This window comes from Megalobrama amblycephala, linkage group LG8, assembly GCF_018812025.1.
Source record: "Megalobrama amblycephala isolate DHTTF-2021 linkage group LG8, ASM1881202v1, whole genome shotgun sequence".
Taxonomy (NCBI): Eukaryota; Metazoa; Chordata; class Actinopteri; order Cypriniformes; family Xenocyprididae; genus Megalobrama; species Megalobrama amblycephala.
In genome coordinates this window covers 20,895,082-20,967,170 of record NC_063051.1, presented here as the reverse complement: position 1 = coordinate 20,967,170, position 72,089 = coordinate 20,895,082, and the positions used below count along the sequence as shown (strand labels likewise).

At 36.6% G+C, this 72,089-nt stretch overlaps 4 protein-coding genes across 10 annotated transcripts in view; 2 read left to right on the top strand and 2 right to left on the bottom strand.

Annotated features, from left to right (window-relative positions):
* fam183a (family with sequence similarity 183 member A) overlaps nt 1-553 on the top strand; it is a 2,574-nt gene extending 2,021 nt beyond the window's left edge. The window contains exon 4 of the mRNA XM_048200019.1: nt 312-553. Coding sequence (XP_048055976.1) covers nt 312-425 — 114 coding nt within the window. The 3' untranslated portion in view covers nt 426-553. The remainder of the gene's footprint in view (nt 1-311) is intronic.
* Nucleotides 554-27,545: 26,992 nt separating this feature from the next.
* Nucleotides 27,546-43,083, top strand: LOC125274013 (transmembrane protein 125). 5 transcript variants are annotated; one of them, XM_048200015.1, is made up of 4 exons: nt 27,546-27,610; nt 27,746-28,070; nt 37,767-38,761; nt 41,789-43,083. In XM_048200015.1, the coding sequence occupies exon 4, from the start codon at nt 41,853-41,855 to the stop codon at nt 42,522-42,524; it is 672 nt and encodes a 223-aa protein (XP_048055972.1). In that variant the 5' UTR covers nt 27,546-27,610; nt 27,746-28,070; nt 37,767-38,761; nt 41,789-41,852; the 3' UTR covers nt 42,525-43,083. The 5 variants fall into 5 exon arrangements, with proteins under 5 accessions (XP_048055972.1, XP_048055974.1, XP_048055975.1 ...); XM_048200017.1 differs by having other exon boundaries at nt 27,546-28,070; nt 37,767-38,554; nt 38,703-38,761; XM_048200018.1 differs by having other exon boundaries at nt 27,547-28,070; nt 37,767-38,325; nt 38,420-38,761.
* A 3,438-nt stretch (nt 43,084-46,521) lies between these two features.
* On the bottom strand, nt 46,522-61,620 carry ap1m3 (adaptor related protein complex 1 subunit mu 3). 2 transcript variants are annotated; one of them, XM_048200010.1, is made up of 12 exons: nt 61,416-61,620; nt 59,126-59,282; nt 58,929-58,996; nt 58,612-58,742; nt 57,058-57,205; nt 54,573-54,699; nt 51,302-51,444; nt 50,317-50,388; nt 49,876-50,034; nt 48,951-49,076; nt 48,785-48,860; nt 46,522-48,350 (listed from the first exon to the last, which is right to left on the bottom strand). In XM_048200010.1, the coding sequence occupies exons 2-12, from the start codon at nt 59,259-59,261 to the stop codon at nt 48,328-48,330; spliced, it is 1,209 nt and encodes a 402-aa protein (XP_048055967.1). In that variant the 5' UTR covers nt 59,262-59,282; nt 61,416-61,620; the 3' UTR covers nt 46,522-48,327. The 2 variants fall into 2 exon arrangements, with proteins under 2 accessions (XP_048055967.1, XP_048055966.1); XM_048200009.1 differs by having other exon boundaries at nt 61,411-61,618.
* Nucleotides 61,621-62,041: 421 nt separating this feature from the next.
* On the bottom strand, nt 62,042-70,534 carry lg8h1orf210 (linkage group 8 C1orf210 homolog). Of its 2 annotated transcripts, none has more exons than XM_048200011.1 (5): nt 70,289-70,534; nt 65,830-65,947; nt 65,038-65,488; nt 62,968-63,057; nt 62,042-62,845 (listed from the first exon to the last, which is right to left on the bottom strand). In XM_048200011.1, the coding sequence occupies exons 2-5, from the start codon at nt 65,932-65,934 to the stop codon at nt 62,442-62,444; spliced, it is 1,050 nt and encodes a 349-aa protein (XP_048055968.1). In that variant the 5' UTR covers nt 65,935-65,947; nt 70,289-70,534; the 3' UTR covers nt 62,042-62,441. The 2 variants fall into 2 exon arrangements, with proteins under 2 accessions (XP_048055968.1, XP_048055969.1); XM_048200012.1 differs by lacking the exon at nt 70,289-70,534 and adding an exon at nt 69,914-70,047.
* Between the last annotated feature and the right edge of the window lie 1,555 nt (nt 70,535-72,089).

Sequence of the window (72,089 nt, the reverse complement as noted above, 5' to 3'; positions counted from 1 at the left end):
AACTGTTACCTATTTATTTATTAAACTATACATGTAAAAACAAAGAGATATTTTGAATGCTTATTTTGATAAATCTGCTAAATTGGGCAGCTTTTGCTTCTAAACGCCTAATCTATTTTTTTTTTTTCTTTTTGGTAATTGACTTTATTTTACATTTGCAAGCTCCATAGTGAATTAACTCCCAATTTACATATCACAGTATCCCAGATTACTACAGTATGTGTGTACTTAATCATCAGCAATACAGTATAAAATAGAAAGCATCTTTCATAATTGTACTACTAATCAGCTTTTTTTGTGCAATACTTCAGCTTGTCTCAGATCGCAGTGACAGAAGATTAAACTTTCCACGGCAGAACTCTGAAATCACTAAATACATGGAAGCTGCCTGGCGGTTGAAGGAGCAGACACAGAATTTGGGATGACTGTTTGGGCTATATTTTCCTGATGCCATATAGCACTAATGCAGATAAACCAGCCTGGATGGCATCTGTGAGCACTGCAAAGTGGGCATTCTTTGTTATCACAAATAAACACCATAAATGTGCAAGTACAAATGTATTCTTACCATCTAGCAAGGCAGGTCATTCGATTTTAAGACACAGCCGGGGGTGTTTAGAATTTCAGTCGTGTATCTGGAGATATGTAAAAGTGGGTCAAATGGCCACCATTCATCACATGAATGTAACTGCTCCTGTCTAGAAGAATCTCTGCATAGTAAGCAAAAGAGATTAGTTCATAACTAATCGATCTTAGATAATGTCATATTATACAGAAACAGGATTCACACAGCTTGTTTTGCAAATGTGCCTTTTTCACAAGAAAAATCAATAACTCTGACCATAATCCACTGGCTGTTTATTGGAGCATATTACTCTTAATGTATCGGCCACTCAGGTCAAGATTTATTACATTACTTCCCCCAAAAGAAATTCTGCCCTTTATATGAAGATACAGTAATGTTTTTTGTTGCTTCTTTCTTACAGAGATGTACTGAATTTACTTACTTCCTCGTACTTCGTTTTGGTAAAAATTAGGACTTAATATGATGTAGAAGGATGTATCTCTGGATAACCAAAATGTATAATAAAAACACAAGCTTTTGGAGATTTACATTAAAAATACATTTATGGATTAATAAACAAATCTCAATGTTTTTGCAGTATATTTTGAGAAAATGTTTCAAGAGATTTGAAAACCTAAATGTTTTATGAAAGGGATAGTTCAGCCAAAAAGGAAAATTTTTGGTCATTGGTGAACATTATGAATTCAAGACCTTCTCCCTAAGACACCTACTTTCTAGCCAAAAGTCTCATTCGATTATAGTCTCTAAATAATCCTTATCTGAGTCATCAAAACTCCTTTCCGCTCCTATGAATGGCTAATAATTGTTGATCTTATTAGTGTACATTAGCCACTAAGTATTTAGCTGAGGTGAGCATTACTTACGATTAGAGTTTTCCTTGTCCTGTTTCCATGTACAGCTCTCCAGAACCTTAAAGTAACCTTACAGATTGTTGGTTTGAAACCATATATACTGATTTAACAGTATAGTGTGACATAATACTATATTAATTCATCTTTTTGTGTGAATATAAACATCACAACTCTTTAAGTATGTGTCCTAGATATCAAAACGCTATCCAAAAAGGATGTCACATTAAATTAGGTTCTTTACTTGCAAAGTTTTTCATCTTTTCTTTTTATATTAAGATAATCAAACAATATGAATCTGTAAGAAGTTAGAGTCCACTCAGCATCAAGGAGTCTGTGGAGGTCTTAACATTTCCTTTGATTAGTCACATCAGCCTCAATCAATTTGTCAGCAAAGGGTAGGAAGGGGCGACTGTCTAAATTGATATCTCAAGTCAGCACCAATATGCTGTATCCGACATGGAAATGTACTTCACTGCAACATTGAGACGCTCAATAAGGTCTTAAAAGGTTAATTAGAATTCTTCCAAGTTTTCACTCATTCTGATCCTAATGATCAGAAAAGTTCTTTTGCCCCTTGTTGGCAGTGCAGTTTCTGGATGTGATTTATTGAAGTGTCTAGAGACGTTTGAGTGCTAACACTGCTTTCATCTGTAGCCACTAGGTCCTACGCTGTGTAGCACTTCAGTGAACACTCAACAAAATAATTTTTATAACTCTTTTCTTGTTTTTTTTCTCTGCTTGTGTGCATCTAAGTGTATCAAATTAGATTGCCAACTAGGAACACTGGCAGCATGCTAAACTGCTTTCAGCAGGTACAGCACATATTTTGTAGTAACATATTCCGACTGAATTGTTAGTGAGTGAATGATAAAATGATTTAAATGTGCCATACAGAAAATAAGGCCTTCCCTTTGGATTTAGTGTTCCACAGAAAAATACAACAAATCCAAAAATCTGGAAATATTAGTGAATTTAAAAATAGTGATTTCACTGTGCCATGTCGTAATTGACCTTTCGCCGGGAGTTTGATTGACAAGTGATCTAACCAATCAGAACGCCGAATCCGCCATTTTGTCCGACAAAGTAGTCAGTAGTTTGAAGATTAACCTCGGTGGAGTTAAACTTGAAAAATTGTGTACAGTATATTGACGTCTTTCCGCGTCTGAAACAACATTCCTTCTCATGTTCATTCATGTTTATTTGGTGCTATAAATGAACTAGTAGGACATGATCGGTTTACGAGCCTCTTGAGCCGAGGCGCTACAGCAATCTGTCACAACCATGGTCACGACTCATTAAAGAGCCACAAAACGTTTTTTATTGTTTGAATTTCTTAAAAAACTACACAGTTTGAAAGCTAGGGCTTTGTTTAATATCATAAGTAACGTGCTTTGTCTTGTCTGTCGATGTGCCGTCAGTGTCCTCTTTGTTCCGCGATGTATTTTTCACTGCGTGTGGCATGACAGCGCCACGGCTTGTAGGACAAAGCAACAGTAACTAAGGGGGGGCGGGTCTTTGCGAAGGGTAAATTACCATAATTTCGAGTTGACAACACGTGACGTTCTACTCGGAACTGTTCACATCCTCAGACTGGAAACACTATCAACGCCTAAATGAATCTGCAGCAGTCACGATACAAGTATGAGCTCTCTGAAAATTGTAATTACGAGCTCTTTGAGGACGTGAACACTTCTTACAAGTTGAAATCTCGTAATTGCAGTAATTACAACATGGCGTGAACGCACCTATGTTGACCCCTGGACTTTTGTTGACGTGTTTCCTGTTCCTTGTGGCATGTTTGTAGTCCATGGTGCTCCTTTTGTTCATCGGTTCCCCCGTTCATTATTCTCGATTGTTCCCAGGTGTGTCTTGTTAGATTGTTAGCCTTGTGTATTTAATCCCCAGTGTTTCCTGTTCTTTGTTAGGTCGTCCATGTATGGATGTATCATCTGTGTCCTCAGTTCTGTTCCTTGGATTTCTGGTGTTTTTCAAGTTTATTTTGTACCTTTATCTTGATTTATTAAACACACTGCATTTGGATCCAGCTCTACTTTTTGTCTGAGTTTACATGGTGTTATTGGTCTGTGTGAGAGCGTGTGTAGAGGGAAACATGCTCACAAGCAAACTAGCATAACATCTGTCTGTTGAGAGTAACTGCTGGTTTGATTCACTGGCTAGCCAATTTTACTAGGTAATTACTGTCTCCTATGGGACACAAAATGGTCTTCTTTAATGCTGGAAGAGGCTAAAACATGCTGAATCATCCAGTGAGTCACATTGCAATTTTTGTTGATGTTTTTGACTTATTGGGGATGTTAGTCACTAATTATTAGTACTAAATCATTTTTACTACTTTAAGTAGTGTTGTTTGGATATGGTATTTCCAAGAATTAGTAACTGCAAACAAATCGAAAATGTGTATAAAATGTAGTAAAATATACACTGCTGTCCAACAGCATGGGGTCAGTAAGATTTTGTTTTAAAGAAATGAATACTTTTATTCAGCAAGAATGCATTAGATTCATCAAAATTGACAGTAAAGCCATCTATAATTTTACAAAAGATTTCTAATAAATTAATATTGTTCTTTTTAAAACTTCCTGTTCTATTCTTTCTAATGCTGAAAAAATGTATCTCAGTTTCCACAAAAATATTTGGTAGCACAACTGTTTTTAACATTTAAAATAATAATAAATGTTTCTTGAGCACCAAATCAGCATATTAGAATGATTTCTAAAGGATCATGTGACACTGAAGACTGGAGTAATGCTGAAAATTCAGCTTTGCCATCATAGAAATATATTACATTTTAAGATATATTAAAATGGAAAACAGTTATTTTAAATTGTAATAATATTTAATAGTATTACTATTTTTATTATTTTCGCTTACATAAATGCAGCCTTGGTGACCCCAAACTTTCGTTTATCCACCTTTGTCCTTATATGCCCATGATGCTTTGTGCAAATAATGGGAGTAACTTCCGTTAAACTGTCAACAATCAGAAAGTTATCGCTCTATGAATGCAATAATAAGCATTTACAAAAACTGAGTACAATGAGATTATTCTACTATTCTCCTAGATTATTATACTGTATTATTCTACTAACCCTTCAACCATTAAAATGACATTTAAAAGTGTAAAAGCATTAACAAATTATTGGCACAGACCGAATAACCCCTGATTATTTATGCAGCGATATTACGGACGTGTGTCTGTATTATGTAACACGTTGCATTTGTTAATTAACTGCAACACTGAGTGATAATATTTCAAAGTGATTTCCATCATTTTGACAGACAATAAATATTGTATTTAGCCGATTTAGAAACATTCCAATAAACACTGCTTACAGGGATTAGAAGTGAAAAGGAGAGACAATTACACTTTAAAGCATTCCTGTGAAAACAAACCTGGAAAGAGACGTGAGGATTTTGAGGAAAAAATACGAAAGATTCTTAGGACATTCCAGTGAATTATTCATGGGATATATTGTAAATTAAACCAGGAGAACAGACCACAAATGTGCATTATATGTGTTCTTTTTTCATACTGTTACAGTCATATTGTTATTCTCTTTTTCCCCAGGTTTTTTTATTACTTATAAACACAAATAAGAGTGTAGACAAGCATACAAAAATACAGTATGTTCCAATATTAATAAAACAAAATAAACACACACACACAAAAAACAAAACAAAAAAAACACATTTAAACAAACAAACCACAGTCAGAGTATAATGTCAGTTGTTCAAGCTGTTTATGACATCATAAACCAAGACTTACTCCAAACCCACCAGGCCTGACTGTCCTAATGACTGAGTGAGAAATTACTCTCATTAATGTACTGAAAGAATGGACTCCACAACTTCCAAAACTTATTTGAACATTTCTTCAGGGAAAATTGTATCTTTTCTAACTTAATAAAATACAAAACATCTGACAGCCAATGAGAATGTGAAGGGGGAATTTTGGACTTCCAATTCATCAATATTAGTCTCCTAGCCAGCAGAGTGACAAAGCCAATTGCATCTTGTTTAAGATTAGACAAGGATGGTACTGCAGGGCAAACTCCAAACACAGCAGTGACAGCATTCAGCTCAATTCTTTCCCCTGTAATAAATGATAATGTTTCAAAAATATTGGACCAGTAATTAAAAAGTTAAGGGCAAAGCCAAAACTTGTAAGTATCTGAAAAAATGCTGCTTTGGAACTAAAAATTTGTCCCTAAGTTGTTGAAAAGAAGCAAACGTGCCATCAATATATAAATCATTGAATGTATTAAGGCCACAACTAGACCAAAATAAAAAAGCACTGTCCAACAGGGAGGGAGAAAAGACATGATTATTGGCTATCGGAGCATGGATTGAGTATGACTGTAATCCAAAAAAGTGCTTAAATTGAGCCCAAATCTTAAGAATGGTCTTAACTATCAGATTCTTAGCAAAAGGTGAGGTAGAAGATAGAATGGGAGAATGTACTAATGCATTCAGTGAGCTGGGTTTAGTGGAATTTACTTCCATCTTAATCCAAGAGGGAAGAGACCCTAAATTCTTATTTTGGAGCCAGCATTTTAAAACTCTAATATTCGTGGCCCAATAATAGAACCTCAGGTTCGGTAATGCCAAGCCTCCCAATGGCTTGGGTCTCTGTAAATATACTTTACGTAATCTGGGGTCCTTTTTATTCCAGATAAAGTCCAGTATCTTGGAGTCTAAATCTCTGAAAAAGTTCTGGGAAAGAAAGGTAGGAAGGCATTGAAACAAATATAAAAAACGAGGGACAACAAACATCTTCACAGCATTGATTCGAGCCGCTAAAGAGAGATTCAGAAGGGACCATCAATCAAAATCCTCCCAAGTTCAGGACAACAAAGGAGTCCAATTTGCTTTAAATAGATCTACATATTTATGTGTAACATGAATTCCAAGATATAAAAAACTGAATGAAACAATTTTAAAGGGAAGGCTACTTAGAGGAAAATTCTTTGCTAAAGCATTAATGGGAAATATGACACTTTTAGATAAGTTCCATTTATAACCAGAAATTTGACCGAAGGATTGAAGAGTGGCCAGACAGCAGGGACGGAAACAGACAAATTAGAAACAAAAAGAAGTAAATCATCTGCATATAAAGAAACTTTTAACTCAACACAATTCCTAACAATGCCAGAAATGGCAGAGTTAGATCGAAGGGTAATAGAAAGAGGTTCAATGGCTAGTGCAAATAAAAGAGGGCTTAAAGGACACCCTTGTCTCTTAGAGCGATATAATCGGAAATAATCAGATTGAATGTTGTTTGTCCTTACTGCAGCCAGTGAGGAAGAATAAAGCAACTTGATCCATGAAATAAATTTCTTTCCAAAACCAAACCTATCCAATGTATAAAATAACTAGCTCCACTCCACTCTGTCAAACGCTTTCTCAGCATCCAACAAAATCAAAGCTTCCTCTGTATTAGCCTGAGAAGTGTTATAAATTGTATTAAAAAGCTGCCTAAGATTAGAGCACAAGTGACAATTCAGAATAAAACCTGTTTGGTCTAACGAAATAATAGTCAGAAGAACATTTTCCAGTCTTAAAGCCAACAATTTTGATAACAGTTTGAAATCTACATTTAGCAAACTTATCGGACGATAGGAGGAACAGTCTAATGACCTTTTTCGAATGATTCATTAAACATATCCAATAACAGCAGGGAAAGTTTTTGCCAAAACACTCTATAAAATTCCACCGGGTACTCATCTGGTCCTGGGCTTTCCCAGACTGTAAGGAAGAAACTGCTATATAAAGTTCATCGATAGTAATTGGCTGATCCAATTCCTCTGAAGATGACTGTTCAATGGAAGGCATAACTAAATTACAGAAAAAACATCAAAGCTACAGTTAGAAGATATAGTGATACCTGAGTTAGTTTGAATTTGAGGAATTTGATTGGAGGAGGCTGCCTTGCGTAACTGGTGTGCAAGCAGCCTACTAGCTTTATCACCATGTTCAAAGTAGGTAGACCTTCTGAGCAGAAGTTCAATTGTACACTGAGTCATAAGAATATCAAACTCAGATTGCAAAGACAGGCGCTCTTTGTATATATCTGGGGACGGGGACTTGGCATATAAATTATCAAGCTGAGAACTTGAAATGTAGATATGTAGATAATAAAGAAATGTAGATAACTTTTCCGTCCTCAGTTTCCTCTCGTATCCAGTATATGAAATTATTTCTCCCCTAAAGTAAGCTTTTAAACTTTCCCACAAAACAGCAGCAGAAATCTCTGGAGTTTTGTTTACACTAATAAAAAAATCAATTTGCTGAGAGATAAAACAAATAAAGTCCTCATTTGAAAGTAACCTTTTATTAAATTGCCATGGTGTGCGTGACTTAATGAAGCTTTTAAAATGAATATTCAAACAAACTGGAGCATGATCAGAAAGAACAATAGCTTCATATCTGCAGTCAGCCAGATTTGGAAGAAATCGCCAAGCATCAGAAACAGAGAATTCTTTCATAAATAATTGAATTACTTTAGAGGATTTTGACAGAGGAGAAAAGTTAGAGGAGGAGCAATCCAGCTGTGGATCAAGACAGCAATTAAAGTCACCTCCAAGAATTAGGTAATGAGATGATAAATCTGGAAGTGTTGAAAAGAAACGTTTGAAAAAGGATTCGTCATCCCAATTAGGGGCATACACATTAGCTAAAACAATACTGACATTATAAATTTGCCCAATAACGATAACAAATCTACCTGAGGAATCAGTGATCACTTTAGAGTGTACAAATGGAATAGATTTGTGTATTAGAATAGCTACACCTCTAGATTTCCCAGGAAATGACGAATGAAACATCTGCCCCACCCAACCTCATCCCAGCCTGTACTGGTCTCTTACTCTCAGATGGGTCTCCAGGCAATATGAGCATCTAAGCGGGACAGATGATGCAGAATTTTACTTCTTTTAATAGGATTATTAAGACCTTTACAATTAAAACTGACAAAATTTATAACACCCCCATTGGACAGTGATAAAGTTCTAGGCTGAGGCATGAAGCATAACACAAAACCAAATATTAATCAGGTAAGGAGTAAACGATACAACCTAACAGCATGGAACAGTATTTTGAAACATAAAATACACCTGACTGCAAAAAAAAAAAAAAAAAAAAAAAAAAAAAAAAAGGCATTTAAAACAACCCCATGAACATGCCGCTCAACGTCCCACCCTCCCTGGCTGAAGCATCTTCCCAAACAAGATGCGCGCTTATTCCCCCCACTAAACAAAACGTCTCGCCATATCGTAGTTGTAAGAGCTCACAGAACTTACAACTAATCCGACATACAAGGAATTACGACATTTCCAAACTATAACTTTGTGCAAAACATTCCTTCAAGTAAACCAACAGAAATAAAGAAATAGAGTACTGAGTTATGTAGTATTAAAGTTTCAATAAAGACTGAAACGGCTACCACAGTCATAAAACATTGAAACTAAGGAAAAAGACTTGCGTCGTGACTACCATTGTTGCTGAAAAGTTAGAACATTGTCACATCAAGCAGCGCACTGCCAAACAGCCTATTCAACAGTGTTCGGAGACACACCTTTCTTAATGTTTTTCCTTACAAAGTCTCAAGCCAAATTGGGGTCCTCAAACCTGTGCACTTCACCTCCGGGTAAAGTAATCTGTAAGGTCGCTGGTAAACGGAGCCCAAATTTGATGTTAGGACACGAGTGAAGTTCCTTCTTCACCGATGTAAAAGCAGCCATTTCTTGGCCACAGATGGAGCGAAGTCGGGGAAGATGGAGAACTTCTTTCCATTGTAAAGAACACAGTAAAATCCCCAGAGTTAAATCAACTCTGCTCAGAGTACATATGGTCCCTCTCTAAATAGTGTTAAAGTAACACTGAAGCAGAGTTAAAGTTAATGAGATAATTAAGCAATTAATAAGGCTGTGACTGAAGTCAGTTGTAGTTCTTGTGTTTCTCTTTTCTTTAGTGATTCTGCTGGTTAACAGCAGGTGTTCATCACTAATGTACAATCATCACTTAATTAATTGCTTAATTATCTCATTAACTTTAACTCTGCTTTAGTGTTATTTTAACACTATTTAGAGAGGGACCATATATACTCTGAGCAGAGTTAATTTAACTCTGGAGATTTTGCTGTGAAGAGGCGATGACTGCCATGCACAACGCAGAATTTGGTTTCAAACTTGAAAGCTGTTGACCTTGATGATGAATGGGCGAAGCGGGTTTTTTCCTGCACTCTGCTTTTCTTGAAGCGAACGGTGGGCCCGATCAAGTACGGGCTGGCTGTCGAGTCCCAATAACTCCTGAAGAAGATGCGCTATGAATTCGGTGGCACGCAAGCCCTCGGACCGCTCAGGTAAGCCCACCAGACGGATATTATTCCACCTTGAACGCCCTTCAAGGTCCTCGCACTTCTTGGAAAGACTTTCCACCTGAGCAGTCAGCTAGCTCAGTTAGCTTGTAGCTCGACCAATTGGTTGCTGTGATTGTTAGCAGCGCATTCAAGGCTCGTAACAGTTTTTCCCAACGAACCCATCCATCTCTCAAAAGGCTCCAGAACTGCAGTTATCTCTCTTTTTACAGTGTCGGACACAATTGAGTTGAAGTTGCTTATAATGTCTGACCGCATTTCATCCATCATTTCCCTTATGCTCGACACCAAGTCCTTGCTAGTCTCCGATACCCGTTCAGGAGATACTCGATGCTTCGCATGGCCTTTTGCTGAGTCTAGTTTAGCTGCTTTGCCCGCCATCAAGAAACTCGCAAGCAATTCATTAAACAACTCAGAAATAACACGGAGCAGCCAGAAGAGCACAAATAGAAATCAATTATTTTAAAAAATGACATTAAAAGTCATAAATCCGAGGAGCCACCGCAAAACACGTTCATGATAAAACATGGCTATGACCGCTTCACCCAGCGGTTCTGTGTATTACTACACAACACCCTTAGCGACCACTCTTAGCTACGTAAACTGTATGTTCTCAATTGATATTGTTCATTGATTGAAGCTTACTGTATTATGTAGAAGAGTATTGTGAGAAAGAGATCGATTGGGCGAGTTTATTACCTGCATTCAGATTTAGCATTTTCCTTCAGGTCAGTCCAGTGTTCATAATAAAAAAATCTGTTTAAATGTATGATGTATTATCTTTTCCTTTCAACAGTTAAGGGGTTTTCCCGTGACTGGCAGCGTTAGTCAAAGCATTTGTCAGTTGCATCTTGTTCCGTGTTCACAATTCAGTCTTTTCAGTATAAAATTCTTCGCTACTGACTGACACACTCGTGAAGACAGTCTTTGGCGCCATCTAATGGTGTAATAATGTAACTTCTGTTGCCAGGGACTATTTTTTCCCACGGAAGGAAGGCTTTTAGTGATTTTACTTCATGAAAGTTGCATTGATACATATTTTTGCCTTTGATATTTGTATTGTGTGGTAACCGTTTTATAAAAGCAATAAGGTACTCGAGGCTAGTGCTGTATTGTGAATAAGTCACGGTTGAAGGGTGTTGTTAGGCACAACGCGAAGCAGAGTTATTCACCATACAGCATAGCCTCTCATACCTTATTGCTTACTTGTGTAGCCTTATGATTTGAAATGATTTGTTTAAGTATTTTTGAGAGGGATTTCCCCAAACCGGACGTGCCTCACATAATATAAAATGCAGTAGGCTCGTTAGGGAAAAGGAGGATATAAAGTAAAAGAATTATAAAAATCCTTCTCCACTATCACAAAGGAACAAGGGTTGTCTTATGTTACCCCCTGCTGGTCGTAACTACATCAACTGCACACAAAAATGATTTCTTTCAGTATTTCTTTGTTGTTGGCCAAATGTGAATCTCATCAGGTTCCCGAGTATCATCAAGCTGAAAAACTCATGTATTATATTATGCATTCAGCATTGTTTTTCCCTGCTGTCCATTTTTGAGTCACAACCCTCCAGTTGATCCCCACTAAGAGAACCACATTTCCCTTTTATCTGAAAGGGTCTTAAAAAATAAATTAGCTGTATTGAGTCACTGAAACATTTATGTGTAAGTGTTAAGAAAAATTTTCTCACAGCTTGAAGTGTGGCAAAGACTTAAATTCAGTTACTACTGGGTTCAAACATTACAGCATTCTCACAGGGTTTTGCTTTGGGACTGTGTTGATATGAGAAATCTGATGACAGAAAAAAATATGCGTAGGCCTATCTTTCAACATATCAAACTGTATATATTTACACACTGGGGCATTTGTTGATTTACAACAATACAACTTTATACCACTGAGTGTTTTTTTCACTATGTACAGCATTTCTTTTTTAGTGTGAAAAAAGGAATTATAATACAAATATCTTAAAAGCTGGCATGCTTCTGTATTCTGATGTGTATCTGTGCCTCTGAGCAACTGACACAGATCCCCACAGCCCACTATAGTTATGAACCAAGTCAGGCTGAGCAGCATCAGATCGCGTCTGGGATGATTAGTTCATCTTACGTGACTCTGGTCAGCAAGCACTGACAGAGTCTGGCTGTATGGCATCATCTCTGTCTGGACGGAAATTGCAAAGGTGAGGGATGCCGACTGTACCTGAAAGCTAATATGCTGTAACTGTAGCCAGAATCACACGCTAAACTGGTGCCTGGTGGTTATTATGCAGTTAAAAGGACTATTCTAATCCTTTGACCATTCCCTTAGCAAACCTAATCTCAAATACAGCCTGATGTCTTGAATCATCCTCTGGGAAAGTTAGGAAAATGTTCTTAGTACATAAAATGGGAACATTATGCTAATGTTTTTCACAAACATTGTGTACCAGAAAAATGTTCATAAAACATTTATAAAATTGACTTTTTGAACATTCACAGAATATATGGAAATAATATTTCCGTAATTTGGGATTAAAGTTGCGATAGTCTTTTCTTCCTTATTGTTACATCTGAGTAAAATGGCTTCTCGAACAAGAAAAAAATGTAGGGCTGGACTTTTTTTTATTCCTTGGGAATTGATTGGATCGTTGGATCATTGTGGTTTGCTATTGCTGCTGTGAGTGACGTTGTTCCGTCCTCGTGCCAAAAACACGTCATTAGAGAAGAGAAGAGATTGCGTTACTTCATAAAAAAGTAACTAATTGCATTACTGAGTTACTTTTTATGGAAAGTAACGTGTTACATTACTTTTGCATTACTTTTTCTCATCTGGGCTGGACATGTTTACACAGTACACAAAACGCCTCTACACTTACTCCCGATTTCTCTCAACATGGGGACAGGAGAGCTGTCAATTAATAAATGTTAAAGCAAAGTAACTTGTGTTGCATATTTGAAAAAGTAACTCAGATGTTTTGTTGTAAATTTAAAAGTAATGCGTTATTTTACTAGTTACTTGAAAAAAGTAATCTAATTACATAACTCATGTTTCTTGTAATGTGTTGTTTTGAACAAAAACATACATTCCATAGCTTAATAGCAATGAATGTGTTCCTGGAACATAAAATTGTTAGCTAATTATAGGCAAGTTAAATTTCTTCTCTACTGAAGTGTTTCTTTTGCCGTATATGCACTCTGTATGGAGTCTGTATGGAGTCTTCTGTTGATTGGTTTTGCGTGGAACATCCTCAACAGCAACAGAAGCAGAGGGCATGGCTAAGCTCTGTAGTAACACAGGACTTGCTGTCTCATCAGAAATGAAATGCATGTTTGCTGTGGGGTGAAGACAGCTTTCTGAAATTACAAAGACCCAGTACTGTCAGATGAGTGTAGGAACCAATTTATGTTTCTTTTTTCCTTTGTTGTTTGTGTGTGTGTTTGGGCAGAATGGTGTGTTAAGTTACCATGTACCGCTGGTGCAGCTGTGCTAGTTGATGAGTCAGCACTGACGAAGGCTCATGACTGGCCTGGGAACCTATTTTGTGAGGGCAGACTAAACACATTGATGGAACTTCACCAGAGATATTGCACTTAAATGGCTCCAAAGGTCACATTAGGCCATTAGATTCTCCTACATTTAAAGCCTACAACTTTACTTTGTTGGCAAGATTTTAGTTAATTGATAATTTTTTAGTTAATTATCTATTTTAAGTTAAAATAGATAATTGATTCTTTGGAGAACTGATTCTTTCGCCCACATACATTGCAGAGCAAATACATCGCAGAGCAAAGAGGACACTGACAACACGTCAGACAAACCACGTTACTTATGATATTAAACAAAGTCCCAGCTTTCAAACTGTGTAGTTTTTAAAGAAATTCAAACAATAAAAACCGTTTTGTGGCTCTTTAATGTGTCGTGACAGATTGCTGTAGCGCCTCAGCTCAAGAGGCTCGTAAACCGATCATCTCTTCCTACTAGTTAATTTATAGCATCAAATAAACATGAATGAACATGAGAATGAATGTTGTTTCAAACGTGGTAAGACGTCAATATACACAATTTTTCAAGTTAACGCGCCGGCGCGTTTTGCAGGTTTTTTTTCACATTGCAGCAAAACAGACTTAAAATACTCCGTCATTTTTTGTCATAGAGACATAAGTAATATATCAATTGAAACTATAGAATATCTTCTTTTATTTGTATACACTCAGATTAAAAACAAAATGTTGTGCTTTTTGTAAAATAAAGAAAACTAACATGATGCGTGATTTCTCCTCTCCCTCTGAACGAAGTCCAATCTGATAGTTCTCAGAAAATGAACTGTAACTTAGTGAATACTAATCACAGAAAAATTACACTTATGTCTAAAAAAACGTTAAGATGTCAGGTTTTAAATCATGTAAGTCAAATCGAAAACAAACCTTCTGTGTTTATGTAATCTGTATGAAAAGAGAGCCATGTCAGAAGTCCGTGATTCAGCTCATTATCCGCTAATGCGGCCACGCCCACGCCCACGGAGCCATCGCTATTCAGATGCAAATTCAGAGGCAATACATACATTCATCGTCTCAATCGTGTATTTATTGTCTTGAAAAGTGTTTATCTGGATGTAAAAGTCATGGTTAGCAAGCTCTAAAAGACATGCAGTTAGTTCCTGTTTTCTTTTCTTCTATAGATGAATTTTAGATGAGTTTTTGTTTCTTTAGCGCCCTCCGGCTGCAGTATGAATTGGAAACTCCATTCATGGAATAGCCTCTTCTTCTTTTAGATGAATTTGTGGACTAAAAATGCACAAGAGAGCGCCCTCCGACTTCAAGTATGAATTGAAAACACCAGCGCTCATAGTAATGACAATGAATATTAAATAAATATAACTCCTCTGTATAGAAAATTGACATAAGCATATGAGAATCCAATATTTCTCCAAATGTGCATGCTTTTAAACTAAAAGCCTATATTCAGACTCTTTGCATCACAGAAATACATTATATTTTAAAGTATAATATAAAACAATTACTTTATATTGTAATAATATTTTTCTGTATGTTTCATATATCATGATGAGCTTGAGACATCACAGAAGGTTTTTTTCACAGCCTACCTGACTGAAATGCCTCATTAATATGCAAGTCATTTCAGCTCATTACTATGCAATTCTTTTGTCTTCTCAGGTGAGAATGGCCCATTATTCAGTGGTGATTCACGCCTCCACGCATACTGTGTTTCTTGGCAAAAAGTGTCTTACAAAAACTAAAAGTCTACAACCTCCAATACCCTAAAGTATTGTAAACACAGATTTAATATACTTTTTTTGGCCTTATTTCAGTGACTTAAGTTTTTTGTTTTTTCAATAACCACGCATAAATGTTATTCCTTCAAAAACACAAACATGTACATACATGTTCCTCACATATTATTGTAGCCTAGTTTGTGCTGAATACAGTGTAATGACACTTTTTCCATTAATATGTTTATGAACAACTGAAAAAAGCACAAATGTCAGGGCATGTCAAAACTTCTCCAGGCCCCAAATCAGCCTCAGACTCCAGAGGGTTAACTCCACTGAGGTTAATCTTCTAACTGCTGACTGCTTTGTCGGACAAAATGGCGGATTCGGCGTTCTGATTGGTTAGATCGCTTGTCAATCAAACTCCCGGCAAAGGGTCAATTATGACTATTGAGCATATTTTTCATAATTCTAATTCATATTCATGACCCATACAGATAAAGTTTACAATATGTCTTGTAGTGTTCATATAATACATTATTGTGTTTTTCTGACGAAGTCTGTCAGAAAGAAGCTGTATAAGTTCACAAACCTGTATGAGTTTCTTTGTTCTGTTGAACACAAAAGAAGATATTTTGAAGAATGTCGGTAACTAAACAGTTGATGGGGACCCATTGACTTCCATAGTATTTTTTTTTTTTTTCTTTTTTTCCATACTACGGAAGTCAGTGGGGCCCATCAACTGTTTGGTTACCGACATTCTTCAGAATATCTTATTTTGTGTTTAGCAGAACAAAGAAATTCATACAGGTTTGGAACAACTTGAGGGTGAGTAAATGATGACAGAATTTAAATTTTTGGGTGAACTATCACTTTAATGTAGTATTTTGCATAACCCCCTTTTAAAGAAAATCCAGCAGTAGTTACTTTGACCTGACTCAACAACAGATAGAAAGGGAAAAAAGTTCACTGGAACGTCAAACGTGGACATATTTTAACATAATGTATAAATTCAGAACGTCAAACCAGGTTTAAAATGCAATAAATGGTCTATACATGTAAATTAAAAGGACATATTTGACAGGCTGCTGCCATCTACCTTGTAATCTTCTGTCGTCATTTTATTTTTCACACCCAAGCTGTCTCACCAACAGAAAGCAGTGTTTGTGCTAGTCCGCGGGAGGCCAAGCTCATAAAAACCGGCCCATGTGCGAAAGCTGGCCATTTAAAACACATGGCATTTCTCTCCCACTGTGACACTGATTGGAACAGAGCAGGCAGATTAATCAAGAGAACGCTGGCATTTCGCCGAGGACATCACCACAATCGCGAAGGAAATGCGACGTCGGCTTCCATCAATCCGGAGAGGCTGGAGAGAGCGGCGGGTTGAAAGACAGTGATGAAAGCCGGGCTATAATCACTGTTTTTTTACTCTCCAGCTCCTGAAAAATTAATCTTATTATTCCTTGATGCAAGTGATACCAGTCCGCATGAAGGAGGATGTCTAAGACTTCGAGATGCGGCTTAAGTGACAAATATGAGGATTTAAAGCGTGTCCAGTTTATGGATGAACTGTCCTCAATATGAACTCTACCTTCTGTCAGTGCGGTGCCAGTGTTTGATTTGCCTCTGTCTATATTGGGCTTTTTTCACACGCTTTCCAATTTCTTCACTTTTTTCCATTATCCTTATAGTTTTCTGCTTGCATAGTTGTTTCTTGTTTTCTTCCTATACCTTCAATATTATCATCATTTTCTTTTCCTCATCCCCGTTCCCTACGGGCTTTGCACAGTAATGGAGCATGCAGTCTTTTCTCACAGCTCCTCTCACACACACAAACAAACAAACACACCGTCAGGAAGACCACATATCCAGGTAGGGAGTTTGAGTTGTTAAAGAGGCAGATGGAGGAGAAGGAAGACAGACAGATTCAGGGCATACATGTCAGCTGAGATACAGACCAGCCTGAGGATTGACACAAAGATCTTAAAGATGATCATTCATCATCCTGAATGTGTTGAAGGAAAAAACTGTTTCTTTGATGTTTTGATATAAAAGAGATTTTTGTACGTTTTTTCATTCTGTGACCTTACTGAACTTTGCCACTTAGGACAGCTAAGCCTTCCCTAAGCTCTGCCACTTTCGGTTACTCAGACCAAGGGGTCAAGGTTAGCCACTACTGCTGATAGATGCCATAACTACACCATCTGGCTGCAAAAAGCATCTTTCATCATTAATGGCTATTCACTGCCAATGCCTGATTCTTGGAGGGCTCTTAAAGTCACCATGAAATCAAAATTGACAAATCTCATTTTACTTTTTATATTGCAGTAATTATTACAAATGATGTATCTGTACACATCATTTTTTATTTAAATTCATGTGTCCTCATAATCTTTAATCAAAATAATTTTCCCTGCCTCTTGCAATGACATCTCTTCTCTGATGATGTGTTTACCGGCACTGGGGCGGGACAATCTGTCACTCATATGAGATCACAGCAATAGCAAACCACAACAATCCAACGATCCAATCAATTCCCGATGGACAAAATCAGATCTCACCCTACATTTTTTTCTGTTTCTCTAAGATATGCATCAAAAGAAAAGACTATTGCAACTTCTGTTTCATGCTGATTAAATATGAAAGGGTTATGTTTTGCTTTGTTGTTTACTTAAGGGGTTAGTTCACCCAAAAATTAAAATTCTGTCATTAATTTCTCACCCTTTGTCATTCCAAACCCGTAAGACTTTTGTTTATCTTCGGAACAGGAACACAAATGAAGGCAAAAAGTTTATAAAGAGATCGTAAAACTAATCCACATGAATTGAGCACTTTAGTCCAAATTTTCTGAAGAGATCCAATCACTTTTATATAATGAACAGATTGAATTTAGGCTTTTATTCACACATAAACATTGATCAGCAAACATAAGCAGAAGTTCAACGAACCTGCTTGATGCGCGAAAACAAACGACTTGTGGAAGCTCAATTGTGCTGCGTAACACACAAGAATACCTCATTGGTTCTCGTATGCGTCATGCGTTTGCTTGAGCTTCCATTTACTGCAACTGATGTGTGAGTTGATGAATGTTCATATGTGAATAAAAGCCTAAATTCAATCTGTTCAACATTCATGTCTCTTCAAAAAATTTGGACTAAACTGCTCAATTCATGTGGATTAGTTTTACAATCTCTTTGTGAACTTTTTGGAGTGTCAAAGTTGCTGTCTGGAGGGACAGAAAGCTCTCAGATTTCATCAAAAATATCTTCATTTGTGTTCCGAAGATGAACGAAAGTCTCACGGGTTTGGAACAACATGAGGGTGAATAATTAATGACATCATTTTCATTTTTGGGGGAACTATCCCTTTAAAAACACTTCAAATCTTATGATACAGTAAATCTTGTCTGAGACCAAACATGTTACTGTAAAGAAAAGTATTGTATAATGTATTTCAGATTAACTGTACTGACAGTCCAAATTCATGGTTACACCTTTAGCTGTTTCCTATTCCTTCAATATTAAGACCTTAAGACCTTTAAAAAGGCCATTTATGTTATATGAGTGTATGTCTGAAGGGAACTGACTCTTCAGTTTTAATTACATTTCTTTTCATTTTATGTCTGTATGATGCCTAATAGTGTTAAGAACAGTACTGCTTTGTACAGGGGTAACCACCTTCAGAGACTGAATTTGCATTTTCATTCAGTCTGCCATTTTTGTTCAGACCATTGAAATGTAAGGTTTATCATTTTATAAAACTTTTTTTTTTTTCAGATCTTCTATTATTCAAAATGTAAAATTGTTTAGTAGTTTTTACGATCATTTTACAGTTTAGGATGTTACCATAGACATTGGTGTTGTTTCAAAAAACATTGCTACCTAAACAACATGTAGTTTAGCCTATTCTAATATCAGAATTTCTATTCTAATATCAGAACCCCACCCTCCCTCCCTGCAATATTCCATAAACAAATAAATGTTACAATGTCAGTTTTGATTTCATGGTGACTTTAGGCTTCAAATATGACAACACAGGTAAGTGATTCATGTTGAAGATAAGGATAATTTCACAGCTCAGCTATGCAACTGATGCAGTGATGGAAGTGCTTCCTTAAGCCACATTAAAGGTGCCCTAGAATCAAAAATTGAATTTACCTCGGCATAGTTGAATAACAAGAGTTCAGTACATGGAAATGACATACAGTGAGTCTCAAACACCATTGTTTCCTCCTTCTTGTGTAAATCTCATATGTTTAAAAGACCTCCGAAGAACAGGCGAATCTCAACATAACACCAACTGTTACGTAACAGTCGGGATCATTAATATGTATGACCCCAATATTTGCATATGCCAGCTCATGATCGAGGCATTACACAAGGGCAGGACGTCTGGATCTGTGCACAGCTGAATCATCAGACTAGGTAAACAAGCAAGAACAATAGCGAAAAATGGCAGATGGAGCGATAATAATTGACATGATCCATGATAACATGATATTTTTAGTGATATTTGTAAATTGTCTTTCTAAATGTTTCGTTAGCATGTTGCTAATGTACTGTTAAATGTGGTTAAAGTTACCATCGTTTCTTACTGTATTCACAGAGACAAGAGAGTCGTCGCTATTTTCATTTTTAAACACTTGCAGTCTGTATAATTCACAAAGACAACTTCATTCTTTATAAATCTCTCCAACAGTGTGTAATGTTAGCCCATTAGCCACGGAGCACTATCAAACTCATTCGGAATCAAATGTAAACATCCAAATAAATACTATACTCGCATGATCCGACGCATACATGCAGTATGCATGATGAACATCTTGTAAAGATCCATTTGAGGGTTATATTAGCTGGGGGGGCAGGGGGTGTTAATGATGTCCCAAATGTCCCATAGTTAATGATGCCCCAAAATAGGCAGGTAAAAAAATTAATTAAAAAAAATCTATGGGGTATTTTGAGCTGAAACTTCACAGACACATTCAGGGGACACCTTAGACTTATATTACATCTTGTAAAAACTGGTTCTAGGGCACCATTAAATAATGTATATAAAGAAGCATCTAATTTCAAAGTATTTGAGTAAGGGGTTTATGCTGCATATCTGCTGACCAAGAACACATTTCATCTGGGACCAGAGCGCATAGTGTGAATGTTAATTCTGGATGACCATAAATTCTGAAATTTGAGCTGAAGCTAAACGATCAATGTATGCATTGGATAAGCACTGTGAGCAACACACAAAAAAATCTAGTTACATGGATTTTACAGCCCCATTTATCATTGTCTTACTGTCATATACAATAGCTGCTTCTAAGTCCCTGGGCAGTAATATTTACTATAATTAAAATTTTAGAGATAAACGGTCTGCGAAACCAGCAAAAAGGTCTCATCCTCTTTTCTCTTTCTTTCTTTCTTTGGTTCAACAGCCCATAAAAAGGGAACAGTGACGCGACTTTGCGAACTGAACATATGCTGTATGACCAGCAGAAACTGCAGGAATCCTCACCTAGACAGAGATCTAAAAAAAGATGAGCTTTTAGGGCAGTATATAAACATTCATGTGCATTGTATGAAATCAAATAGATTGTTTAAATATCAAGTACAGAATCATCATGTCTCTCATAGGTTGGATAGGTTAGGCCACAGTAGCAGTTGTAATAAGTGTGATATTTCTATATGAGGCTCAGTCAAGGTGACTCTGGGACTTGCTCTCAGCAGAGAGCCAGCAGCAAGTCCGCAAGTAATGAATAATCACACACCATCAGCATGTGGAGACACACACCTGTTTTAATAATCTCTCGCCCTCGCTCTCACACGCATACACTCATTTTAAGATAACAGTAACTGCTCAGCTGTCCTTGCGTATCTCCCTCGCAAAGCATTTGACAGAGCACATCTATTACCTGTCTTTTATTCCTTCCTCAAAGCCTCCAACATCAACCACAGCACTGTCCATGAATAATAACTGCCAAAACAAGCTTGTTGATGTGTCGCAACTGATGTGTGACACTCCACATGCATCTATTCTTGCCTAGAGAGAAGCGCCATATTTTATCATCAGCATTATGAGCAGGAAGAGAGCACACACTCTGTGCTCAGTGTCACACAAACTAAATTGAAAGTTTACATTGTCTTTTAAATGTCACAGACTTGGACTGGGCTTTATCATCTTTGAGTAGAAATTGGACTGAGTGAAGAAAGCTACAAACATAATTGGCTATGAAATTAGACCAGTTTTCAAAGACAAAAAATCCAATGTCATGGACAATAATTGGTCATTTCTAAAACATAAATAGAGCACAACAATAAGTATTTCTTCTGGGTGGCCTAGTTTGGCCAAGTAGTTCAGATTAATACTTGACCTGCCAACACCTATCAAGACAGAGAGAAAAAGATTTTTTGTAAAAATATTAAAGTTATACATAAAAGTATATTAAATTATTTTATTAAACATTCTTTAAAAATGTGGTAATAGCTGGGAAGTGTACTGATATAATTTAACTAAAATTATTGTTTAGAATTTTCAATCCATACTAACTGATGCTTTTAATACCAGTAATTTCAACAAAAAATAATTTATGTTAAACAGCTAGATAATGTTACCTTGGTAACATATTTACATAATCTAAATAACAAAGCAATGTTCAGAAAAAAAAAATGAATCAATAAATGTAAACTTGGAGCAATTGGGCAAAGAACTGGCTTGGACCGGTCAGACCGGTCCAGGGCCATCAGGGCATTTGTGTTGTACGCCTGATCTGTTTTGTTGGAGTATGGACATGGTTAAAGTTGGCAGAGAGGTTTCTCAGAGAAGAAGTAATGATTTTATGGTGGTTTAAATATATATCCCTTTCATGCATAGAGGTCACTACAGTGGACAGCTATTAAAAAAGCATTTTCTTTTTTGATTGCATAGTTGCACAACAGCCTCTAGTGGACCTATACTAGTGCGTCATCCTATACATTGCCACCAAGTGGCAAGCCATTGTATGTCAATTTTTTCCCCCCTCCAAACCAAGATAGACGATAGCCAGTCAGAAATGCCAAGTTGCATTAACATCAAAAAAGTAATGTGTTTACAAAGGTAATGTACATTACAAGTATCATTACAAGTAATGTATGTTACTTGTAATACATTACTTGTTACATCAAAAAAGTAATCTGATTACGCAATGCACGTTACTTGTAATGCATTACTCGTAACATCTAAAAAGTAATCTGATTACGTAACGCATGTTACTTGTAATGTGTTACTTTACTCCTTACATCTAAAAGTAATCTAATTACTTAATGCACATTACATGTAATGTATACTCTTAACAAAAAGTAATCTGATTACATAATGCATGTTACTTGTAATGCATTACTTGTAACATCAAAAAGTAATCTGATCACGTAGTGCATGTTACTTATAATGCATTACTTTACTCCTTACATCAAAAATGAATCTGATTACGTTATGGGTGTTACTTGTAATGAGCTACCCCAACACTGCTCGTTTCAGATGAGATTGAAAACACCTGATTGCTCAAGAGGTGAGCTATGGTTGAAATGTGTCCATCTTGAACATAATCGGAATGATCAGCTAATAAGGGTAAATCAGCATACTCCGGTAGACTGGAGGGAGCATGAGTGTTTTCTACATAATCTGAGTTGGGTTTCCACAGTTGACAGGTTGTTGAGATCTCTGATGGAATCACGTCCTCATGTTCTGATATCAAAGACACAAGAAGTCAACTTGTATGAAGTTCAATTGCATTTGCAATATTTTGTGTTTATATTTTTTGTATATATTTTATAGTTTTCACATGATTTTATTAATTGGTTTGTTAAATACACACAATATTGCTGTGTTATTGTTATTGTTACTGTATTATGTTTAATTTCAGTATCTCTTCAGTTAAATCCATAAACGCTTGCTGTCCACTCCAAGTGGCCATCTGAAAATCTCTTTGAAAAATATGTGTAAAAAAATTCGGTTAACACTTTAGAATACTGATCCTTCATTAATGAATAACTGCACAGGAACAAATGAGTAATGCATTATTAACACTATAGTAACTAACAAGAAACTCTGATTAATGAATAAGTAACAGTGCTTAGTTGAATGTGGTAGTTCACTATTAGCTAATCAGTAACTACTATTTTTTTTGTACCTCCCAGAGATTTGAGTTACTATATACAGGTTCATAATTAATGTAAATAATGCATAATGTATTATTAATTCTAAAGTGAAGATCATGGTAACACACTAGTAATGACTGATGGTAATGAAACATGATAACTCTCTAGTAACTAATGAAGTCATTGTAAACTTTTGAGGTTTTTGTAAAGTATTGGATAGTAATTACTCAAGAGTTACTACACAATTCTAAAGGAACTACAAATTATTTGGATCAGTATTCTAAAGTGAAGTTCATTAGCCTGACATGGTCATACTCAATTCTAGTTCGAATATGAGTCTGATACTGCTCCATTGGGCTTTGATTATGGGGGCGTATTTCAACCGATCCAGGAAAGACCTCAATTGGATAGACCTACAACCAATCAGAGCTACAGAGTAAGTGACGTATGTTGAGCGACGCATAGTTGTCAACAGAACTCTTCTTAGCGACCATCGGGGCCAGCTGATAAATCAAACTTTTGCCGAATCCCGTAGGAAGGACGGCAAAGACATCTTTCCCATCGACAAATGCCTTGATCGCGGTCCTCTGTTCCTTTTTTAAAATTAATGCGCTGTCGATATCTTCTATAACGGACGCGATGGCGGAATCTACACATCTCAGTTCTTCAACAGCCATCATTGTTGTAAACTAATTGACCTTTCGCAAAGACCCGCCCCCCTTAGTTACTGTTGCTTTGTCCAACAAGCCGTGGCGCTGTCACGCCACACAGAGTGGAAAATACATCGCGGAGCAAAGAGGAAACTGACAACACATCGACAGACGAGACAGAGCAGGTTACTTATGATATTAAACAAAGTCCCAGCTTTCAAACTGTGTAGTTATTAAAAAAATTCAAACAATAAAAACCGTTTTGTGGCTCTTTAATGGGTTGTGACCATGATCGTGACAGATTGCTGTAGCGCCTCAGCTCAAGAGGCTCGTGAACCGATCATCTCTTCCTACTAGTCCATTTATAGCATCAAATAAACATGAATGAACATGAGAATGAATGTTGTTTCAAACGCGGAAAGACGTCAATATGCACAATTTTTCAAGTTTAACTCCACCGAGGTTAATCTTCTAACTCCTGACTGCTTTGTCGGACAAAATGGCAGATGCGGCGTTCTGATTGGTTAGATCGCTTGTCAATCAAACTTCCCAAGCGCTCTTTGATGACGTGGCTGATTACGTTTCTGGTGATAATCTGTCAGTCATCGCCCTGACAATGTGATTGGTCCGAACAGTTTCTGTTCGGGCATAATTACTCCTCTACGGATCGAGTCCAGACCGAACTCCCCGACCTCAAAATGTTGTGGGCGGGGCTAAGTTCGGCTGGCATCCAGGCTAGAAGTTCATGGTAACCCACTAGTAATTACTTAAGTGTTACCAAATACATCAGAAGGAATTACTGTACAAAATTGTATAAAAACCTCAAAAGTCTACAATGACTTCAGTAGTTACTAGAGAGTTATCATGTTTTTCGCTTTAGAATACTGATCCAAATAATTAGTAATTCCTTCTGAAGGATTTGGTAATGCTTCAGTCATTACTAGTGATCTTCACTTTAGAATTAATTATACATTATGCATCATTCATGTTAATTATGAACCTGTATATAGTAGTTCTCTGGGAGGTATGAAAAAAACAGTAGTTACTGATTATAGCTAATAGTGAACTACCACCTTCAACTGAGCGCTGTTACTTACTAATTCATTAATCACATTTTCTTGTTAGTTAATAGTAGTTACTAAAGTGTTAATAATGCATTACTTATTTGTTACTGTGAAGTTATTCATTAATGAAGGATCAGTATTCTAAAGTGTTACCAAAAATTCATTTCAAATCTTGTTTTTCATGCCCTAAGAGCGATACAAAGACATAAAAAAAAAATCCTGACTGAGGTTATCATAATTCATGCATGAAAGAGATATACATATGCAACCTTGTACAATTTCTGTACAATTCTACTTCATATCATGATGTGGTCTGATTAAGTTCTGATTAAGTGTGAAATCTGTCTCATTTAGCTTGATGGTCTTACATATTGTAGGAGAAAAGTAGATCACCAGTTTGATGAGGATTTGGAGAAGGACATGATTTTGTAGAGACTCTAACTTCAATATGAATCACAGAGGTCAACCACAGATCTCACAAGCTGTGAAAAAAAGTGATTTTGTCCATCTTCAAATTTAACTCATGTCCTACTGAACACAACATATACGCAAATATATGCGACCTCCTTTAGGCTCAAATGCCACATTAAACATCAAAGCATAGCTGAAGACAGCACTACGCTAGTATTGGCATGGCATTGACAGAAAACAGCCTTGTACGAAACGTAGCATGTCACTTCAAGGCCTGGCAATTAGAATACAAATGAACCCGGGATGAGGCAGAGGGGGAATAGATCAGCACTAATGGCTGAAGAAAAAGATCAATGCTTGGGTTGCTTTCCTCTGGGTGGATGGAGCAAAAACTGGACTCTTTCCACAACAGAAATGCTCACCAAGAGCAGAACATCACTCAAAACTTCACATCACCGATGATGTCCAAAGTGTGTGTGTATGTGTGTGTATCTTCTCCTTCCCTTGACAGGAGAGTGATAAAGAGAGACTAGTGCACAGGTTCATGAATGACCTTCATAAATATGTAAGCTTCATCCCAAGAGCCCAAGAGACTAAGGGACAACATCAAAGATCCAAAAGACCAGTACATCAGGGAGCATGAGGTGGCGAAGCCAACATCTGTCACAAGATAAAGAAGGAGCATTTTAGCGCGCTAAGAGAGAGTGTTCCTTGGCTGTAATGTTTTTGCTGCGTGTGTATAAATACAGTTACATATTAATATGGTGGCATAATCATAGTGTTAGCAAACTTATGGGGTGATCGCACACTAACAAGAGGGTGTGTTGTGTATGTGCAATAGGACACCTCCGACTGACAAACAGAACATGATTTGTCAAACATGCATTTTATTATTCTAATAAGAGACACTAATGATTCAAAAAGTCACCCAAACTGGTGCACTTTTCTGATTGTATTGAGACACCAGTTGTCATGAAATGCAGGGTAACGCCTCAGATGCAGAGGGAGGAATACATTCCATAATATGTCACACAATGCGTTCGTTGTGAATTACCTGGGAAATTAGACTTCAGTGGTTTATGGTCTTGCCTGCCCTGTAATATACTGTATATTGACTGATGCTTGTATAAGGTGTCACCTTACTGAACCACTGGGTGTCACCATTTTCAGATAAGCAATATTTAGTGCTACCTGGGCCAACCCTGGGGGGGGGGGGATGTAATTTATAATGTCAGGTTTTTTTTTCTGAATGTTGTTTTTAAAGATGTAGACTGACAATAAACATTTCGAGTCAAAATAAAAAAATATTGCTCAGGAACACTCTTGGCTAGAACACAAAGAATGTTCTAGCCTGGGTTAATACAAGTCAACAGGTTTTGTGATATGCTTTTGACTACAAATGGTAAGTTTTTTGTTTTTTTAAATTATGTACAATAAAGGTTAACAAAGTAATTGAAGTCTATCTTAGCCAGTCTACTGCTAAGAATACTCATACAGGTATGTGCAAATTATCTCTCTCTCACACACACACACTTTGAAAGATGGTAAATAATTGCAATTATCAGATATTACATAAATTGTCAAACTAACTATTCATTATGTTTGGTTGTCATGTAAGTTTAGATGTTGATACTTTACAAACACACAACCTAATCAAACAAGTTGACAATCTATATGCATATCGAATGATTTGCTGTTGAATCCAATATCAGTTGGATTAAATCCTAGTCATAGTTCATGAGAACAGATGAATTGCAAATGAACATTCTTATGTTAATGTAATTATAAAAAGCAATTACTTTAAAGTAAACATGAACTCAGAATTGATCCTGTATCTATCCTATTTTATTAATGCACGCTTCCTAATATTCTTGTGATTTGCATTTGAAAAAAACACTGCAATCAAAATGTAATAACTTGCTCTGCATCGGAAACAACTTTCCTTTTTCTGAGCACCACCCAATCCTCTTATTTTTACCCCTCGTCAATCAATTCTCTGTGGATTAAATTAAGCACCGCCCTGTTTTCGCATTGATATACATTAAATACATCACAACTGAAATAAAAGTTGCAAACATGTCCACATTTTGTAATAAAAACCGTGTAGGTTATCAAAGTAAATTGAAAATAAACATAAGTTTCGAATATTTTAAAGATTTATACAACAAGTTTTAAAAATTCACCATTACTTATGGAAATACTACCATCACAATAACACAATTCTCTCAGTAGCCTGAGTGATCTATTCATAAACACTGGTCATGCTAGGGTTTCCGGTTAAACAGCAAACAGAGCAGGTAACGATTTCCAGGTAGGAGCATTTTGTCACGCAGACGATACTTGAAACGCGGCGCAGCTTGAGCAAACAAACAGAAAATTGTTTTGTGTTTTTAATTGGCGTCTTTTAACGTTAGACCTTTGGACTAGAAGCTTCTTATCGCTGCAGGTGTCCCACTGGAGGGGAGCGGCGAGGTCACACACACACTCCCCAGCTGAACTACAAGCTCCGCGAGCAGAGTAGCAATGAGAGGAGAGACCACTCCTCCGAGCGGAGGGCAAAAGTCCGGGCTGAACGAGCACTGCACCTGCAACGCCATTCGCGATGACAACCTGATACGGTCTGGATTACTGAGCGAGACTTACATTAAACTTGACGTCTCTTTTAGCTGAGCGCGTTTCCCCTCTCAGACATATCGGCTGTACGTTTCTTGCCGTGTATATTAGTGGCTGATGTGGTTCGGGATGGTGTGCTGCCTGCCAGAGCATCACAGGTAAGAACGGAAGCGTTTTGATGTACGCCTTCGAACTCTTTTAGGCTTAATTAGAAATATATTTGTTACGAGTTATACATTAGACAGATAAGAGGACATACACCTTGATAAAGCTTCGTATGACATGTAAACTTTGTACTGGAGTTAAAGGACTTTGTTCTTAAAAAGTGTGCTTTTCACTTCTGGAAATTCGTCTCAACATGAGGAAACATTTTGTAAACAAATGTATGAGGGTAGATATTCAAAACTGTTTATATCATCTATATACTGAGATGGGAAACATACAATGTTTACTTAATGTTTAATTACTGTATATAAAATGGCTATAAAATTTCATTTTTTATGTGACAGGGAATTATATAATAATATACATTAACCAATAGCGCACAAGCAAGAGTGCTCTACTCAATATGAACATGTTGTTCTGATACTAGCCTACTACAATAGGACTGATATTGTGTTGTTTAATATAAAAATGAAAGATTTGGCCACTTTTTTTTTTTTACTTTTTTTCCTCTGCCAAGGAAAATAGCCCCCAATTTCATGTCACAGCATCCCAGAATATAATATCAGCACTCCTAAAACTTCACTTTAGGACTGTAACTAACATACTGGATATATGGACTTAAGCACACAAAATATTATCCTGATAAATGAAATGTAAATATAAGATTATTCACCAGTGCTTTCAACAGTGTTACATCATAAAACAAGTTCAGCACATTTTCTGTATATACTGCATGTCATCAGCTTTATCAGATAAAATATTAATAATTAAGCCTACTTTATAGGCTTTTTTTAACATTATAATCTAGTTACTTGAAAACATTTGTGAGTAACAGGCCTACTAATGAACAAAATGTATTCATTTATTCCCTGGAGCAGGTCCTTTTGCAATTATATAAACAAACATCCAGTGTACACAGACACCATTCTTTTTTTCACATCTTATAACAGTAACATTCTATTATGACAAATATGCAAACTGCATTCAACTTTTTTGGTGTCAGAGGTGTGGAGGGTCTTTGTCACATGCTGCCATTTCTGATTTTATATCTGAGCTGACCAAAATAAATCTTCACACAAATTACCAGTCTATATGTTCTATAAGTTGTGTAGAACACCAGAAACTGGTGCTCAAAACATATATAATCTAAAACAAATCTATCCAGTATACTAGACATTTGGAATGAGGAAGTAATATAATTATCAGATGATGTATATTGTAGACAATTATGGTGTATGTTAAACACATTGTGGTTTAAAGATTATCTAACATGAGTCAAGTGACAGGAAAATGCTAAGGAGGAGCTGCAGAACTGTAACAGTACTACATAACAGCCTATAGGGAAAGAAAGGTAATGTCTCCCATCTGTATAGTTAAAATGGTTCTGTATCATAAAATAAAAGTGAAGCAAATTATTTTTATGCTGTAGGTGCCCTTTCTATGCAGAGTGTGAACAGTGCTTTACAGTGACGGGGTAATAGTTTAGAGAGAAAAAGATAGTAATTAATCATGGTTACCCTCTTTTAAACCATTGTTAATGCAACAAATCAGCTACACTGGAGGTGCTGACAAAATGTCAGATCATGGATAGAAAATAAAATTACATTTATGACATTTTATTGTTTTATTGTGACTTAATTGTTGGGCATGTACCTACAATGACATATGATAACTGTAACCATCCGGTAAAAGACATGACAAAATAGGACAAAGAAAGTACAAACAAAAATGTAAATGTCAGATAGTTCTAGAAAAAGTACCAAATGTTTCATCATATTATACTGTGGGATTCTTTGAAGTATCTTGTAAATACTATGGCAGATGAATATGTTCCATGGTAGCATCATTGGATATCATTACTAGTATTTAACAGTACTTTTTTTTTTTAATAAAAGGATGAACATCCATATTTGGAGTTTTGATAGAGAGTTTTGACAAATATATCTGCAAAGAAAGAAAGAACTCTCAAAGTTATGCTTCCAGATGCCAAACAAACCAACACTCTGGGCTCCTTCCTCATTCTTTCCTCAGAGATAGCACAGATCTTTAAAAACGACAGGTGCATGACAGCACACGGCAACATCCAAACATCCCAAGAGTGTATATTCCAGAATATTCTGTGACAGACACGGAGACAGCCAGTGAGAACGAAACCGTGCCCTAAAGAGTGAAAGAGTAGGTCCAGGTGTCTGAACCGTACTGGTGTCTATGTCACAGATGGAGGTCAGGTCACAGAGTAGAGCTCAGTGGCCAAATTGGATAGTTGCCCTATTTTTGTATTGCATTAAGGACTATGTTCACATTTCTGCTGTCCTAGAGGCCAGAACTGAACATTCTGGATGCTGTCACTGTTTTGAGAATGAAAGGGAGAGCGGTAGGCAGGAAGAGAGGTGAACGTTTTTCCTTTTGTCAGCAGTGTGGAGCTGGGTGGACGGGCCTGTTAATTGGTGATTTAATTAGTGCTTAATATTGCAGCTGTGCCCAAAACAGGAAAATCAAGCACCGAACAGCAGTGAATACAGAGCCGTACAAGACAAAATAGCACCCTTAAGCCTGGAATACACTACATGATTTTTAAAATCTGAACTGACTAGGAATTGCTGACTTTGAAAATGATTACAGTGAAAAATGGGAATCATACTAAACGTTTGAGGTTTACACACTACCAGACATTCATGTTGTGCTGAACACAACAAAATTATGCAGAAACATGCACCTTGTTGCTAGGAGATGCATGACAACTGAAAACCATATGTGTTCTAAAATCGGCTCAAAATATAAAACATGTTTGATATCCTCCGACCGGATGGAATCACAGTCTGAAGCAAAAAGTCTGTGCCCATAATACACTATATGTTTGTATTTTCTGCTAAATCTGTCAACTTTTGGCTGGAATACATTAGACGATTTTGCACTGATTTTTTTCCACAATTTGCAGTCTGGAAGTCAATTCTAGTTGCTGAAAGTTAGAGCCAGTCTGCAGATTTTGGCCAGACGGAGTTGACAGATTTGACAGAAAAATAGTGTGGTGTATGATGGGCACAGACTCCAATTTTTTAGCTTCAGACTTTGATTCCATCCACTCGGAGGATATCAAACATGTTTCATATTTTGAGCCGATTTGGGGGTTGAGCCGAGGCGCATGTTTCTGTGTGAGTTTGTTGTTTTCAGAACAACTTGAAAGTCTGAGTGTGCGTGATCCTCAGATGTTTAATATGATGCCCAGATTTTCTCGCTAGTAAAAAGTCGCTATTGTATGATGCCTAATAGGGGTGTGACAGTACATGTATTCGTCCCGAACCATACGGTACGGAGGTCACGGTTCGGTGCATGCAATCAGATGACGAATACAGTCAGTCACGGGCGATCAACACTCCAATCCATAAGGGGGCGCACGCGGTAATATAACGCTGTTTGCTAACTGCCACAACAGGAAAAAGAGCAGAAGAAGAATAGTGCATATGAGAATGATTTATATATATATATAATATACTTACATATAAGCACTTGAAAACAAAGTCCACTGGATAGTGTGCACACGTTGAATGCGTCTTTCTGTGCTCATGGATACAGAAGAATATTTTGAAAGGCTCGCGCACTCAAGTGAGTTCCGGAGCGGAACACAGAAAATTAAGTATAGGAGGGTTGGGCTTAGGGATGGGTATCGTTAAGGATTTAACGGTATTACTACTCTTACTGATACTGCTTATCGATCCGGTACTTTAACTGTATTCTTATCGGTACTTTTTGTTATATATATATTATATATATATTTATATAGAGAGAGAGAGAGCTGAATTAACTTTGCTTTATATTATATAGTGTCTGGCATTTTTGGTGTTTTATATAAGATACAGTAAGAACATGAACAAAGAAACAAACTGCCAAATACAATAAAACAAAGACACAAATGAAATAAAGTGCTTTTATTTGTCATTGTAAGTAATATAGGCCTATAAGTAATATAGGCCTAGCCTATAAAAGAAATCTATAGTAACCAAATGTAAAGTAACACTGCATGGTTTTCACAGTATAAATTAATAGATTAACTCTTATTAAAGCTAACTATATTCAGAAGAAGTGCTGTGAGTGATTTTCTCTTTGCATTTTGTTGTTTGATTAACACTGATGGCATAATTGTCAGAAGGTGACTGCTGTCACTTTAAGACAATATATTAACACACATCGGATTTTCTCCCAGCTGTTCATGTACACTTCCGATATAAACTGCATTTATGTAGCTAAACACACTCCAATCCGGTCATTTTAACATACTATTGTGTGTATTTGATCTTTTGGACGTGCACCTGAAGCCCAACGTGTAATTTGTTTGTCTATTTGCAATCCGTTTTGAAGCGCGCGCCGCAATTCAGCCTGAGGAACAGCGTCTCTTGCATTATTGTGCTGTTTACTGATAATAATTTTCAAACATTAGTGCTAAAGACTATTTTACAACAATCACCGTGTGCTGACACCTTAAGTTTGAGTTTAGGGAGGAACGAACGCGCGCAGCTAGACGAAACGTAGTTTTTAATAGTTTTACCTCAGATATCTTCTTTCTGATGATCCTTGGAACATCAAAATCAAAATAAAATTAGCTTAATATCAAAGCACACGCCTGTACAGACGTTTAGTTTTTTAGTTCTCTCCTCACCAATTAGGCTAGGGCTTTCATGACTGCGCGCGCTGAGGCTTCTCTGCGTGAATCTCTCTTCTTGCGAAAGCAAAAATTGCTTCCTAATATTATTGCATATAGAAACAGCTGGACTCTGGCGAGATAGAATCAAATAATGTCTGTGATTATTTTCTTCATAATTTCTCCAGCACAGAACCGTACTGTCTACACCGTTCAAAATAAAATACCGGGTTTCGGTACCCATCCCTAGTTGGGCTTAAGCTTTGTTTAAATATAGTTAAAGTGGAGCCAACTGTAACACTCCTAAGTTTTATTTTTCATTATTCTTATTTATTTTGTACTTTTATAACACAAGATCCTTTTGAGTTTTGTAGCTGATTGTGACCAAATACCTTTTGTTTTTTATCAGCACTGCAAAAAACAATATGACCTTTGCAAGAGTGCATTCTGTTTACTGCTTAGTGCTTAGTACACTATAGGAGGCTGTACTTCTACCAACTAGGGGACTAAATGTTGCTTGGTGGAACAAACTGTGATTGCACTACTGTCTGTTCAAAATAAAATCAAATAAACCTAGCATTGTGGATTTGTTCCTTTTCTCACTATTAACTAGTTGCTTATTAGCATGCATATTACTAGGATATTGGCTGTTTATTAGTACTAATAAAGCAGGTATTAATGCCTTATTCTGCATGCCTATATATTCTACATCCCATAATGACTTAACAACTACCTTACTAACTATTAATAAGCAGTAATTAGGGGTTTATTGAGGCAAAAGTCATAGTTAATAATTAGTTAATAGTGAGAATTGGAAAATCCTAAATTAAAGTGTTACCATTTCTCCTATTGTACCGAAATCGTAACTAACCTTGACCCCAAAACTGAGGTAGGTACCGAACCATGACTTTTGTGTTCCGTTACACCCCTAATGCCTAATGTTTTAAAATCTGTTCCAACTTTAAAAGTTGTGTACCGCATTCAAGACTTTCAACTACCCAAAATCTGTTCTGACTTTTGGCAAGTAGCGTTGACGCGTCCAAACTGCAAATTGGCAAAAATCATGCATTGTATTCCAGTCTTTACTGAGACGTATGACTCATGTTGTTTCTACGGTATTTGCACACCCATATAAGCTGTACCGGGTCTATTGTTGTCGAGTTAATCATACATAGAGGACATTGAGATTTTACGCAGAGTAAGATTGAGTAATCTGTCTTTATAATGTCATTTTGTGTTCTATTTCCTTCTACGAATGTGGCGGTAAGCTGCAGTGAGGGGTTGGAATGAAGGAGTGTTCTTTAGGGAAAGTATACTGATGGAAAGAGAGGATGTAATGACACCACTGAGTCTTGAAGTGAAATGATGGAATAAGGTACATGGCATATGTTAACTTTTATGATGAAAAGAAAGAGCACTGGGAGCTGGAGCTGTGCTTTTCAAAAAGGCTGTTCCTCCCCAGCCACCAGAACGGCAGTGCAACATAGGGGGAAATAAGAGACAGATAAGATACTGCGATAGTGCGGATTTCTCAGTTGAAATAATAAGAGATTAAGAGTGAAAAATCAAGGGTGGTTTATGTAGCTCTAAAGGCAGGGTCCAAGCCAGCTGCTGTTTGCGGTTTGTTCCTGAGGTTATGCCTGACAGTAACTTGAGCCATGTGTGCAGGCTGATAAAATGTGGATTAAGCAAGAAGGAGAGAGGGGCAGCAAGAAGCATAACCATAACAACTTACTCTTAGCCCTCCAGAACCCAAATCTTATACAAACTATACCACAACATAACTTATTTAATACTAATGAGTGAAATTTAGAGTTTTAGCCTGTTGTGTGCTTGTAATGCCATTAGCATTGTCTGTACTTCATTATAAACTGTTTTTCTGTAATTTAACTCTTAAATGGTTAGTTCACCCAAAAATGAAATTTCTGTCATTAATCACACACCCTCATGTTGTTCCACACCCGTAAGACCTTCGTTCATCTTTGGAACACAAATTAAGATATTTTTGATGAAATATGAGAGATATATGACTCGTCCATATACAGCAATGTAATCAACACTTTCAAGTTACAGAAAGGTACTAAAGACATCTTTAAAACTGTTGACGTGACTGCAGTGGTTCAACCTTAATTTTATGAAGCTACGAGAATACTTTTTGCACAAAAACAAAAATAAAGACTTGATTCAACAATATCATGTAATTCTCATATGTTGTTTACGTCCAGGGCTTCCAGGTTCTACGTCAGAACCCTGACTCATTATTGGCCGGCTCCTGCGTCAACATCACACGCATGCGTCGTGCTGCTCACGTGTGGAACTTTGGCCAATACTGAGCTGGCATTCGGACTTAAACACGGAAGCCTTCACTGTGCTTACTCTGGCAACTGCATAAGGATAATGACAGGGATGAGAAGAGATTGTTGAATAAAGCCATTATTTTCGTTTAGTATTCTCATCGCTTCATAAAATTAAGGTTGAACCACTGCAATCACGTCAACTGTTTTAACTATGTCTTTAATACCTTTCTGGAACTTGAAAGTGTTGATTATATTGCTGTATATGGACATGTCATATATCTCTCGGATTTCATCAAAAATATCTTCATTTGTGTTCTGAAGATGAACGAAGGTTTTATGGATTTGAAATGAAATGATGGAGAGTAATTAATGACAGTAATTAATTTCATTTTTGGGCGAACTAACCCTTTTAGGATCTCTTAAATATTCAACATGCCTATATTAAACATTTGAGGAAGAAACAGACTTGCTGAACAGTGGTCTGTAGTAGGTCTGTAGTAGGCCTACTACTACAACTAACAGGTCATCCGGTTACTTTGCATCTAATGTTTTATGAACACTGATTTTGAACATAGTAACATTAATAGAATGTTCATTTAAAGTTATCTGGTCAATAATAATATATCAAAATATTAGCATAAAAATGTTATTTATATATCATTCATTGAACATTTTTCTGAAACATTTTAGTTGGATGCTAGTCTTTTTTAAATGTTACTACTTGCTACTTCTTTCAGATGGTTCAGAGAACATTCAAAAGTGAAATTTCCATAATACTTGCAAAATGATTATTATATTAATGATAATTGCAATATTCTCTAACGTTTTCGCTAACATTCACATAACTAAGAAATAAAAAATAAAAAACGGGACGTTTTAAACATTCCGAGAACATTCTGAAGTAATATTTTCGAAACTTAATGGAAATGGTAGCAAAACGTTCTAACATTTTTTGTTAGCTGGGTATATACAGTGGCATGAAAAAGTATGTGAACCCCTTGCAGAATCTGTGAAAATGAGAATTATTTTAATAAAATAAGAGGGATAATAAAAAATGCATGTTATTTTTTGTTTAGTACTGTCCTGAATAAGATATTTTACATAAAAGATGTTTGCATTTAGTTCACAAGACAAAACAATAGCTGAATTTATTAAAATAACCCCATTCATAAGTATGTGAACCCTTGATTCTCAATACTGTGTGTGGTTACCTGATGATCCACGACTGTTTGTTTGTTTTGTGATGGTTGTTCATGAGTCTCTTGTTGGTTCTGAGCAGTTAAACTGAGCACTGTTCTTCAGAAAAACCTCTAGCTCCTGCAGATTCATCAGTTTTCAAGCATTTTTGCATATTTGAACCCTTTCCAGCAGTGACTGTAGGATTTTGAGATCTGTGTTTTCATACTGAGGACAACTGAGGGACTCAAACTCAACTATTAAAAAAGGTTCAAACATTCACTGATGCTCCAGAAGGAAACACGATGCATTAAGAGTCAGGGTGTGAAAACTTTTGAACAGGATGAAGATGTTACAATTTTTCTTATTTTGTTTAAATATCATTGTTTTTCATTTAGTACTGCCCTTCGGAACCAACAGAAGATACTTGCATGTTTCCCGGGAGAAAAATTAAGTACAATATTCCTTGATATTTGAATTCAAAAGTTTTCACCCCTCGGCTCTTAATGCATCGTGTTTCCTTCTGGAGCATCAGTGAATGTTTGAACCTTTTTTAATAGTTGAGTTTGAGTCCCTCAGTTGTCCTCAGTGTGAAAAGACGGATCTAAAAATCATACAGCCACTGCTGGAAAGGGTTCAAATATGCAAAAATGCTTGAAAACTGATGAATCTGCAGGACCTGGAGGAATTTTCTGAAGAACAGTGCTCAGTTTAACTGCTCAGGACAAACAAGAGACTCGTGAACAACCATCACAAAACAAAAAAACAGTCGTGGATCATCAGGTAACCACACACAGTATTGAGAATCAATGGTTCACATACTTATGAATAAATTATTAATAAATTCAGCTATTGTTTTGTCTTGTGAATTAAATGCAAACATCTTTTATGTAAAATATCTTACTCAGGACAGTACTAAACAAAAAATAACATGCATTTTTTATTATCCCTCTTATTTTATTAAAATAATTCTCATTTTCACAGATTCTGCAAGGGGTTCACATACTTTTTCATGCCACTGTAGTTGGGAAGTATGCATATTCAGATGCAGCTAATATTTCTCTCACTTCATCCACCATCTTGGATTTATTTTTTCTCTGAACTTGTTGCAGTGTATTATGGGATTGATTACTCCATGAAGGATACATGCAGTCCCAAAGACAACATAATTAAATTCCCTTCTTTTTGGAAAAACCATCGTGGTGAGTGTGCACTTATGATGCCTGAAAATGGTGCCTTCATAGGAGCTAATATATGACAGACTTCCAATGGATAAAGCAAGCAGACATGGCTTCGGAATATATTGATATTGCTTGGGAAAATAGCTTTAAATAAAAAATGAATATTTCATGAAGGTTTTCTGGACATTTTCCATCCACTTCCACCTTGTTGCAAAGATTGTTCTGTTACCCCCATATGGAAAAGGCAAGTTCTGCCCCTGCTCAGATCTTCACAGCAGTTTCCTCCCTTAACAATCAAAAGCAATTTGTTAAACCCTGATGAATTAGACATACTGCATATCCTTTACACATCCCCTTCCCATCAAGCTGTCATTCTTTGCTTCTTTTGTCTCCACACAGATAGTGACCTGTTTCCTCCTGGCCTGGAGAAGGACTCAGAGACTTGCTCCATTGTTTTTGTCTAGCAACCAGGCAGAGAAGAGTATGCTAGACAAGGCATCAGCTGTTGTATGGTGACCGGAGACAAGACAAGAGCCTGCTTTATGAACGCTTCTTTTGCAGATACATCAGAGACGTGCAGTCAGAGATACAACAGTGTACCGCTTGACTAGAGAATGAATAGTGCGCTTGGCCTGCCACAATGCTCAGCATTCACACCTGTCGGGAAAGATGCCGTTTGCTCTAAATCTTCAAGAAAACCACCAAGCTTCAATAGCCAACAGCAACATGAGCTAAGAAAGAGGAGGAGGAACACTGTCAAGATGCTACTAAAGCTGAACACCTCTGTCCTGGTTTGTGGATCACTCATGCACTGACAGCCAGGGACATTTTGCCTATGAAATAACCTCAGAGAGACCTTGCAGGCAAACTGACTGTGGACTGTTTTTTAAATTGAGGGCTAAGTTGGACGGCTGTCCAGCCCCAAGGCCACTACACTGACAGATCAGCCATTTAGAAGGTTTTTCCATCGATACCATGTCAGCCTAAAGGAATCTGACTAATAATAATTACAAATACTTTAAAACTAACAACTGCGTCTTGCACACTTTCAGTTTTCCGGTTAGCCTGGTTGTGTTCATGCAGGCAGTCTTATAAATATACTCTGGAGTCTGGACTGCACCTGTCAGTGACATCACAAAACTAAAGAGGAAAACTTCCCAAGGAGCCACTGCAAATCAAAACTGAAAGTCAGTATATTATTAGAAATGATTTCTTTTTAAGTATAAGCTAAGGTGAAGGACACAAATAATAAGCAAGTCCCAACCCTGAGGTGATATAGAATATTTCCTTGCTGTCTTTTCTCTCTCCACCCTCTGTTGGGGAAATGACTGAAAGTGAATGCACCAGTGAATGATAAACTGCTCTGCCACTACTTTATACAGTAATTCTTTAGGGTGAGTACACTTCTACTATAACATAAGGCACTCATCCAAGATGATGTTCATGATATTTTGATAAAAGATTCAAAAGGCTGAGCCTACTTAAATAGGATTGAAGGGCTCTCATTAAATTGGGCAGATGGGATAATGCAGGTTGAACTACCTGGGAATGCAGAAATAGTACAAAGTCAGTGCTGTGTTTGTTGTCATTGCTTTCTGGCCAGCAGTAAAAGAAACATTAACCATTGTGATTAATTATTATAGAAATAGCACTCAAAATGAACATTCTGTCAGCATTTACACGCCCTCATGTTGTTTCAAACCTGTTCTTTCTTTTGTGAAACACAATGGAGATTCACAAAGTGGTCCATATGACTATATACAAAGTCTTCCTACTTTAGATGACTTTGTGTTTAAGGTCAATGAGTAAAATTTGGGGGGATCATTTGACAGAAATGCAGTATTATATACATAACTATGTTTTCAGTGGTATATAAAGACCTTACATAATGAACCGTTATGTTTGTATTACCTTAAAATGAGCCATTTCTATCTCATACATATGTTTCTACAGCAGCCCTAAACGGACAAACACTCTACCGAGCGCGTTTCGCCACTATGTTGTTCTTCTTCTAAATCGTTTGTGTTTTTAGAGGCAGCTTGCATTGTCACTACGTTGAATATGCACGTAGTAGTAGTTGCAGTCATCTGGTTTATTAGAAGCAGAGACCGTTCTTTGTTAGAGGTAAGAAGAAACCTCATTGCTTAACACAAGCTACTCTCTGCTCTCTCAGACGACGACATGTCGGCCAGACGGCCATCGTAGCTTCCTCGAAAGGGAGGGGTGTGCGCCGTTAGTTGCAGTTCGCAACCTCACCGCTAGATGCCGCTTAAATTTACACACAGCACCTTTACATCAGACCAAAATTTAAGTTGTTACTTACTGTTAATCTATCCATCCAGTGAAGATAAACACTGAATAAATCAATGAGTCAGTGAGTTGAACTCAAGAAGCAGATGAATCTAATTAATAAACAAATCATTCAGACTGGTTTTGTGAACTGGATCATCAGATTAATTGAAAAAATCTTGACTCAAAAGAATGAATCATTCATGTTTCAAAAAGAGCCAGGATGGGATTTTCAGTTACTGAATTAATCTCTGGTCTGTTTTTCACACATAAGATTTAAAACACAATATAACAAAAAACGTCTTATGGACCACTTTTATGGTTATTTCACTTCTTTTTTGAAGCTTGAATGTCCCCATTCATAATGGTACTGAAAAAAGTGACTATTATTATTCTTTAAAAATTCTATTATGACAGAATCTCTTTAACAATCATTGCAATATTATCATGGACTTTAGTGTTTTTGTTTTCATGGGCTTTCTTGATTGACTTTTCTTTCTTCATGCCTCACCTCAGTCACAGGAAAGCAGTATGTCAGTGATATGAGACTCAGGTCCACAGGGACTTAATTATCAAAGCTTCACAAACGTACATGTACACAACCCCTACTGCTACACACGCACTTTGAACAAACAGTGCAAATGAATGACACTGGTCCTGGATAAAAAGAAATATAGTTTGTCTTCGTCCGTGATTATAATGTATGCAGTGTAGTTTAAGAGCAGATGCGGTTTGCTGGTGCAGCAGTGCTGACTGTGAAGGCAAAGCCACTTACGGGATTGTAAAGACAAGCTGTCCTGCAACCTTGAGGGTCACAGGGACCACAGAGACAGGCCATTTGTAAAGGAATTAAGGCTTGAGCCCCTGAGCAGAAGGGAAATTGTCTTCTCTAACTACTTAAAATCTTTATTCTCTCTCTACACCCATCCACATGGTCGTCCCCAGCCACATTAACATGCTTTAGACTAAACACAAGTGTTTAAATTAAACCTTGTTTCCATTGTTTGATTACATCATAAATTGATTTTAAGAACAGCTTTATAAATAAAGCTGTGTTTTAATCATTGAGCAGCTTGGTCTGACTCCAGAATGGTGTTTTTAAAACCTCACTGAATAATTTACATAATATTTGCAACATTTTGTACATTTTTGCATATTTTGGAGAGTGGCGGGAGGGATGTGCCATTTAACATACCAGTAACAGTATAAACTGTTCATCATTTTGAATGGAAATTTTTTTTTTTAATAATGCTAAAGTGAAAACCTGTTAATTGCTTACTATAATTTAATGCAGTGAAATTTATATATGGTATAATTTATATTAAATTTAATGGGTAATTTCATTTATATAATTTACAGTAAAATTATAATTTTTAGGGATGCACCGAACTGATAATTCTTTATATTTGAAAGCCGATAACCGATATATTGGCCGATCTCACCATTAAAAGCCATGTCCCAATCACATTATAGTGTTCTCATTATAATGTTATCTGGCCTGTATGACAGACTTGTGCTGCACATGTTGCACTTAACTGTATTTTCCTTTTTGAAGTGATTTCAATCATATCTCAAGCAATTCAAAACCATAACGGCAGATAGTGCGCATCTGATAATTTTATAATATATTAAATTTATGGTAAAAACACGTAAAAAGATGTCTCTAGATGTCCCAGCATGATGCGCCTCATTTTGGTATATTTTAAATAATTAATCATGTTTCTTCCTATTTTCATAATCAGTTACACAGTTTTTTGTTACATTTTATGTTATTTAGTTAATGTTTAGAGCTTTATTTTATTGATATGTGCTACCCTGATGGCATTTTGACAGCCTTTAATTGATCATGTGCCCTTTTATTTTACTACTTGAATTTTTATGGTAGTTATATGTATTTTAAGGTAGAAAATCAGATTTTATATAGGTTATAAGTAGGTTGGTATATTACAGTGTATCAATAATAATTAAATATTCAGTAATGAACTGAAATATACAAACTAAAATGCATTTACATAATGCCTGAAACATTCTCACTGTGAATCTCTTATTGTGAATTGAACGGGATTTTTTTCATGTTTTGTCAACTGTACACATGGCCACTTCTTACCTAATTTCCATCTTGTTTTCTCCAGGAACTCTAGCCAGGTGTCCTCTCACGGTTGGGACCAGTCCTGAGCACCATTAGCAGTGAACATCATGTCAGAACTGGAGGACTATTCCCCTCCGAGGGGCCACCCCCATCCTGACCCGGCTCGCATCCAGCAGAACCTCCTGGAGGAGCAGGTGGAGCTCTGGTGGTTCAGTGAGCCACGCAAATCATTATTATGCTATTGCGCTTCAGTGGCCTTGATCTTAGGCTGCGGCCTGGGCGGCGTAGGCCTCCTTTCCACCACCACCAGTCTTTCCAGCGAGTGGCGGCTGGGCGCCGGAACCACTCTTTGCCTTCTCGCTCTGGCCGTCCTCCTAAAGCAGCTGCTGAGCTCCGCTGTCCAGGACATGAACTGCGTGCGTAGCAGGCGCCGGATCAACATGCTAAAAAGTGGCGGTTTATCTGACGTCCTCATCATGTTGATCACGGGAACATCTCTGCTCATCTGTGGGGCTGTGCTCCTAGACGTGGCCTTGGCCTACCACATGCCCAAACCCGGCAAGGCACTGAATGATATGTATATATCTGGGTTGGTGATGCTGGTGGTTGGGAGTTTCACAGTGTTAGCGGTTAGCGTTTATGCCGCAGCAGCTTTTCTCTTAGAGAGGACAGGGCCAGGACAGAGACGGTGGGAGAGGACAGTGGGGATCTTCAGCATTTCAGGCCAGATGCAGGCAAGGAGAAGAGAGACTGCTTCGAGTCTGGCCCAACTGATATAACTGGGACTGCAAAATAAATACGCCATTCTTTCACTGAACATGAACTAAAATGCTCTCAAAGAAACTTTGCACCTATTAAACTAAGGCACAAATCACATGTGACATTTACAATTGCATTTCACAAACAAACTGATTTATATTTTGGCTCAAGGTTTTAGGCATTAAATCTTTGAGGGTATAAGCACAAACATCTTTTACATGCTTCATTCCAATAAGGTACAGTTAAAAGTACTGAAAAAGCACAAAAACAATCTAAAGATTGATCTTCAATGAATTGATTTTAGGTAAAACATGCTGCTTTCTCTTCATTGCTATTGGACAACTACATTATGTGTGCGTGCGCCCTTGATGGCTTTATTTATGCGGGAAAAGGTGAGCATACCAAGCGGTTGTCCATCTGAGGATGTCTTCAGTGGCTCTGATGTGTGTATGTGTGTGTGTTTGTGTGTGTGAGTGAGTGAATTGACCAGCTGTGTCATTTTGCATGCCTGTGATTTTACACTACAATCTGTGCAGGCGAAGCTATGGATCAAATAAAGGATCAGATTGTCAATATGGAGAATGTGAGCACGTTTATTGGTGTTTTTGTTTTGTTTGTTTGTAAATGATTCCAAGAAAAGGGGGTTATTGTGATTGTAGAAGTTGATTTACACTTTGATGCAAATTATTGGTATTTTGTTCAGAAGGGCTTATGAAAAACATTTACAAACAGATGGAGATAAACAGATGGCAGGTTGTAGCCATTTAGTGGAAATCTATTTCAATTTGTATACATACTAAACAAACATTCAGGCTCTGCTGTGACAACTTTGGAGAAATTACTTCAGAAAAACAGGCAGCAACACACCTCGGATACACCTAAGCTACACTGAAAGTAAGGCAAGGCAAGTATATTTATATAGTACATTTCAGACAATTCAAAGTGCTTTATATAGAAAAGAAATTAAAATAATAAGATAACAATAAAAGCCTCACAATGTGGTGTGCGGTGGTGTTTTAAAATGAGGAGGCAACATTTATGTCCCTGTTACACAATTTTCCTGATTAAGTTAACATTACATAAAAAGAGAGACCAAATACAATTATATTTAGTATTTTTACAGTATGTAATGTTCTACTTATTAAAGGGTTAGTTCACCCAAAAATGAAAATTCTGTCATTTATTACTCACCCTCATGCCGCTCCACACCCCACACAAATTAAGATATTTAGTTGAAATCCGATGGCTCCGTGAGGCCTTCATAGGGAGCAATGGACACTTCCTCTCTCAAGATCCATTAATGTACTAAAAACATATTTAAATCAGTTCATGGGAGTACAGTGGTTCAATATTAATATTATAAAGCGGCGAGAATATTTTTGGAGCGCCAAAAACAAAACAAAATAACGACTTATTTAGTGATGGCCGATTTCAAAACAATGCTTCAGGAAGCATCGGAGAACAAATGAATCGGTGTATCGAATCTTCTGTTCGGAGCGCCAAAGTCACGTGATTTCAGCCGTTGGCAGTTTGACGCGATCTGAATCATGATTAGATCCTCTGATTCATAATGCTCCAATGCTTCATGAAGCGGTGTTTTGAAATCGGCCATCACTAAATAAGTCGTTATTTTGGTTTTTTTGGCGCACCAAAAATATTCTCGTCACTTTATAATATTAATATTGAACCACTGTACTCACATGAACCGATTTAAATATGTTTTTAGTACCTTTATGGATCTTGGGAGAGGAAGTGTCATTGCTCCCTATAAAGGCCTCATGGAGCCATCGGATTTCATGAAGGTGAGTAATAAATTACAGAATTTTCATTTTTGGGTGAAGTGAACCCTTTAACACCAAGTATAAATTTCATCAAGTTTTTACGCATTTTTACAGTTATTCCAAAATAATAACTAACGGCAGTAACAATTTAAACAATATATATTATTTATAAACTAATATTCAGCTTTTCTTTTTTTTAATAGTACATTTATTTTCAGCAGTCATTAAGCTTGTACACACGGTTACTCACTCACAGACAAAAAGATGTACCTTTAATTTCGCCACGCTGATGCTCACTAAACCCCCCGCAGTCATCATGTTTTCAGGCCATTTCGAGTTTGATTTTGACATGAAATAAAGCGGTGATATCTAAGTGACAGTTGTTTACTTACTTTTTAATTAGTCTTCCCATTAACGCCATCATTAACGGTCAACGATTTTAGTTTATATTCAGACCGATTTGACGAGAACGCGCACAAAAACAAGAGGCGGGATTTATCGCACGAACCAATCATGTCCAATTGTAACCGATTATATCCAATCTAGCGCGACTGCTTCCTCTCTGAATGGAGGCACAAGAGACGCGGTCGGACTTCAAGCTGTAATTTCACCTGCGGGTGTCGCTGTTCGACAGTGTGACTTTTACACTTTTTAAAGTCAAATTTTGTAACATTTACGTTGTTTTATTTTTGTAACATCAATTATTTTCTCATCCAGTTTTTTTTTTTTTTTTTTGAGGTGGCACTGCCTCCCTTGCCTCCTCGGAGGAACCCCCCCTGCCTCACATGCTATCTGGATTATCACAAGTTTTCTAGTATGAAATTGGACTTGAACGTGAAACTCTGAGAGAATTTTGTTACCCGAGATTTTCGAAGTTGGTCGTGACATTATGTTTAAACATGGCGGGTGGAGAACAATTGCTGCTCTGACTGGTATTCTTTATTAGTTTTTTAACAACAGCTACATCGCCCAGGCTTGTTAAACTATTGCGTATTTACATATATGAATAACCATTTGAAGCATATTATAGCCTATGTTTTATACACAGCGAATAGGGTGAATTCAGGTTGATTGTGACTTTTGTCCAAGTCATCTCAAAGGCAAAAAGTGTCCCAATCACTCTCAATTCACCCTATAGTATGTTTTGACCGAAATTCCAGAATTGTCAAACTGATCTAGATGAGTGGTGAATGTTAATATGGTTGTCAATATGACCCAAACTTTTATATTAAAGATTACATATCTTCAATACATTTTGGCTTTAATAAGATGACCCCAATAAATAGGCAAGAATAAACCTGGTATCCTCCATTACTTTCCGACAACAAAGCACTTGAACTCGACCAGCTTGTAATCACGACTTTAGAAGTGGAAAGTAGTACATTTCTGATAGCATGTGAAAGCAGAATGACTTTATGCACCCCAAACATCTAAAAATTATCCTGGGACCTGATGGTTAAAAGTCAGTGCAGAAATGGCTCTGAGAAAAGGCCGAGCACAATTGATTGCAGATGCCACATGGATTGATATTTAATTTTATATGCATTGACATTCATGCATTAACTCTGTCCAAATACTGTTGGGGCCACCATAGACTGCATTTAGTCTTAAATAGCGAATTATCCATCACAAAGCAAGATTCTTTGTGTTCTCTTGGCAAAGAAATATTTTATTTTCCAAATCACTACTTTGTATTATCTATAACCATATAAATAACAGAAAGCTACTGTCTGGTTAAATTGTTTTTAGTTTGGTCCCTCTTGCATGTTTGAGGAATTGTGTTTGAGAAACCATGCAGCTGAGTCATTCATCCATAGCTTGTCCTGTGAAGACAGAAGTAAATTCTGAAAGGGCCAGTAATGGGCTGAGGGGGACCGTAATCACGGGCAGGGGGTGGCTGGGTCGTGTTGGGCAATGCCTGTTTTACCCACAACAAGCTGACTATTGTGAAACAGCTCCTCAGTCACCATGTAAACAGTAGCTGACTCTGTGACCAATTGTCACCCATCTATTGGCTTGTCATGTGCTGAGACTGATAAGAATGAAGGAGAGCAAAAATAGCAAAGTGTACAACACCCATATTCATGGATGATTGAGAAAGAAAATATGTTATCCATTTGCTCATATTCATACTTCTGCATAAAACAGCAATTTATTTCAATAGCTGGAATATCGATAGGTAAATAAACAAAAAAATTAGCCTTTGCATACAGCACAGAAAATAATCACAAAACGCTTGCCAAAACAAAAATCCATTTATTTTCTCACAATGACCTTTAGTATAGTATAACTATTGAGCAAAAAAGTTGTCAATAAAAAAAGATCAAAAATACATATTTCAGATTCAGTGTGAAATAAATATCAGATGTTGTCACGCCATTGACCTTTGGTATATAAATGAGGGAGGAACCCGTTTTGACGTGACAAATAATATATTCTGCTGCCTCTGCAGAGGTGGCAGACAGTATTACACACACACACAAACACACGTCGCACTGATAAAACAAGTGGTGCAATGCATGCTGAATGAAAGGAAATCTGGGAGGATTTTCCCAGTGTGAACACTTACAATGACCTACAAAAAAGTAATGTGTGATCAGATGTGTTGACTGCTGTGGACTAAAGAAACAAACACAATCATAATTAAAACATGGAGTTATTTGCTGTTAGGTTCATAGTAATGCCATTAAGCATTTCCACTTTTTATTTTACCATTAAAAGTGTCTAGGCATTCATGGTATTTTGAGTGAGCACAAACAAACCAAACCAAAGATAAAGATACGGGCCGCTGTGGTGAAAATATAGTGTTACTCTGCTGTCCTAACAGTACGCTGCCTTATTAATCATTGATTTTGAGCACAAGGTATTAATTTCATTGGGCCTGTGGTTATGTTTACAGCTCTACAGACATAAGATCTTATCACACTGAAAGACAGTCCCTCCACCTACAGCAGAAATGAAAATAAGCAGCTTAAGTTCACCCAAAAAATCTAATTTACTCACCCTCATGTCGTTCCAAACCTGTACGGTGCTATTTTAGTATCATCGATATACTTTTATAGTTTTTCTGTTTTTATTTTAATTTTAGTTGAAGTAATTTTGTTTTGGTCATTTTTATTAGTTTTTTGTCACACTTTATAGTGTGTCCTTAACTACTATGTACTTACATGAAAAAAAAATAAGTACAATGTACTTATATTGTGTTAATGTTGTATAGCAAAACACTTTTGCTGCTATTGAGGAGGGATACAGGTAAGGTTAGGGACAGGTTTGGTGTTATGGGTAGGTTTAAGAGTGGGTTAAAAGGTCAACAGTGTATGTAATAACAGAAAAATTTTATTACATGCAGGTAATTAATAATATAAGTACATTGTAAAAACATGCATGTACATCAGTGCATTGTATCAAATGATTAATTTAAATGTTAGTACGCAATAGTTAAAGACACCTGATATAAAATGGGAGAATAGATTTTATTAAGTTTATTTAGTTATTCTGGTACTTCAACTTAAACTAAACGAAAATGAGAAATGTTTGCTTGGCAACTAGCTGAAATAAAATAAATTTACGTTTTTTATATTTTATTTTAGTAAAGTAATGAAAATAACCCTGAATCTGTGTGTTTTTTTTTTCTTGTGTAGAGCATAAAAGAAGATATTTTGAATGTTTCAACTTCTTTTGTTTATAATGAAAGCCAATGGGGTCCAAAATAACTTCTATTGTATAGACAAAAAGTTTGTGTTTAAATAGAAGAAATACATACATGGTTTGGAACGACATGAAAATATCTCTTTAAATACAACATATATAGGTAGATTCTAGGAAGTTTCTGAAGATTACGATCCAAAGTCAATTGTTTCATAGTCAATCAATCATAGTTTCTCAGTAACTTTGCGGTTTGACTTGCTTGTTTAATTTGTAAAACCTGATCCCAGACAAAAGCAATAGGAAGGGTACAGCCGTCTGACTGCTGTGTGAAAGGCAGTAGTTGTCTCGCTGATGGAACAGGACAGATAGAACACACAACATATGCTGTCCTCTCTCAGTTGGTCCTCAGCTGATAATCTGTCAAAAATGTACAAGCAAAGTCAGAAAAGTACAACTAATAAATTGTATATATAAAAACAAGCACATCAAAGTTTATTTGAAGGCATTTGAATATGTTATTGACATTTGGGTGTTTGGATATATCTGAAGAATTCCATTGTGGCTTGAAGTCTGCTCTGCATTTCTTATGAATAAGTGAAGAGGGCTGAAGGATTAGAGTGACTCTCTCTCCTCTGGTGTCGCTGATGCAAATGGAAAACTGATAGTCTACACTATTTCAAACTGTGTGTGTGTGTGTGTGTGTGTGTGTGTGTGTGTGTGTGTGTGTGTGACAGAAGACAGAGTAAAAGGCTCATGTTCACTGAACTCTTAATGCAGGGTGAAGGTAAACTTTATATCAGAATGATATTTGAGAAAGCGAGTGTGAGAGGGAATTTCTGAATGTGTCTTACCTCCACTCTGAGTAATATAACGCACCCACGGTAATGCCTGGTATCCGCTCTTCTCGATAATCTTTAAGTATCGCACCTGTTACCACACATAAACAAAACTAACTTTAAGTCTACCGCACAGTGACTATTATCAAAGAATATTTAGTGAGGTGAATGTGTGCCTCACCTGAATGCCCGACACTGTGAAATATGGAATCTCAAACTTCACCGTAATTGGTCGCTTGGCCTCGAGTTCACCACTTTCCACACTTGGCAATCCAAAATGAGCTCGCATCATGAACTCTTTCCCACCCTTTAACGAGTAAAGACACATTATTATTTTTTGACACATCTAACTGTCTAATTAACACTGCAAAAATCATCACTTCAGTAATAAGTCCTAATTAACAGTACGGTTATAAATGAGTCTTCTGAGTCATGGTTGATACAAATTTTCCTGTCTTTTCAACGCTTCAACATCCGTCTTATAACCTTTCAAGCCTCAAACGCCAAAGACATCATCAGGATTTGAAAAACATCTTGGCTAAATGTCTCACATGTCTGTCTTCTTAGAGAGAGAGAGAGAGAGAGAGAGAGAGAGAGAGAAAAAAAACTAGGTTTTGCAACTCTTTAGTGGTAATGATAAGGCGCAGAATTATTTGCTTGTACTATGTTTGATGTCTTTGGCAATCATTTAATTTTTTATATTTTGCATACATTTTGCATATACTTCTGCCTCCGATTATAAAAGACAGAGGAGAAGCAGATGAAAATAAATGAAAATAAAAACAGATGAAAGGGAATGAATAAGAATTAAAAATTATATAAAAGGAAAAGGAAATTAATTTAAAAAATGCATAAAATATAACAGCAATAAATAAAATAAAATAATAATAAATAAATATATATACAACAACAAAAAAATTGCAAGAAATATATAAACTATAAAAGTGTATTATGTTTGCCAGTATTTTTGGAGTGCTGTTAAAAGTGTGAAATCACTCCCTGTGAAATCAGCAAAAACGTGAGGTGATGGATTATTTGAGTTTTTATTTAGCTTGCAGTGACACAAAGATCTCAAACATCTTGCAAAACACATGTATGGTACTTACAGGGAAGGACTTAATGTTCCATTCTACAGCACTCTTCTCAGGAACCCATTTAGCCTGGCCTGTGGTGGTCTTAAATTTGGGGGAGTCAGCGTCACTTGGAACAGGAACTAAGATGGACACATTGTTGGCAGTGGAGCGGCTCTTGAACTGACTGCGGGCCTGGAGAACAGATGGAGGAACTATAGCACAACTTCACACTCTAAGTAAAACTTCCAAAGCTACACTTCCAGAAAGTAAAGTTTCAGTATGGCAAGGGCAATAGGACAAAGCATGTTTATGTCAGAATCTGACAAGAGTTTGGACACAGCTCAGGTAAACTCCGAGCCATTCCCCAGGACAGAAGCCTGAAAGCTAATTATTGAAACCAGGGAGTGTGCTGAGCAAGAAGGCAAAGCAAGAATCAGTGGAGTGTGTAGATTGTGTATATGTTTTCAGCTTTACCTTAACCTTGATCTCTACTCGACTGTGAGAGAACTTCTCTATTACGCTCTCAATCCATATTAGAGGCTTCACCTGTCAAAACAGAGGAGTGACAGAGAAAATAACAGAGCAGTGAGGCTGCTGCCACTTATTGAGCCACTGACTTGCCTTTTTGACAGGTAATCTTCTTATATCAATTAAATACAGTAATATTTTCCAACTATTATAACAATACAAAATGTTTCTTGAGCATCAAATTAGCATATTAAGATGATTTCTGAAGATCGTGTGACACTGAAGTAATGGCTGCTGAAAATTCAGCTATGCAATCACAAGAATAAATTCAAAACTGTTATTTTAAATTGTTATATTTCACAATATTACAGTTTTCACTGTATTTTCATGGTGAGCAAAAGAGACTTCTATCAAAAACATAAAAAAATGAATATAATGACCCCAAACTTTTGAACGTTAGTGTATACATCTCGTCAGTTACAATCTTTGAATATTTGAAAGCAATATTATATAAAAAGTCTTTAAACGAGCAAATTATGAGTCACGACAAAAAGATGATAAAACGGTGATGTAACTACTTGCAGTTTATTGCTCACACTGCAAGTGGAAGATAAATTTGAATGCTTTACATGGCATATACTGCAGAAATACTAATAGTAGTATGATATTCCAAACATAACCTTTGATTCCTGTTTTTGTTTTGGTCTTTCAATTTCAGATTCTTTTAATTTCAAATTCTTTGTATGGGTTTTGCCTTTGAAGTTTTCGTCTTGTTTTTTCATCATTTTCATGTTCTTTGATTCTTGTATGCTTTTATTTAAATAAAGCTCTCTGAGACCTCATCATAACAACGGCACAAAAAGTATAATAGCTTTAGTGCATTAATGATGAACTTTGACATTCTAAATTACTACACATTATTATGACATCTATCTTTGGCAAAATATATCTAAACTCATTGATTGGAGAGTTGTGTAGATGCAGGACTGACCGTGGTATTGAGTCTGTAAGACATGAGTTCGGATTCTCCATCAGGTGGGATGAAAGAGATAGTCCGGTCGTTCTCGAAACGAGAGAGACGCACACACTGATGAAATTTCACATCTTCCAGTTCCACAGACTTACTCTTCTCTCCTGAGAGAAAGAGAAACAGAAGCCAGAGAGAGAGAGAGAGAGCGGGGTGAATTCTAATATAAGAAAAGTGGTCGCTGATGATTCTAATTTGTGTGAAGCTAGTTAATCAAGTTGAAAGCTGCCCACGCAAACACCGTATTCACACACGGAGCGTTCTAATGTGTTTCTTGGAAATTGCAAACAATAGCACTTTTGTGCACCCAGGTAAGTATGAAGGTAGTTTATTTGTTTGACCTCAGCAAAGAGAAAGGCAGTGACTACAGAAGAGCTTCTTAATGACTCAGGGCCTCTGAGCCCCAAAACTCACTAATACCACAGAGCTGTGGGATTTCACCAGCACGCTCACAGCAAGAATGTGTGTGCGCGTGAGCCTCACTTTATATTTATGAATGTATTCTGCTCTATCCAGGAGTGACATTTACAGTGGAACATGAAAGAGCTCTCAGAGGTTTGAGCTGGAACACAGAGGTCAGATCAGAAGCTTTGGGTCTGTGTCCTCTGCTGCAGATGAGACGTGCTGGGAGCCGCTGCAGCACCTACTGATGACATCAACCGCAGGGACTAAAGGTCGGGAAGGGGTTAGGATGCTCTCTTATAGCTCTCTGATTGGCTCCCCAGGGTCCACAGGCAGAGGCTTCAGGGAAAGTGATTGGTGTTCAGAACCAGAGGTAGACTTTTAGGTACACATCTTTTGACGCAGCAGTAAAAGTGCTCTAAAGATAGCAGGTTTGCCCTATAATGTTCTTTATAATATTAATTAGAAAAATACATAATACATAATATTCCCATGTGATTCTACAGAGAACAAGCAGTATGGAGGATGGATGGATTGAACTATGTACAATATGTCACATTTTCTTGCTTCCATTGAAGCAAAAGACACTCTTTGGGATATTCGCAAATTATGCTGGATAACATGATCATTAAATCACTCAAAATGTAATCCTAAATATAATTTTTTAATGTTTTTCCATTTAATTAGAAAAAAAAGCAAGAACCAGAATGTCCTATATCTTAAGATTTACAATAAAAAAAACTCGCATTTGCAAGTTTGAGCCTGTAGAGGGCTGTGTTTCACTTGTTTAATTTTCATTCTACTGTTGAGCTGAGGAGAGATATTTCTGGGTTCATGTTAGGACGTAATTGCAACTGATGCAAGAACAGAATTGCACCTTCTACCTTCAGCTCTGTTTAAAATAGTTTGCGCCATAGTTCAACTTTATTGTGGGAAGTGTAAAGGAAACAAGTAGGTTGATTTCACTTCCCTGAAACCATATCTGATAAAACAGTTTCCTGTAGAAGTAAAATGAAAGGGTGACTTGAAATACCTATGAAATGTTGTCAAGCTGCAGCACAGCTTGGTTAATAAATGCATCTAAAATGCATCTGATATTAAATGTGCACTATGCAACTTTTTTTGTAGTTCAAAATTAACAAAAGTTGAGTCAATACACCATCAATCCTTCTTCCAAAACGTGTTTTGTCTTAACCTGATTCACAATGGTAAGCCCATTATAAGTGTTTATATTTTAGACCAAGCGGGATGCTTTTCGTACAAAATTGTGTACTTACGTCACATCGCATCTAGTGTTGTCAAAAGTACTGACTTCGATCCTAAGTCGGTACTGAAATTTTAAAAATGTGACGCTTTGAGCATTGGATTCGTAAATACCTCTGATTGGTCGTTGTGTTCATGCACTCAACATATATGTCTGTAATTGGCTACAATGATCAACGCACAGGTGCATTTGAAAGCACACAAAAGTGTTTGAATTTGAAAGCAATTTGAAAGCGGGAGCAGGAGCGTTTGAAAGCAGGCGTCTTATCAGCAGACCGGTCAGCTAATAGACGCCTGCTTTCAAATGTTCCAGTGTGTATCTGTGTAAGCGCTCGGTGAAGAGCATCATTGATGACTATTTATAATCTATTTTGATCATTGTAGTCAATCACAGACATATCTGATGAGTGCGTGAACACAAAAGCCAATCAGAGGAGTTTCCGAATCTGCTCAACAGCGCTCAAAGCATCAAATTTTTAACATTTTCAGTACCGACTTGGTATCGAAGTCTGTACTTTTGATAACACAAATCTCATCATATTTCTAAGTAGAGAAAGATTGCTCTGCCTACTGTGACATACATTAGTTGTTACAACGAGTGAGAAAGGTTGACATGGAGCACACTAAATCTGGAACCTCCAGGAAATCACAAAAAAAAAAAAAAAAAACGCCAAACAGAGGAGCTTCTGCTTGCAAAAAGTGAGCGCGACAGAACTCGTAATAAAAGGAGCATCAAGATTGGATTATCTTTTCCTGTTGAACCTTTCCATCAAAACTAGTTTTATCTCTTTAGCCTAGTAGTGAATGTTTTATGAGCAGTAGGATAACCATATTCATCACGCAGAGCCGAAGCACAACCAAAACAATGTTCATCTGCAAAATGCATGCAGTTTTGTCTTTTATCGCTAGAGGGCCAAAAGTTACATAGTGTACCATTAATTTATTTGAACAGAATATCCTTGCTCAAATTGATTTAGATTATCTTTCTGTTGGACAGTGAATCTGGAGCTCTCCTGTTCTTGAATGCATAGCTGTATTTACAGAGCACATGCAGAATGCATAAATCAATCCCGATCTACTGTGAAAATAACACCCGCTGGGTTAGGCCTGGGGTGGGGATTAACCAAGAGAAACAGAATGAAATTCACCTAACAAGTGCAAATGAGAGAGTCACTTACTATAAAATAGGTTAAGACAATCAACTGACTGCTTGACTATCAGGCATGGGAATTAGGTCACTTTCTGCACTACTAAAAAAAAAAAAAATCAATTTAACAAAAAAAAGGGTCAATTTAAGGCTGAAATGCGTAAATTTGGTCACCATTTGTGACACCAAAAGAAACTGCAAAATAATGACTGAAAACCAGGTTTTTCATGAACACTTCCTCCATTTGCTCTTGCTCAGAAACCAATAGGCACACCCAAAACTTATGCCACAAGAACTGCCACAGAGCGAGAATCAGCCAACAAATAGCTTTTAGATGTCTCTGCATATCAAGCTGCATTTTTACATTGAATAAAAATTGATTTCAGTTCTCAAGACAATTTACTGATAGTTGTGTATACTCACGGCCAGTGATCTCGAAGAGAACTTTGTCATTGAGTCCAAGTCTTAACTCAGGCATGCCTGACAGAACGACTTTGAGTTTGATGCTGCCCAAAATCTCGCTTCGTAGAACACTGCCTGTAGCACTGACCTATAACGAACAAAACAGAGAAGATAAATGCAAAGCACAATCAAGAGTGGCAAGGTGCGATATTGTATCATCACCATTACTGCCATCTACAATTTATTACGCTCTGTTGAGCAAGGCAGTAACCGTGTGATTTGTGCTATAATGCTTTTGCAAAGAAAGGTTTGAAGTATGCTGTGATAACTACGAATATGAGAATGTAATATATTATATTATGCTAAAATATTAAAAGCATACAAGCTGGACTGTGAAGATAGATCTAAACCTTAAAAAGTCCATATCGAGTCAATACCTCTGAGGGCTCTCAGATACAAGAGCCAGAAAAAGCCAGAGCGAGAAAGCTGCACGGATGAATAGCAATGCAGAATTAGAAAGCAATGAGACGTGATTTAGCTCTTAATCAGAAGAGTGGTACTGCTCAGCGCTACTGTCTGCCAGCATTTAGACCCTGACTCTGAGAAGCACTAATGAATCCATCAAAAGCCAGTCCAGGCTGAGAGTTAAGGAGCAGAAAAGAAAGGCAACAAGAAACTTAAAGACGGCAGCTGCTTCCTCCTTCTCTCAATCTAAGGAAGTCTGGAGACCTGACCCTTGAGGTCAGCTGAGGTACAGTAGGATGATGAAGTGATAGCGTGGGCTGTTTGATGCCTGTACTAAAAAAGCAAAACCGATCCAGTATGTGGAAAGCTGTGGGGGTTTTTTACACAAGGAAAGTAATGTGCTCCTTTTTGTATTTTCACTATAGTATACATCAAGTTACTTTTTCAAGTAATTAATGCATGTTATGCTATTGTATTTATTGCAAATTATTTACTTAAAGAGTTAGTTCACCCAAAAATGAAAATTCTGTCATTAATTACTCACCCTCATGTTGTTCCACACCCGTAAGACCTTCGTTCATCTTCGGAACACAAATGAAGATATTTTTGATCCAAATCCAAAGGCTCAGTGAGGCCTCCATTGCCAGCAAGACAATTAAACACTTTCAATGCCCAGAAAGCTACTAAAGACATATTTAAAAAAGTTCATGTCATGTTTATGAAGTGATAAGAATACTTTTTGTGCGCCAAAAAAAACTAAATAACGACTTTATTCAACAATATCTAGTGATGGGCGATTTCAAAACACTGCTTCATGAAGCTTCGAAGCTTTACGAAACTTTTGTTTCGAATCAGTGGTTCGGAGCACGTATCAAACTGCCAAAGTCACGTAAACCTTTGAAATTTCAAAACACTTATGATGTATCGAAGCCTCATTTACTGAAATCACGTGACTTTGGCACTCCGAACCACTGATTCGAAACAAAAGATTTGTAAAGCTTCGAAGCTTCATGAAGCGGTGTTTTGAAATCGCCCATCACTAGATATTGTTGAATAAAGTTGTTATTTTTTATTTTTTTTGGCGCACAAAAAGTATTCTCGTCACTTTATAACATTAAGGTTGAACCACTGTAGTCACATGAACTGTTTTAAAAACGTCTTTAGTAGCTTTTTGGACATTGAAAGTGTTAATTGTCTTGCTGGCAATGTCCTCACTGAGCCTTTGGATTTTATCAAAAATATCTTAATTTGTATTACGAAGATGAACAAAGGTCTTACGAGTGTGGAACAACATGAGGGTGAGTAATTAATGACAGAATTTTTGGGTGAACTAACCCTTTAAAACTGCTTTTTTCATTGAATTTATTTATACAATATACAGTAAAAAAAAGTTATTTTCCAAAATAGAAATACAATTACAATTTAAAATAGTTGTTTTAAAATATTAAAATGTAATTTATTAAATGTCTTCAGTGTCACATGATCCTTCACAAATCATTCTAATATGGTGATTTGGTGCTCAAGAAACATTTCTTATTATTATCAATGTTGAAAACAGTTAGGCTGTTTAATATTTTGGGATATTTGGGAGTGCCAAACTGTGATGCATTTGCTCAGGATTCTTTGATGAATAGAACTTTCTAAAGAACAACATTTATTTCAGTTCGAAAAGAAAAAAAAAAACATATTGACCCCCAAACTTTTAAACTGTAGTGTACAAACAAATTTCACACCTTGAAATTTGATTAGGACTAATGGGTCAAGAGTACTGTACTTGCACCCACACATTATCAATATATTAATTAAAATGAATATGAGCAGCATCTATGATGACTGTGATTTTATAAATCAGAATGTATTCCTGAATATTTTAGTAGCCTTGGAACAACACAGTCCCTCTTCCCAACTCTATCCATTAAAAAGTCATAGGGAAATCATAGGTTAAGAAGAATGATGTTGAAGCCTCAACTCTAAACCTCACCTAAAGTCTGACTGGTTGATTGAGGAACGTTGTCCCAACAGTATAATTAAATCAGCTCACCAACAGGTTAACAGACTCAATGACATCCATGAAGACTTCATTTTTCCTGTATTTGATGCCCTCTGACCTCCAAGACACAGCATTTGTCACTGTAGCCGGGGGCCGTGGCGCTCCCACCTCCAGCTTATGCCCCTGTTGGGTGATGTACCTGTCATGGAAATGAAAAAAGAGGGTAACACTAATAATGACCAAGAAAACAGGCAGCATAAAAAAAATATCTTTATATTATTATATTACATTATATGCAGATGGATAATTAAATCAGCCCACCAGTGCATGTCAGCTATTACCAATGTGATGAACATTATTACATCCTGACATCAATCTGTCATCTGTCACAGACTTAGCTTTACAGATCTAATTAGATTTAAATTAAAATGAGTCAGTGAAGCAAGTAACTTCAGTAGGTATATAAACAGACCTCTGGTGTTAGAATGCTGAGAGAACAAGGACTCATGGGAAGAACATGGCTGCCCCTAGGGACAGACAGGCTGACAAACACCTGACCTTGTTTTTCTTTTTTTGTATTTTCATCACTTACATTAATGTAGTGTTTTCTTTACCACACATCCTTTACCTATTACACATAAAAAACACGAATGCAAAAAGAAATTAGTGTGGACGCTAACATTAAATTGAGTGTTTAATCACCCCCGATGAACATTAGCATCCTATTAAAAACACCACAACAAACCACTAAATATTCAATACGTCAGTTTCCTCATTCATTCCAAATCGATTCTGCGTCAATGTTGTTTTTAGAACAAGGTCTGGGAACTGTAGATGTGTATGTGTGTGTGCTCAAACCTCAAGTGTCTCCAGCTGACAAGGTATTGTGTTGCTGTCAGCGAGAGCTAGCAATAATTAGCTATCCGCTAAGTGGTTGCTTGCAAAACCAGGAAACTGATAAGCACTTATAAACCTGAAGGATGTTTATGAACTAACATACAAATGATATGTACTATGTTTTATTGTTTGTTCTTTAGCCTTTTAATTTGCTGGACAAGAAAATGAATACTGTGTTGTCTTGTTATTTAGCATGTTCTACTTTTATGCTTATTCTTTTTTAAATTCCCTGAGTGTCAGCTAAAATGCTATATAAAGTAAATGTATTATTGTTAGAATTAGTAAGATGGTCACTTGCATGACACAGCTTATGTGATATTAACATGGTTAATATAATTTATTTAGCTAAATGAGTTCACATTTGGAATATTCTTTAATTTTCTAAATAGATAAACCACTGCATGGATGAATTGTTCCCAACAAGATCAATAGATATGATGAATTATCATTTCATGCCAACTTTTAAAATGTATCTTTATGCTTATCTACTATATTACATTTCTCTGGTCCAAACATCTCTCTGTGTATTATAAAAAAACTATTAATAGCATTTTGTTAAACTGTGCTCTCTGCACAAAGCATATACAGTGACTTATGAATAGCACTGAGCTTGAATAGTGAATGGCGATCCCTCATAGCTCTGTTAGTAAACGATGAATACTGTTCTCTGAGAAATGATGGTTGAATGGTTAGTCTGTCAGAACTTACTCTAGTAAGATCTTGCTGTCAGTGGTCTGAGGGAATCCAAAGTCCATGACTTCATCCATTAGCTCATATACTGTCACAAAATTGTCTCGAATACTCTCTTCTTCCAGTGACTTGAAATATTCAGTGAACACCTGCAAACAAATAGTCAATACAAGGCTACTATACTAAATGTACATACATTTAGTAAGGATATATTATAGTGAGGAAATGTGCTATGGCAGTTTTTATAGGGTATATTGATGTTTACACAGTCAACAAGATTGTGCTGTGTAAGGTTTTATTGAAGGCGTTGTCATGTTGATAGATATAAAACTCACCTCAACTAATTTGTACAGGAAGGAGTATACAAGAGCAGCATTGGTATTCTTCTTTGTTACTGCAACCACTGAGTAAAATCTGTTAAGTGGTTAATACGCTAAAAACTTGCAGAGCCATTACTATACAACAGTAGGACAAATATTCACAAAAGAAGTGGAAGATTATATTTGTACATTTACAAGCGTATAGAGGATACGGTACAGGTTGCTGTGCTTTATCCAGAGGAAGTGGGTGGAGCCATGAATAATAACTGGTGACAAATCTTCATCTTCCTCTCTCTTCATCATTATGGGCATGAAGTTGTCAATCTCATTGACGTCTATGTTGCCCATGTAGTTCCGGCATATGAGCACCTTAGAGATGGAAACAAAGTTGAAAGGATAAGAATGTCATAAAACGGAGTATCCCAATTCTGATCCCCATCACTCCATTTTTTAGGGGAAAACTGACAGACATGGATTTTATGCTTCTTCTTTTCTTCTTTTTCTTTTTTTAAATTGATAAGATATAATCTATGCATTAAAGGTGCCATAGAATGGAAAATTGAATTGACCTTGGCATAGTTGAATAACAAGAGTTCAGTACATGGAAATGACATACAGTGAGTCTCAAACACCATTGTTTCCTCCTTCTTGTATAAATCTCATTTGTTTAAAAGACCTCTGAAGAACAGGCGAATCTCAACATAACACCGACTGTTACGTAACAGTCAGGATCATTACTATGTATGCCCCCAATATTTGCATATGCCAGCTCATGTTCAAGGCATTACACAAGGGCAGCCAGTATTAACATCTGGATCTGTGCACAGCTGAATCATCAGACTAGGTAAACAAGCAAGCAAGGACAATAGCGAAAAATGGCAGATGGAGCGATAATATGTGACATGATCCATGATATCATGATATTTTTTTAGTGATAATTGTACATGTTTCGTTAGCATGTTGCTAATGTACTATTAAATGTGGTTAAAGTTACCATCATTTCTTACTGTATTCACAGAGACAAGAGCCGTCGCTATTTTCATTTTTAAACACTTGCAGTCTGTATAATTCATAAACACAACTTCATTCTTTATAAATCTCTCCAACAGCGTGTAATGTTAGCTTAAGCCACGCAGCATAGCCTCAAACTCATTCAGAATCAAATGTAAACATCCAAATAAATACTATACTTACATGATCCGATGTATGCATGCAGCATGCATGACGAACACTTTGTAAAGATCCATTTTGGGGGTTATATTAGCTGTGTGAACTTTGTTTATGCAATGTATATAGAGTCGAGAGCTCGAGGGCGGGGAGTGTGAGCAATTAAAGGGGCAGCAGCCTGAATCGGCGCATTTCTAATGATGCCCCAAAATAAGCAATTAAAAAAATTAATTTAAAAAAAATCTATGGGGTATTTTGAGCTGAAACTTCACAGACACATTCAGGGGACACCTTAGACTTATATTACATCTTGTAAAAAACGTTCTAGGGCACCTTTAAGTGCAAACCTTGAGGTTCTCTCAGTGAATAAAGAGAATATTTTATTTTTCTTAAAGATGTTTCGGCTCCAGTCATCACGCAAAATGGATTTCTTATACCCTCAAAAGTAAACACTTGTAATAAATTCTCAGGCCAAAAGGACACTTACAGCACAAGGTTTATTTGCATAGACTTAAATCACCCTGAGGAAATGTTAACATCTCAATCAATAAGAGTTATCAACCAATATCTATACAAATACCTCTCCTAATCAATCCAAGATGCAATCAAATACTTCCAAATAGTCCTGGTCAGTTTACAGGTGCATTGAAGGTATATAGTAGGGTGAAACCTAAAAGATCAGAGAAGTCTGACTTTAACATGGCTGGTGTTAAGGTATTCCTTCAGATGGAGATATTGGATTGCTCTAGGGCACAGACAAGACTGCTTTCATCAGCACTGCCAAAATCCAGGGGTATATTGGAAGGTAATCTATTCCACTGAGACCCTGAGGCTTTGTTTTCATGGAAACACTCATATCCATCCATTACAAACTAATGTATTCTGAACTTCACTCTCTCTATATATAAAACTATCTTTATATTCTCTTATTTATGTGTGTGTGTGTGTGTGTGTGTGTGTGTGTGTAAAGGGTGACATGTAATTTTTGGATTAAAAAACCCTATACATACTATATACAATTCTATAAAATAGGATTATAAAATATAGAATTAAAAAGAAATGTTAGCAGGAGCAACTTTTAAATAGGAAGTACTTCGATATAGAAACAAGCAATACATGAACATTGAAACTGTCTTTAGTGGAAGTCCTGTTCACTTCAAGAGTGTGATGTGGGTAGCCTGTCATGTAACGTACTTACATAGTACATTGAATTTACTTTCGCAATTGATCTTTAAACCTATATATAGATTTCAAATAAAGTGACACTGTCTATCCTGAGAGTAGGCTATGAACTGTTCGACCTTCCTCCGACAGGTGCACGCGCTCTTACCTTGCCTTTCAAGTCCAGGATGAAGATCGCGGACGCTGCCATCTTTATCAAAGCTGATGTATGACAAGAGGAACTGACAGGAGTTGAAGTTTCGTCAGTGTTGGTGAAGTTTAATCACTCGAAATGAAGAGAGATATTCCCCATCCCTTATACACGCATCTTCCGGGTCTGGAGACGTCTAACCGGTTGTGCAGCTTGAGCTTGTTGCTGTGCTGTACACTGTGAGAGACGCGACACGTCAAAACTAGAACCCTGCCGTTATAATTAACGAAGCGATCTACGCTTTTCAAGTTTTGACGCGTCCTTCGATTGCAATGTTGAAGCGGCGTGACGTAACTTCAACTACTTTAAGGTGACAAGACGATTCTTTATTGAACAGTAGAGACGGATAAAATCCTACTAACACTGCATTCGTTTAGAATAATGTGAATGCCATGTAAAGTTTACTTTGTTTTATATACCATTTATAAACGATATCAAAATATATTTAATGTCAATAATAAAATTCTAATCATTTATCTCAAGGCAATAAAGTGCACAACGGCGGCGCCCAGTGGCCAATAAAAGAAAAACATTCAAAAAATCATTTATTTTAGAAATAGTAAAACATACAAAAGACAAAATGTATATGGTCCAGAAGGCAATTAATAGTAAATGTAAATGCAAATTAGAGAAGGACAAATTTTTAAGCGTTAATGATTATTAATATCATGATTTAAAATAAAGTTTTATAATAACTTTCATTAATAATGTTAACAAACATGTTAAAATGCTTAACAGATCATTAGTTCATTAAGGCCTACATTCAAATGTAATTAAACTTTGATTTATATATTTTCAAATACTATCATAAAGTGTCCCAAGAATCTATTTGGCACAATTTCATTGCATTAGATAGGCTGGGGGCACTGTATATTCATTTTTTCTCAATGAACAGTTTAACTAATAATTATGAAATATTGAATGTTTGTTAGTAACTTATTAATGCAAGTTATTATAAATATTACCAAATAAGATTAGACTTAATGAGGCTAACCAATACTAAATTCAATCTCCTCCTCCTCCTCCTCATCATCATCAGTCAGTGCTGCTGCTGCTCTTGTGGCTCTCTCACTCTCACTCGCTTGTATATAGTTATCTTCAATAAACCCATCATCATCCTCTTCATTTTCATTGGTAGATGCAGCTGCGCGAGTCCCTGGGCCACCGTGGCTCGAGAATCCCACCTCAAAGTTTGCAGTGTCACACTGACTCGTGGCGTCTACTTCGCTGAGCCTGGAGTGTCTGTAGCTTGCCAGATACTTGTGCACAACTTTGAATTTGGCCATCAAAGCGATAAGAACAGAGAGGGTGATAGCTGACACCAGAACAGCCACAAGGACCTTCCAGCTCTCTGAAGACGTTTTTGGATCATTAATGCCTGTGGTCTTTGTTCCTAAAAAAAAAATTGTATTTATAATGGTTAGCTGCATCTCAGCTGTATGCAGGATTAAAAAAGTTGGAAATCACAGGTAATAATCTACATTATTAAAGAAAAAAAAAAAAAGAGATTTTGACCATTATTTGTTGTGGTTGTAGTGTTTGCAGTTGTTTCCACTGCGAGTAGTTTACGGAGGAAGGCTCCATGGTTGACATCTTTAGAATATCCTGCCATGAGAAAAATAATTGATATTGAAATTAGAGTATGTCCATTTTTAGAGAAAGACAAAATGTCTTGGGGCATTCAAATAGCTTTTTTTTTTGTCCATATAAATATAATTAATACATAGGAAATGAAAGATATGGCCCATCTACAATAATTTAGTCCAACATGCGATTCACTCACATAATTACTGGAATACACATTTTTATGATGAGCTGGGTTTTTTTTTAATTCCTGTATTAAAAATAATATAAATAGTATTATTTTGGATGGGGCACACAGTCAAAAGAAAAAGAAGAAAAATAGAAAACATAATTAAAGGATTAGTTCACTTTCAAATTAAAATTTCCTGATAATTTACTCAACCCCATGTCATCGAAGATGTCCATGTCTTTCTCTCTTCAATTGAAAAGAAATTAAGGTTTTTGATGAAAACATTCCAGGATTTTTCTCCATATAGTGGACTTCAATGGCCTCCAAACGGTTGAAGGTCAAAATTACAGTTTCGATGCAACATGATCCCAGACGAAGAATAAGGGTCTTATCTAGAGAAACCATCGCTCATTTTCTAAAAAAAAAAAAAAATTTAAATTATATATGTTTTAACCATAAATGCTCATCTTGAACTAGCTCTCTTCTTCTTCTTCTTTATTAGAATTCCGGCAGTGTAGACACTGCTAAGTGTATTACTGCCCTCCACAGGTCAAAGTTTGAACTAATTGTTATATACTTGCACTAGCATATTGTATATGGCAATTTAGTTCCAACTTTGACCTTCAAGATGAGCATTTATGGTTAAAACGTATATAATTTTTATTTATTTTTTTTAGAAAATGAGCGATGGTTTCTCTTGATAAGACCCTTATTCCTCATCTGGTATCGTTTAAAGCCCTTTGAAGCTGCACTGAAACTGTAATTTTGACCTTAAGCCATTTGGAGGCCATTGAAGTCCACTATATGGAGAAAAATCCTGAAATGTTTATCCTGGAACCTTAATTCTTTTTGACATGGGGTTGAGTAAATTATCAGGAAATTTTAATTTGAAAGTGAACTAATCCTTTAAGGATTAGGAAAGTGAACTAATCCTTTATATGGCAATTTAGTTCCAACTTTGACCTTCAAGATGAGCATTTATGGTTAAAACGTATATAATTTTTATTTATTTTTTTTAGAAAATGAGCGATGGTTTCTCTAGATAAGACCCTTATTCCTCATCTGGTATCGTTTAAAGCCCTTTGAAGCTGCACTGAAACTGTAATTTTGACCTTAAGCCATTTGGAGGCCATTGAAGTCCACTATATGGAGAAAAATCCTGAAATGTTTATCCTGGAACCTTAATTTCTTTTTGACATGGGGTTGAGTAAATCAGGAAATTTTAATTTGAAAGTGAACTAATCCTTTAAGTAGTTTGGCATAATCTTGTAGGCTATTATTATTTCTATAAAAAAAAATGCTTCACTGCTTATTAATATTTGAAAAACTTTTGTCCACAAATGTAGACAATGTGGTGCAACCAACAAGTAGAGAAAAAGCATAAAACAAAAATTATATGTGACTGTGTGTCAATGTCAGTCAGTTTTAAAATATTAGATAGTTTTATCTTTCTATGACAAGGCAAGATTAGCATTGTTAAATGTCATATGGAATGACTCCCCAAAAATTTAATCCTGTTTATGAATTTAAAATGTATAATAATAACAAAGTTTTGTGAATTCAATAATTTAATATTTAAAAACTTTTAAAAAAAATAATGATTAGGATGGTGTGTGTTATAACGTTTTACTTTATGGTTTTACCACATGACATTTTTAAGCCATTCAAATAAAACCTTTCTTGAAAATGGTATAAGTTGGTATGGTATAATGGTGAAAGTGTTTTAAATCCATATAAAAACCAATATGAAATCAGAGAGTACATTCCTAAGGAATAGAAACTAGGTGATATACGTCACTGACCCAAGTAATACAAGACAGTAGTTTTCATACCATCATTGTGGTCATCCTGTGTCATGCTCTTTGAGTCTCTGATCAACTTTACTCTGTTTCCCACTTCCTGTCTGTTATTCGGTTCTCCTCCGAGTTGAACAAACTGATTCAGTCTCAGGTCTTGAACTGCAGCAGATGGAATGTTCCCCAGGAAGAGCATCTGTAAACTGGAGAGGCTGGTCAGAGCGTTCGCCTCCACCGCGGCCAGTTTGCACCTACTCAGGTCTAGTACTTTAAGAGAAGAAAGGCTGTGAAGATGGTCTTTTAACAGTAGAGGGAGGTAGTTGCCTGATAGGTTCAGTGTGACCAAGTGGCTGAAGAGGTTCAGGCGCTTGAAGCTGTCACTGTGGGTTAAGTCTAACAGATTGTCAGACAGATCCAACTCGGTCACATTCATCCAGATGTGCTGCGGTATTGACGTAAGTGTTTTCCCACTGCAGTCAAATGCAGCCTGAAGAAAGAATTATATGATTGTGAAACTTACTTCTGGAACGTCTTGTGTAATGAAACGGTATTAGACATATGAGGATTAAAAAACAATGTTGAAAATAATTTTACCCTATTCTATAAAGATTTAAAAAATAAAAAAAGGAAGATTACCCACTTGCCGTTTCAAATAAAAAAATAACAACACTTTTATTTTCTCACGAGATAAACTACTTCCAGACTGGGTAAAACTCTGTCACCAAAAACAGGAAACAAATGCCTACAAACAGGATACTCCTGATGTAGCGGGCCCTTGCTCTGGCTCGGGGAACAAAAGAGGCCAGAGTGTGTGTTGTTTTTCCTCACCGTCTCTCTGTTGACCGTACATGGACCCACGGTCTGGAGTGTGTAGCATGATCCTGAGACCCAAAAACACAGGAGCACACACACTGTGTGTGTAGCAGACCCCATGTTTTCCTGCTTCCTGTAGAAATCACAATTAAAGAAAGATGATAAATGGCAACCAGAGAAGTGGCCTTCAGATGCTGCGAGAGTTTGAGTTCTGCTGCAACTTTATAAATATATAACGTCATATTATTTTATGTTTTAATGGGTAGTCAAGGTTGACTGTGTGCAAGTGTTTTTCTATTCTAGTAAATATTAAAATAATGTATATATTATTTAAATGTTATACATAGTTAATTTTATTTTTCCATTTTAATAGCATTTTCTGTAATGTTTGCTTGTAAATGTAAAGTTTTTATTATTATCATTATCATATTTTATTATAATTAGTGACTGTGTAAACTTATTTGACCTTGCGGCATATTATTAATTGCAACATTTTCACTCATTTGTGAAAATGTAAAATTCACCAATAATCAGGAACTCTTACATGCCGACACATTTAATAACTCACCACAAGACTCAGCAAAGACACACAAAGTAAACAAGACAGTGTACAGTGTAGCACTATGTAAGGAATAATGTACAGTCAGTTATGCCAAATAATCTCTGAAAGGGATTTTTATCAGCTTAAAGGGGTATATTTAATACTATATTTCACTTTTGCAAATAAATAAATACAGTCAACTCCAGAATTATTGGCACCCTTGATAAAATATAAGCAAATATGGCTGTGGAAATAAATCTGCATTGTTTATCCTTTTGATCTTTCATTTAAAAAAAAAATATTACAAAATTCTAACCTTTCATCGAAATAAAACAATTGAAAGTGGAGGGAAACTCATATTATATAAAAACAAATTTTTCTCCAATGCAAGCTGCCTACAATTATTGGCACCCCTAGAAATTCTTATGAGTAAAATATCTCTGAAGTATATTCCCATTCATATTTATGTTTTTTTAGCACACCAGGGTGACTAGGAGCATGAAATTGTGACTTCCTGTTCCACAGGAATACATATATGAGGAAACACAAAATCTAAATTCCAGTAATCATCCATCACAATAAGTAAAACAAAAAAATATAGTTCTAATGTGCAGTGAAAGATTGTAGAAAGTGGCTGTAATGAAATAGCTAAAGCATTGAAAATGACCATTTCCACCATCAGGGCAATAATTAAAGGATTAGTTCACTTTCAAATTAAAATTTCCTGATAATTTACTCACCCCCATGTCATCCAAGATGTCCTTCTCTCTTCAGTCGAAAAGAAATTAAGGTTTTTGATGAAAACATTCCAGGATTTTTCTCCACATAGTGGACTTCAATGGAGCCCAAACGGTTGAAGGTCAAAATTACAGTTTCATTGCAGCTTCAAAGCATTCTACGCAATCCCAGATGAGGAATAAGGGTCTTATCTAGAGAAACCATCACTCATTTTCTAAAAAAAATAAAAACTATATACGTTTTAACCATAAATGCTCATCTTGAACTAGCTCTCTTCTTCTTCTTCTTCTTCTTCTCTATTAGAATTCTGGCAGTGTAGACACTGCTAAGTGTATTACTGCCCTCCACAGGTCAAAGTTTGAACTAATTGTTATATACTTGCACTAGCATATTGTATATGACAATTTAGTTCAAACTTTGACCTGAGGAGGGCAGGTAATACACTTGACCTTGACCTTTGACCTTCAACCGTTTGGAGGCCACTGAAGTCCACTATATGGAGAAAAATCCTGGAATGTTTTCATCAAAAACCTTCATCAAAAAATTTCTTTTCGACTGAAGAAAGAATGACATGAACATCTTGTATGACATGGGGGGTGAATAAATTATCAGGAAATTTTCATTTGAAAGTGAACTAATCCTTTAAGAAGTTCCAATCAACTAAAGATGTTACAAATCTGTCTAGAAGATGACATGTGTCTATACTGTCCTAATGCACAGTGAGAAGGAAAGTTTGAGTGGCCAAAGACTCTCCAAGGATCACAACTGGAGAATTGCAGAAAATAGTTGAGTCACTGGGTCAGAAAGCCTAAAAAACAAGCAAACAAACAAACAAACAAACAAACAAACAGCACCTACATCACCACAAGCTGTTTGGGAGGGTTTTAAGAAAAATCTATTTTTGGCAGCAAACCCACCAGATAGGGTTTACCAACAGATAAAAAAAATCGAAACCTGACCAATTCTGCTAGAAATCTTTAATTACAATGATCCAAAACAATCAAAATCAACACAAAAATTTGTCTCTGAGCACAAAATGAAGCTTCTGCCATGGCCATCCCAGTCCCCTGACCTGAACCCTATATAGAAAATGAGTGGAGTGAACTGAAGAGAAGAAGCACCATCATGGAGCTGGAATCTGAAGGATCTGGAGAGATTCTGCATGAAGGAATGTTCTCTGATCTCTTGTCAGGCGTTCTCCAAACTCTTCAGGCATTATAGAAGAAGACTCAGAGCTGTTATCTTGGGGAAAGGACATTGCAATAATTGGGTGCCAAATAATTGTGGCCAACATGAACTAGAGAAAAAAACATTTATTTCATAATGAGAATTTCCCCCCACTTTCAATTGTTTTACTTTAATGTGAAGAAAGAGTGATACCAGAGACATGAAACTAACACCAGCTATTTAGGAAATTCCCACCATAGGATAATGTTCGATTATACAGTTTAGTCATCATTATGCAAACATATTTAACCACAGAATGCTGCAACTGACCAATCAGAATCCAAGATTCCAGAGAGTCACGTAATAAGGGCAATAAAGTACAAACAAAAAAGTGCAGTACAAAACAATAAAGTCAATGTGTGCTGCTAAAATGCTTTTCAAATAACTTTTTCATGACCAGTTAAATAACCTAAAAAAAAAAAGATTGCAAATATGTTAAAAAATTAATCATAAATCCAATAATGTTACTACTGTTATCTTAAAACAATTTTACTGGAAACAGTGTAGGGTAAGTTACTCCTAAAAAAAGTAATTAATTACTAGCTACTAATTACATCTTCAACAGTGTAATTAGATTACTGTAATAATTACTCTCACTAAAAAGTATGGCATTACTAATTACTTTATAAATCTTTCTAATTACTTTACATATCAACCTTGACTAGTTGAAGAATACAAGGATAGACATGAAACTGCTCTTTTAATACTCAATACTGGAAATTAAAGATTGACTGCTTGTCTTATCTTACAGTAAAATAAAAAAGTGATGTACTGAACAAGACTAAACAACCCGATTTCAAAGCGTAACCATTTGACGAGGTGGTGATTTTATATGAATTTGTGCAACTTGTCCACCTCACAGGCTTTAGCATTTCCTGTTTATCTCCTTGTGACTTCCACAGAGGCCACTTTTCATAAAAGGTTCAATAATTTTTTATAGGGGCCCTTCCTCTCACTCCCTCACTCTCCCACTATTCATTTCAGCACTGCTGGCGGTAAACACTCCTCAGGAGCTGCTTTTATCTCTTCCTGCCTCAAGACGCCACCATAACAGCATACCTGCAGGATCTAAAAGCCAGCCAAATGGAAGCGTCTGTATGTACGTATCATTATAAACGTGAGAAAGATATCTTTAGAAAAGGTGTGGTAGAAATACAGTAACTGAACCCGAGTTGTCCTTTATCTTCTTATGCTACTTTAATTAAATTAACAGCCCCCAGATGTTTTCCCAGACCTCTCGTTATGGGTCCGAACACACTGCGGAAATACGGCACAAAAAGAAATCTTTCACTTGACCTCCCCAAGATCATGTATACACTACATACACACCCTCCCCTTCTACTCCTGCATTGTTTGTTACTGATTACATTGGCACTAAGGACTTTGCATTGCTGTTGTGGCACATAAAAGAAACTCAGAATTATGCTGTTCAACACAGCTTTTGAATTATCAGTTTAATTGTTACCTGCATGAAGTTCCTGAAATTTTAAAAAGAAATTGTTTATGTTTACCCTTAATATATATCTTTTTAAATTAACATTATAGTGCAATGCAACAAAAATAACAATAAAATAGGAGTTGGATGAGGCCTACCTTTTTAAATTTTCCTGTGATACATTGGACAATATTGTTAAGTCTTATCCGTCTGGCTAGTAGCCTAGGTGCGGTTAACTATGTTGATTCCAGTAATAGTCTACCTTCTCTTCCCTAACAGTTGGCTTGTTGTGGTTGACAACAGAATGTTAAATGACATGAGGGTTGACAGGAATGTGTGATCATTAAACATTAAACTAGCAACCTAGAATGATGTACTAAGATATTGTTCTTCTGCTCATACGTGCCAAAGTGATTTGGCACATATGGGACTTTGCAATGCTTTTGTCATGTTACAAGCTATATAACAAACATACGTAGTGATGAATGTAAGCATCAGAATTCATTGAAAAAGTGCATAGTGAGGCAACTTACCTGAGATTTGGTTCTTCCGGTTATTAAAAATATATCAAAACTGAAGTTTTTTCTCTTCAGACGTCACATTGTATCATGGACAGGTTCATTTTTGTTAGCCATTTCCAAGATTAAGGAAATGGCAGGTAGGTTGTGCAAAGGTTGCAGGTGTGAGGTGTGTCTATAGCATGCCATTCTCAGAGAAAGTTAATTAGTAACTGAATGTCAATGGGTCACTGCTTCTTCTGTTTCACCTTGCAGTTAACATTTGAACTGATGGCACAAATAAATGATCGTAACCTGAAGTGTTCAGTGCAGTTGGTGGTCAATTTAGTTCTCAGACACTGTGGTACTTAATGTCAAATTATATTGAATGAATGTCTTTAATGAACTCCATGTTTTGTACAGTTTACAACATTACAAGAACTGCATTGTTTGTTCACGAAACATTTTATCTTACCACTAAGAGTTCAACTAAATAGCAGTGAAAGTTCTTAAGGCCGGAACACACCAAGCCGACGGTCGGCCGTTGGGCAGTTTTTCTTCGTCGGCCGACTAAGTTTTCTCAGTGTGTTCCGCACCGTCGGCTGAAGTTGGTCCTCGTCGGCCTTTTTTCGGCCAATTCGAAATGTTGAATCGGCGTTGGAGCTCGTCGGTCCGTCGGGCCATCTGACCATTCTGATTGGCTGCTCAGCTACTGCCGCCTGCTGTTTCTGAAAGGCATTTCATCTCACGCAGGCGCAGAACTGATGTGCTGCTTGGTCGTCGGCTGTTTAGCGTCGGTTTGGTGTGTCAGGGCAACTTTGGACACAGACGCTGCTGACGTGAGCCAACCCCGCAGTCTGCTTTCGTCTCCACTAGCTCGTCGGCATCGGCTTGGTGTGTTCTGGCCTTTAGGTAAGAGTTTCCTTTTAAACCCTGTTCACAGAGCTGCTGGGACCAACTTTTGCTAAGGAATGGGGAGAGATCTTAAGCTAAGAGAAAAGGTGGGGTTGACCTCATTGCAAAGGATGATGTCAACAAGTTTACTAACTATGCCCACAGTGATTGGCTGATGGATGTCTGTCAGTGATTTAATCATATTGTAGAATGAGGTATCATGTTGCCATATTCAAATAAAGATTTTAAAATGTAGGCTGTAGTCACTAGTTAAAGGTGCTCTAAGTGATGTCACATGTTTTTAGGTCAAAACATTTTTTGTCACATACAACAAACATCTCCTCACTATCCGCTAGCTGCCTGTCCCCTAAACACACTGTAAAAAAACGCGGTCTCTGTAGTCGCCACAAGCTCCGAAAACGGCACTAAAAACAAACTGGTACAGCCTGGACCACGAATCATAATAAACATGCTCCAGCCAATAACCGACAAGAATGATTTTAAATGCGCGTTCATGACTGTTTCAGGAAGCACGGAGGGGAGGGGGAGGAGGAGGAGGAGGGAGGGTCTAGCTAGCCTCTGTTTTGTTTGACAACACTTTGAACGTCAACAGGAAGTTACATCCACCCAGGATCACTTAGAGCACCTTTAAACAAGTATATGATCAGGTTTGTCCTCTTACACGTCTGCATCTTGAGAGATTGCAGAATTCAAATACTCTTAGAGCAAAAATTTAGGAGTCCTAAAATTGGGACTAACACGCCCATTATTTTTAAGAGTTTCTCCTGATTCAGTAAGTTAGGAGCTACTTTTAGCCTTAAAGGGATAGTTCACCCAAAAATGAAAATTCTGTCATCATTTACTCACCCTCAAGTTTTTTTTTGTTCTGCTTTAGACAAAGGAAGATATTTGGAAGAATGTTTGTAACCAATCAGACCTCGCC

Bases quoted from the DNA above. Each gene is read 5' to 3' on its own strand.
- LOC125274013 (XM_048200015.1), top strand. From the start codon at position 41,853: ATGTCAGAACTGGAGGACTATTCCCCTCCGAGGGGCCACCCCCATCCT.
- ap1m3 (XM_048200009.1), bottom strand. From the start codon at position 61,452: ATGGCAGCGTCCGCGATCTTCATCCTGGACTTGAAAGGCAAG. The intron at 57,206-58,611 runs GTAAGTTCTGAC...TTTCCATGACAG, and splicing joins GACAGCAAGATCTTACTAGA to GTACATCACCCAACAGGGGC. The intron at 48,351-48,784 runs GTAAGACACATT...CATTTTTGACAG, and splicing joins TTATATTACTCAGAGTGGAG to ATTATCAGCTGAGGACCAAC.
- lg8h1orf210 (XM_048200011.1), bottom strand. From the start codon at position 65,934: ATGGGGTCTGCTACACACACAGTGTGTGTGCTCCTGTGTTTTTGGGTC. The intron at 65,489-65,829 runs GTGAGGAAAAAC...TTCTTTCTTCAG, and splicing joins GTACGGTCAACAGAGAGACG to GCTGCATTTGACTGCAGTGG. The intron at 62,846-62,967 runs GTCAAAATCTCT...TTTTTTTTTTAG, and splicing joins TACAACCACAACAAATAATG to GAACAAAGACCACAGGCATT.